At 40.7% G+C, this 65,291-nt stretch overlaps 2 long non-coding RNA genes across 2 annotated transcripts; both read right to left on the bottom strand.

Moving 5' to 3' along the window:
• Positions 1-23,459: 23,459 nt before the first annotated feature.
• LOC123332605 lies at positions 23,460-32,720 on the bottom strand. Its single transcript, XR_006549464.1, has 2 exons — positions 31,638-32,720; positions 23,460-23,799 (listed from the first exon to the last, which is right to left on the bottom strand). It is a non-coding gene; the product is annotated as an uncharacterized LOC123332605 (long non-coding RNA).
• On the bottom strand, positions 24,603-26,185 carry LOC123332606. The gene is made up of 2 exons (XR_006549465.2): positions 26,029-26,185; positions 24,603-24,751 (listed from the first exon to the last, which is right to left on the bottom strand). It is a non-coding gene; the product is annotated as an uncharacterized LOC123332606 (long non-coding RNA).
• Positions 32,721-65,291: the final 32,571 nt, after the last annotated feature.

Raw genomic sequence — 65,291 nt, 5'->3', positions numbered from 1 at the left:
TTTTGCTTTGCCATATCAACATTTAAAACCCTCCTCGATGCCCCTCCCCCACGAAGGAGCTTACACTTCCCTACGCTGGTCTCCACGCTCCCGATACCTCTGCGTAGGTTTATGAAGAAACTGAGCCGGTGTGTAGAAAGCACTCCTCCCAGGAACACCAGAACACAGTCTTGCTGGGAGCAAGTCTGGTCCTCCAGGACAGACCATTTGCACTGAAAAAAGATTCTGTGACCCTGTGTGACTATTTATTCATGTAAGTTTTAATTTTTAAAACTATTCTCGTTGGCTCACTTAAAATAAATAAGCTGAGCACTTTCCCCTGTTTTTCTAATAAAGTAATACCTTTAACGTGTGTATGTGTGTGTGTGTGTGTGTGTGTACACCAACATACATATACACACATACACACGCACACATGGGGAGTACTTCCCTTTTGTTAATGACTTAGAGGAGTAGCATTAGGATGTAGGAAATTAAGAGATGTCAAGTAAGTCTGAGTCTAGAGATGAACCATGCTATAAACGATCCATTGGGAAAGGAGAGAATTAGACACTGTCTCCTTTCACAAGCGGGAAGCTGAATAAAAGGGTGCAGACTGTGGGCTTCATTGTGCATGGGAATGAAGTGGAAGACCTGTTGGGGTGCAGACCCCCAGCCCCAGAGTTTCTGATTCAGCCTGTCTAGGATGGGGCCCAAGAATTACCTTTCCACCGGGTCTCCAGATGATGCATGTATGCCAGGCCAGTTCTCTGAGAACCACTGGTATAGTGAACAGGGTGGACTTTGAGTTAAAATATTGGCTTTGTATCCTGTATCTGACTTTCTGAGCAAGGGATCTTTTAAAAAAAAAAAAAGAAAGAAAAAAAGAAAAAAACCCACTTAATTTGCATATGTTTGCTTCTCAGAAAATATGTAAAATGCTATTTACCCAATAGACTTGGAGAAAGCAACAATATAAGCACAGTGGCTGATGTATACAAAATTCTTAAAAATATCATTTCCTTTTCTCTCCCTTCAGTCCCTGAAGGAGGAGAGAAGGCACCCAGATGGAAAAAGGCTCTCCATCTGTTCGGATCCGTATTTTAGGAGTGGCAAGCTGGATTTGGGTGGGAGAAAAGAAATACATTCGTCAAACTCCCCCAGGTTGTCGCAAGGTGAATCCAGGAGGAATCCATGTGGGGGAGACCACAGGTTGTATTGACTCTGATGTTTAAGATCCACTCCTCACTTAAAGGAAAGGCTGCCTCACTCCTGGCTTGTACAATGCCAGCGAGCTGGAGACACTTGGTCCAGCGGTGGGAGAAGGGACATTCTTAAAGGTCGTTAGCAATGCTTCCCTCCTGCACTGAGGCAGACTTGGGGTAGAGGAACTTTTCAATCACCATCAGCTCCGTCTAATACTGAGGGCACTAAATCCTTGAGGACAGACTCAAAGGTGCCTCCAAGGCTAAATAATCATCATGAAAAGACAAATAAATGCTTATCTAGCTTCAGTGACCGTAAGAACATGAGACTGACAGACGGCTTTTCCCTAGGAGTTCTACTGATAACTATTCTCCAACGAAACTAAATTTCAGAAGGGCCAACTCAGATCAAATGTGTCTCGAGCTTTATGCTTTTGGAAAAGCCACGTCACTTCTGAGACCACTTTCTTATCTGAGAACAGAGATGGGGCTAATGTGTGTGCTATTTGTAAAGTTCTTTGGTTCTTTCTCACATTCCTTATGCTTAGTATTTTCCCGTTCTTCAGTTGACTGTAAGATGACATGTGTTTATATGTTTCTGTTTAGGTTCAGTGAGTTGTTTCTGGGGAAAGCATTCAAAATTATATTATTAAAAAAATGTTGACCAGAATGACCTGCGAAGAAACGGACACAATAAACATGCCCACCATACACATGCCCCTCACCCCCTCTCACACAGACATAAACCATCTCGACAGCAGCTGTAGATACAAATCATTGCATTTGTCTTTGTCCTGTTACAGAGTCTAGGCTCTCATTGTTTTTAGCTCTGCCTCTAAGCTTAAATACACTTTGATAGCCCTTTCCCTGAAGGACTGTCCTTTCTTTCTTATTGATTGAAAGAAGATCCTGGAAAATACTTGCTGAAACCATATATACAAAAATCTTTCCTATTGGGAACATTTCTTTAAAAACCAATAATCATCATCCTTGGAATGACTGCAAAACAGTCAATTCTTGGATTATTGCTTTTAAACCTGGATCCATGCTGCAGTCAGACTCCAAAGAGGAAGTGACTGCTCACATTATTAACAGAAATAGCAGTAACCAAAAAAAGCAAAGAAAAGAAAGAGCAGTAACATAATTTACGTGGAGCTTCTGACAGGTGTAGGACTTTGCAATTAGGGCAACGATACAAAGGTATGAGACGTGGCTCCTTTCTGCACAGTTAGAAGAGAAAGACACCCTACTAACACGACTGTTAAGTGCAAAGTATGTGATCACATGCAAACACAGATTCTGCAAGATGAATTAACATGTCCTGGGCCACATAAGTAATTATAAGAAATAGGGTGGAACTCGAGTAAAATGTTTCGGCTTTTCTCATGACATATCGTCTCTGGGGCTGCTACTGAAGATTCTCTGCTATGTCAAGATCCTCAGTTGATCCCCAAGGACAGATGAGAATCACATACAGGCTTAAAGGATGAAAACCACTGTAGGTGAGGATGAAAAATACATGAACATGTTTGGAGGGATATATACATAACGAGTTCTCAAACACACCTGTATTTTGTTGGAAGACTTTTTATTTTATTGTTTATCATGGACCCAGGTTTGCTTATTCTAACGTGAGTTTGTATTTGCTGAATATGCACCATTTGATTATAGGGAAGGTCACCTAGTTAGTGCTGGGTCAGATGGGGAGGTGTCTGTGCATGCCCAGTCACTCAGTCGTGTCTGACTCTTTGCAGCCCCATTGACTGTAGCCCATGGATTCTCCAGGCAAGAATACTAGAGTGGGTTGCCATTTCCTTCTCCAGGAGATCTTCCCAACCCAGAGATTGAACCCGAGTCTCCTGCATTGGCAGGTAGGGTCCTCACCACTGGACCACTTGGGAAGCCAAAATGTGACATGAGACATGGTCAGCGGCTTGGCGATCAGAGTGGCCTGCCCATGACGTCTCCACCAGCACCCCTCCCCTGATGCCAAGGTGACCCACCTTAATAGATCCTAGACCTTGTCCATAACACACTTAGTGAAAACAGAATGCTCCTACACGGGGATGTAAACTGGCGCAGCCACTGTGGAAAACAGCTTGGAGGTTTCTCAAAAAACCTAAAAGTAGAACTACCTCATGATCCAGCAACTCTACTCCCGGGTGTATATCCAAAAACAAAACCAAAAATACTAACTCGAAAAAATATACACACTGCAATGCTCACAGCTGCATTATTTACAGTACCTAGGACATGGGAGCGACCTAAGACAACGTACGTCAACAAAGTAATGCTACACAGTCATAAAAAAAGAACAAAAATTTGTCATTTCCAGCAACTTGGAGGGCATTATACTGTTATATATAAGTCAGACAGAGGAAGATAAATACTGTATGATACCACGTAAATGTGGAATCTAAAAAATACAATAAGCTAGTAAATAGAACATAAAAGCAGAAGACTCAGATTCAGAGAACAAACTAGTGGTTACTAGTAGGGGGGAATATAAGGGTAATATGGGGAGTCTAATTTGTTATATATAAGATGGATTCAAGAATGTACTGTACAGCATGAGAAATATAGTCAATATTTTGAAATAACTATAAATGGAAAGTAATCTTTAAAACTATATAAATTTTTTTTCAAAGTTAAGGTAACAAAAAACTAAATTCACTCAGTGTGCTCCCGTCACGAATGTTAAGCCCTTGCACACTCAGTGGAAAGATGACCAGGGAGGACTGTGGTTTTCTGTCTCTAGAGAAAAGAAGGCTCTGGTTTGTGAAGGGGACTGATCAGACCTCACATCCAAGGCAGCAGAGGGCCACTGGACTGGCATGACATCTTAACCATGACATCTTCCATCTCTAAGTGGATGCTCCACGCCATGTGTGTGTGTGCTCAGTCACTTCATCCATGTCCAGCTCTGTGTGAACTTCATGGACTGCAGCCCTCCAGGCTCCTCTGTCCATGGGATTCTCCAGGCAAGAATACCGGAGTGCGTTGCCATGCCCTCCTCACTGGGATCTTCCTGACCCGGGAATCAAACATCTCTTACATCTCCTTCATTGGCAGGCAGTTTCTTCACCACTAGAGCCACCTGTAAAGCCCAACTATGTAGATACCAGGCCCTAATTCTTATGGGGTAGATTCAGGGAGAAAATATAAATGGATCCACACACACACACAGGGACACACATACAGTCACACACATATGTTCAGACACACACACACACACACACACATCCCTATTCAATCCCCCAGGACGCTGAGTTACAAATGCTCAACTGCTCCTTTTGTTAGCTGGGGAGAAAGTCTGTTGCAGACCGCATATATGAGGAGAGTGCTCCTTTGAGTTCTGAGGTTTGGGAAGGGAGGTTGATTCTGGCTGAGAAAACACTGCTGCAGCTAAGTGGGAGCCTGGCCCTCCTCCCTGTAAGCAGAGACTCTGGGGGAAGAAACTGGGCTCAGCCTGGTTGGGAAGAGCTGGTGTTGGAGGAGGGGAGAGTGAGAGCAAATGGATTGCAACCAGGAGGCCTGGGGCCGAGTCCCAGTGCGGGGAGCTGCCCGTGAGAATGGGGTCCTTTGTCCGAAGGACACAGCTCTGGGAGCTGCCTCAGTCCTTGAGGGTTTGCTTGCAAACATAGCTCTCTGTCCCGCCACCCCAGAGATTAGGCACTTATTACTGCAGGCACCTGGAGTTCTGTGCAAACTTCTCACGCACAGAGAAATGTTATCTGATGTAAGAAATAATAACAGGGTGCCATTCCCATGCTCTCAAGATTTCTTGTGACTGTTTGTAAGATGTATAGGTCAACCAGAAAAAATGTTAACTGTCTTGTCTTTCTCACGCTCTTCTGTATAAATATAAAATGCTGAATAAAGTTGGGGTCAGACTGCGTCCCTTCGTGGAGACGTGTCTGAACCTCTCGACCCCATCTTTGTTGTAGATTTCTCTTGCTTTAGTTTCTTTTCTCAGCCCCGCCGTGCACGTTCTCAGGACCTGATCGACTTTGCTGGCTGGCACCGGCATCCTAGGTCCACACCGGCCGGCTGTGAGGATCCAGGACATTTAGCCTCATTTGGTCTGGATTCTTTTAGTCTGAAAATAATTATACCACTCACACTTGTCTGGCCCACATAATTTTGAGGCTGCCATAAACATTATATTGGAAAACACTGTTGAAACTTGAAAGATCAGTATACACATGTGTTATTACTATGAATTAGACCCAGTTGTATCGACTAAGAGACTTGGCAGTTGTTCGCATTCCTCTGTCGCTGGAAACACTGAGGTGTGAATGAACATGACAGGTGTGACCAGGATCCTGAGGGCCCCAGGAGGTAAAAGGTCTAGAAACTGTCTATAAAACTGTCTATAAACAGTAGAACACTACAGGCTTTCACTATAAATGAGAAAAAGCCCAATTAGGAGGGATCAGTTCAGTTCAGTTCAGTCACTCAGTCCTGTCCAACTCTTTGTGACCCCATGAACCGCAGCATGCCAGGCCTTCCTGTACATCACTAACTGCCAGAGTTTACCCAAACCCATGTCCATTGAGTCAGTGATGCCATCCAACCATCTCATCTTCTGTCATCCCCTTCTCCTCCTGCCCTCAATCCTTCCCAGCATCAGGGTCTTTTCAAATGAGTCAGCTCTTCCCATCAGGTAGCCAAGTATTGGAGTTTCAGCTTCAACATCAGTCCTTCTAAAGAACACCCAGGACTGATCTCCTTTAGGATGGACTGGTTGGATCTCCTTGCAGTCCAAGGGACTCTCAAGAGTCTCCTCCAACACCACAGTTCAAAAGCATCAATTCTTCAGCATTCAGCTTTCTTTATAGTCCAACTCTCACATCCATACGTGACCATTGGAAAAACATAGCCTTGACTAGACGGACCTTTGCTGACAAAGTAATGTCTCTACTTTTTAATATGCTGTCGAGGTTGGTCATAAATTTCCTTCCAAGGAGTAAGTGTCTTTTAATTTCATGGCGGCAATCACCATCTGCAGTGATTTTGGAGCCCAGAAAAATAAAATCAACCACTGTTTCCCCATCTATTTGCCATGAAGTGATGGGACCAGATGCCATAATCTTAGTTTTCTGAATGTTGAGCCTTAAGCCAACTTTTTTACTCTCCACTTTCACTTTCATCAAGAGGGTCTTAAGTTCTTCTTCACTTTCTGCCATAAGGGTGGTGTCATCTGCATATCTGAGGTTATTGATATTTCTTCTGGCAATCTTGATTCCAGCTTGTGCTTCTTCCAGCCCAGCATTTCTCATGATGTACTCTGCATATAAGTTGAATAAGCAGGGATATACTTCTTTTCCTATTTGGAACCAGTCTGCTGTTCCATGTCCAGTTCTAACTGTTGCTTCCTGACCTGCATACAGATTTCTCAAGAGGCAGGTCAGGTGGTCTGGTATTCCCATCTCTTTCAGAATTTTCTAGTTTATTGTGATCCTCAGAGTCAAAGGCTTTGGCATAGTCAATAAAACAGAAATAGATGTTTTTCTGAAACTCCCTTGCTTTTTCAATGATCCAACTGATGTTGGCAATTTGATCTCTGTTTCTTCTGCCTCATCTAAAACCAGCTTAAACATCTGGAAGTTCATGGTTCATGTGTTGCTGAAGCCTGGCTTGGAGAAGTTTGTGATTACTTTACTATCCTGTGAGATGAGTGCAGTTGTGCGGTAGTTTGAGCATTCTTTGGCATTGCCTTTCTTTGGGATTGGAATGAAAACTGACCTTTTCCAGTCCTGTGGCCACTGCTGAGTTTTCCACATTTGCTGGCATATTGAGTGCAGCACTTTCACAGCATCATCTTTCAGGATTTGAAATAGCTCAACTGTAATTCCATCATCTCCACTAGCTTTGTTCGTAGCGATGCTTCCTAAGATCCACTTGACTTCACATTCCAGGATGTCTGGCTCTAGGTGAGCGATCACACCATTGTGATTATCTGGGTCATGAAGCTCTTTTTTGTACAGTTCTTCTGTGTATTCTTGCCACCTCTTCTTAATATCTTCTGCTTCTGTTAGGTCCCTACCATTTCTGTCCTTTCTTGAGCCCATCTTTGCATGAAATGTTCCCTTGGTATCTCTCCTTTTCTTGAAGAGATCTCTAGTCTTTGCCATTCTATTGTTTTCCTCTATTTCTTTGCACTGATCTCTAATGAAGGCTTTCTTATCTCTCCTTGCTATTCTTTGGAACTCTGCATTCAAATGGGTATATCTTTCCTTTTCTCCTTTGCTTTCGCTTCCCTTCTTTTCACAGCTATTTGTAAGGCCTCCTCAGACAGCCATTTTGCTTTTTTTGCATTTCATTTTCTTGGGGATGGTCTTGATTCCTGTCTCCTGTACAGTGTCACGAACCTCTGTGCATGGTTCATCAGGCACTCTGTCAATCAGATCTAGTCCCTTATATCTACTTCTCACTTCCATTGTATAGTCATAAGGGATTTGATTTAGGTCATACCTGAATGGTCTAGTGGTTTTCCCCACTTTCTTCAATTTAAGTCTGAATTTGGCAATAAGAAGTTCATGATCTGAGCCACAGTCAGCTCCCAGTCTTGCTTTTGCTGACCGTATAGACCTCCATCTTTTGCTGCAAAGAATATAATCAATCTGATTTCGGTGTCGACCATCTGGTGATTTCCATGTGTAGAGTCTTCTCTTATGTTGTTGGAAGAGGGTGTTTGTTATGACCAGTGCATTCTCTTGGCAGAACTTTATTAGAACTTTGGCCTGCTTCATTCTGTACTCCAAGGCCAAATTTGCCTGTTATTCCAGGTGTTTCTTGACTTCCTAGTTTTGCATTCCAGTCCCCTATAATGAAAAGGATATCTTTTGGGGATGTTAGTTCTAGAAGGTCTTATAGGTCTTCATAGAACTGTTCAACTTCAGCTTCTTCAGCATTACTGGTCAGGGCATAAACTTGGATTACCATGATATTGAATGGTTTGCCTTGGAACTGAACAGAGATCATTCTGTCATTTTTGAGATTGCATCCAAGTACTGCATTTTGACTCTTTTGTTGACTATAATGGCTACTCCATTCTTCTAGGGGATTCCTGCCCACAGTGTAGATATAATGGTCATCTGAGTTAAATTCACCCATTCCAGTCCAGTCCAGTTTGCTGATTCCTGGAATGTCAATGTTCACTCTTGTCATCTCCTATTTGACCACTTCCAATTTGCCTTGATTCATGGACCTAGCACTCCAGGTTCCTATGCAATATTGCTCTTTATAGCATTGAACACTAGACATCAAATAGTATAATCCCCTTCATTCTACAGGCGAGAAAATTATGAGAGATACTCCCAAATTTACTCAATAAACCTCTGTTGAGGTCTTACAACATAGTCAGCATTTTACCCCACTCTGTGCACACAGCAGCTCACAGCGTGCAGCCCTGCCCCTGGGTTCTGTGTTTGCACGTCGCCTCACTGCCCTCACAGGTGCCCTGGCCACAGGCACGACAGCTTCCACATAAGGAAGCAGGGTTTGGAGGGTGGACTCAACCTGCCCAAAGCCACAGTCTGGGTCAGTCTGTTGGCGATTTTTCTTAAAGGCAGCTCTGAACGTTCACAGATTTCAAAGGGTACTGCAAAAATGCCTCCCTGAAAGCAAGACTGATAAATACTATTATCAAGTATCTTCCTTCAAAATATTAAAACTCTTAATAATTTAAGGGAATCTTCCAGATGCACAAGTAAACTCTAGATTTTAAATATTACACTGAAAAGGACATCAGCCTGAGTGCATGTACTATGCTCTCAGGTGACTGAATGATCATTCAAAGGGTATGCAAGTTTGTGTTATGTGTGTGTGTTCATTTTTATAAAGAGACAGTCCATTCTTCCCAAAATATCCAACCCTGATATAAATAATTCCTTAGTTTAGAAATAAAGCTGTAATGAAGTATATTACATCATCCTAAAAAATGCTCAACTTGTGCTGAAAAAATGAAACAACCAGAAATTTCACAAATAACATAGGCTCTGTTGGTAAGGGAGCAGCGTCAGAAAACATCAAGGAGAATTACTGCTTCTCTCTTGGACTGTTAGAGTGTGTTGATTTAATCCCTCTTGCCTGCCAGGACAAGAATTTTCTTTATCACAGTTCTAGAGCTTGGTACAGTCTAGCTTTAGGTGTCAGAGTGACTGAGTTTCCATCACTTTTATTAGGAAATGGTTTTCCCACCTGGAATATCACATGGTCAAAGCACAGACCACGTAGTCTGAGGTCTGCTTTCCTGGGTTTTCCAGGGGTGTGGAGACACCCTGGGTTATCTGTCGCTCGTTCCACCCTGGCCGCCTGTCCTTAATCTGTGTTGGATGTCTGCACCACTGGGACAGAGGGGTGTGTGTGTGTGTGTGAGTGTGTGTGTGTATGTATGTTGGGGGTACCCCATTGCTGATACACAGAAATAGCACCACTGTCTCAGCCTGCCTGGGCTGTGATAACAAAAGTACCATAAACTGGCTGACTTGGAAACAACAGAAGGTACTCCTCACAGCCTTGGAGGCTGGAAGTCCAAGATCAAAGTGATTTGGGGTCTGCAGAGGCCCCCCTCTGCTGGCTGTGTCCTTCTCTGGTGGAGGGGGAAAGGCCCCACCCTCATGACACAATCACGTCCCAGAGACCACACCTCCTAATCCCCTCACATTAGGGGAATGCTCTTCCACATCAGAATTTGAGAGGGGGTACTCAAACATCCGGTCTATAGAAACCACTGTAAAAACATCAGGCCCAGGGAAGAACAAGAGGCCCATCACAGAGAAAGCAAAGCAGCGAAACCATCGACAGCAGGATCTTTGGTCCCAAAGCCCACTTAAAAAAAAAAAATCATATTCTTTTGCTCTTTCCGTGTAATCCTTTCTCCACTCCCTGCAATGTGTACCAGGCTTTGATGTCTGTCCCGAGCTCAGTGTTTCTCAGTCATCAGTCTTTGCTGTCTCCACTCCCTCCATGAGACAAAGCCCGTCGCTGAATGCAGGATGCTGTGTTTGGAGGCAGCCCCCGGGCAGAAACTGAGTTCCAGCTGTGGAGACATGAGGCTGACCTTTCCTGAGCCCTGTGCCCCCGTGAAGAAGCCCTGGCCCTTTTGCCTTTCTGGACATGACTCACTGCAGAGAACTGCCTTCCCCAGGAGATGCAGATAGACATGGCCTATGACAAGGTCTGGTGGCTCAGATGGTAAAGAATCTGCCTGCAATGAAGGAGACCCAGGTTTGATCCTTGGAGAAGGAAAATCCCCTGGAGAAGGAAATGGCAACCCACTCCAGTATTCTGGCCTGGAGAATCCCATGGATGGAGGAGCCTGGTGGGCTACAGTCTATGGGGTCACTGATCAGGATCTAACTGATCCTCGAGACCCTGGCAGATCATGTGGTCTGAGAGTTCTCCCTGCTGCAAACACTTCTGCAATAAGGCATTTCTACACTAAGCCTGGATTTGCTTGTGTGTGGCAGGACTCACCTGGGGTTGAGTCTTTGCTCACAAGCACTGTGATATCAGATTCCATCTGAGGAAGATACTGAATAGTTCCTCTTTGGAGAACTGCTACTCTTTCCCCAGATTTACTTTATTTTTGGAAATGTGAGCTTCCGTCACCTGTTCTCTGCAGGGTGCTCCTCTAACTCCTGTTTAGATTCCCTCTTCCCTGTTAATAGAGAGGTAAGCTGTGCCCTTCTACGCTTGCAGGAATGTGTGCTTGCCTCTTGGCTTGTCCACCTTTTGCCCAGATATCAAGTATTGTGCCAGATGGTCTCCAATAGGCTGCTCCTTCACAGACAACTCATGATGAGAGACAGTCAACAAATGATACAACTTCTAGACAGCTCCCTAAGCAAAATACTGCTCGACTTAACTGCCATCTCTGAATGTTTTTATGATTGTTTCAGGGAATTTTCAAGTCATGAAACTACATTTAGACAAAATAATTTAAACAAGGCGTACACTTTTATGGGCTCCCCTAGGGGCTCAGTGGTAAAGAATCTGCCTACAACGTAGGAACCACAGGAGAGGTGAATCCGATCCCTGCGTCGAGAAGACCTCATGGAGAAGGGCAGGGCAACCCACTCAGGTACTCATGCCCGGAGAGTCCTATGGACAGAGGAGCCTGCAGCGCTACACTCCATGGGATCGCAAAGAGTAGGACTCGACTGAGCGACTAAGTAGCAGGGGTGTAGAATCTGGATTGTTTGTTCTTCACATGAAGGGTGTGCACCAAAGGGTCTGCAACCTCTAGGAATTAGCAATTCCTGGGACGGGCAATCTCCCCAAGATCAGTAAGGCCCCCAGAAAGCAAAAGATCAGAAAGTAGAGAACATACAAAAGGCGTAGTTGACACACCTCCTTTCCTCTGTCTCCAACACTTGCAACCACTAAGCTATCATGCTTTTCTAAAATGTTGTCTTTGAAAAATGTTACATAAATGGAACCACACAGTGTGTCATCTTTGGGACTGGCTTTTCTCACTCAGCGTTTCTCTGTAGATTCATCCAAGTCGTTATGTGCATCACCAGTGCATTTATCTTTATTGCTAACTAGCTGCTTCTCAGTTTGCTGAACCATTCACCTGTTACAGGACATCTGGGCTGATTCCAGGTTTTGCTCATGACAAAGAAAGTTGCTATGGATATTCATGCACAGGTCTTTGTGTGAACATAGCTCTCATCGGTCTGGATCATATATCCCAGGTAAATTCTCTTGAGATATATCTATAGGTTTGATAAAATTCTCATCAAAATCTCAGCAAAGGTTGGTCTTGAGGATCAGATGGAGCAATAACTGTTTGAATGATCAAATATGTTTTATAAAAGCCATGAGAAGAATGTTCTTTTGCACACACCTGTATTTCTGCTCTATCTTCTCCCTTCCTGATGTTTCAAGGTGCCTACTCTTGTCAGTTTATTTCCATCTGAAGGACTTCCTTTAGCCAAACTCTGTAAGGGTGTCTGCCAATGACAATATCTTTTAGTTTTCCCTTACATGAGTATAATTTCAGTCCCCTTTCCTTTCTGTGGGATAGTTTCGCCAGATATTGAACTTGCAGTAGACAATTTTTTCTTTCAGCACTTGAAAAACATTGTGCTACTTGCTTCTGGGTTCCATGGTTCCAAATAAGAAACCTTTGGCCATTTCTCGCATTGTCTTCAGGAATTTTTCTAAATATTTGCTTTCAAAAGTTTTATTATGATGTATCTTTCTGCATTTTTGTGGGGGTGTGAATGCTGTCTGAAGTTTATTCAGCTTCTCGACTCTACTGTAGGTTCATATCTTTTGCCAAATTTGGGAAGTTGCATCCATTATTTCTTCCAATAATTTATAGCCCTACTTGCTTTATCTCCTTCTGAGACTTCAAGAAGACTAATATTGAATGTTTTGTCCCCCAAATCCCCAAAGGTCTGCTTACTTTTTTCCTGGTCTAATTCTTTGTTGTTCAGATTGGGTGATTTTTACTGATTTCACATTTATGGATTTCATTCTCTGTCCTTTCTTCTCTACTACTGGATCCATCTTCTAGGTGTATTTTGCTTTTTTAATACTATTGTGTTTTTTTTGTGTTTATATTTTTATTTGATTTAAAAAGATAAATTCTATGTTTTTGCTGATATTTTCTGTCTTTTTCTTTCCATTCATTTCAAGAGTTGAAAATTGAAGGCAAATAGTAAGAGCAGGAATTAATCCAGAGCTTGCAGAGTCTCTGAAAGGAGCAGCAGCAAAAGAAAAGTAGTAATAAAGACACAAGAAAGTGAGGGAGCTGCCAGAGAAAGAAGAATCCAGTAAAGCTGAGGAGACGGATGCAGAGAAAGCAGTGACCACAGACCAACAGCCTCAAGGGAAATACCAAGGTCTCCTTCTCACGTGTTTCCATAAGTTTCTTATATAACAAATGACATTTCCTAGAAACCAACATGGTTGAGCATCAGCCCCTCCTGGGATATGGTGCTGGAGCTGTCCACTACAGACAGCTCAGAAGTGACAGACAGGCAGATCATCACGAAAATGCGGTCCTGTCCCAGCAGTGATGTGCTCAGCAACCCCTGGACCCTGAGTTTCCCCTCTTGATAATTGAATAATACCTTGTCCACAGGTTTGCAATGAAAATCAAAAGATGAGTGTAACAAGTTGTTTTTTTAAAATAAGCATCAAGTTATTTTTAATACTACTCAATGCATGTGAGACTTGGGAGTGGGTTTCTGCTTCTTTGACTTGAGTCACTTGATCTCCCAGCCTGCAGAGGGTTGGGCGCCCACTTCAAGCATCATCTCTATACATTCATGTGGGTACGGCCTCCCCTATCTGTCTCCTGATTCTTCCTGACAGAGTGAGCATTTATTTGCCCCAATTCACCTTTCCCAAATAGAAACTGGAGTTCTTTATTTGACCCACAACAGACTTAACTACAGTTGTTCAAGTCAAGCTGGTCCTTAGGTTTAGTAATTGCTTTTCTGATGCTAATTAGGGCTTTATTTTAGGCAGTAGCAATGCCAATCATTTCTCGAGTGCTTACTGAGTGCCAAGAGTTATCTACACCCATTGTTTCTTTTAATTCTCATAATAATCCTATGAAGTAAATATTTTTATTGTATGGAAATATGCTTGCCTTATCCTTAATTTTATCTATAAATCTGAGAAAACTAAAGATTAAGCAGACAAAGGTCTTACAGTCATTATATATGGTAAAGATGGGCTTTGAATTCCATCATTCTAATTCCAAACCTTAAACTCTCACTTAGCTCTTTTTCTAATGGAAACATGCATGCATGCTATGCTAAGTTGCCTCAGTCGTGTCCAACTCTGCGTGACCCTATGGACAAGCAGCCTACCAGGCTCCTCCATCCACAGGATTCTCCAGGCAAGAATACTGGAGTGGGCTGCCATTTCCTTCTCCATAATGGAAACACACGAAGTATCCTTTAATTCAGAAGAATGAGTGGGAAGAAATACACCCAGAGAAAATGTAACTGAGGTCTTTAAAGATTTGAAATTATAAAAGGAAAACTTTCACAGTGTGACCAAAAAAAAAAAAAAAAAACCTAAATGATGCAACTATTTTGTTCCTTACAATGGTCCCATCAATTTGCAACTGAAATTGAGGTTTGTTTCAAAGGAGAAGTTATCATTGTTTGTTATCTCAGGAGTTGCCCTGTCTCTCACAAAATGATAGGATGTATGGTACCCTTTGAGGAAACATCAACCAGTTCCATTAATCTTCCAACAGGTTTGGGCAAGAAAATCCCAATGTCCAATATCCACCACATGAATTCAAATCCCCAATAGCTTCAGGGTTGTTTCCAGGCATTAATATCATAACATCACATTTCAGGTTCATAAGTTGTTAGAAGATTGATTTAAATGGCCCTAAATCTCCTGTCCCTTCTTATCCTACAGCTTACATTAAGCCATATTTTATTTTCAACTGTTCTTATGCAGCATATTGGTTATATAAAAGCAGGGTTATCTACACAAAGGGATTTAGTTTCTGGGTTTTTCCAGTAATGAGTCAATATTTAATGCTAATAATTTCACAACAAATTATTTATTTATATTGTGTGCTTCAACTATTCATTTGCTGATCTTTTATTTATGGGTTATTTACTATGTACATCCATTGGACTAAGTATTTTGTGAAATAAATATTTTAAAATGGAGGTCTTAGACACCACACATGACCTCTCTGGAGTCCATGAGAGTCCACAATTAGGAAGGGTGGTGGTGAGGAAGGGTGGATGGAACATGCCCTATACTGTGAAAATAAGGAAGGAAGGAGGAAGGAAGATAACGTGGAGTTTCCTTTCTGTTCTGCCCCTGTGGGGGTGGAAGTCTGTGAGTGGGGGTGGAAATCTGCGAGTGGACTGAAGTGGCAGTGATGTTAAGAGGGGGTGAAGGCAAAGTGAAGAATAAAGAAAAGAATTAATTGTGTTCAGATTGAGGACTTAACAGGTGACGGCTCCTCCTCTCCCACTGTGAACAATACTAACAAGAAAAGAATGACAAGAAATGGGGCTTATAGGAAGTGATCTGGGTCTTCAAACCTAACCTTGAAAGCAGGTCTGTCATCTAAAATGAGGACCCTATGATTCTTATTTACAAAGGAAAGCAGTAAATCCTACACATGAGGGAAGAGGAAGAATAAGGAACTAAAGATGAAGAGACTGACGCTAACTTAAGGTAAACTGGAGGACCAGGGAGGAATATTTGTGGGGAATATCACCACAGGACAGGTATTGAAAAGCTGAAATTCAGGGGAATGGGAGTGTAAGCATAGCTTCGTCTTCTGTGATGAGGACTAAAGAAAAGTAAGGTTCTATGCCATTGGCCTTTATCTCAGGGTCCTCAAGGCAGACAGGGCAGGGATCCCCTGGGGTCTCTGCTATAGGGCACTAATCCCACCCATGAGGGCTCCATCCTCATGACCTAAGCCTCTCCTGGGAGACACAGACCTTCAGACCACAGTAGGCTCCCCTCAGTCTCCCCTCTTGATGTCCACCCTCTTCTGTCTGTGCAATTCTCCAGGCAGGAATACTGGATTGGGTCGCCATGCCCTCCTCCAGGGGATCTTCCCTACCCAGGGATTGAACCCAAGTCTCTTGTGTCTCTGACATTGCAGGCAGATTTTTTACCACTGAGCCATCAGGGAAGCCTCTCAATTTTTTCTTACCTTCCTTCTATTGACAGAGACCCTCACGAACCCTTTCACATGTTAGCTTGCAGCCTGAATTAAAAGGAATTGTTCTTATTTCTGGAAATCCTTCCCTAAGCAATTCAAAAGGTTTAAGTATTTCTTGCCACTTCAACTGTATGAAAGTGAAAATCGATCAGTTGTGTCAGACTCTTTGCGACCCCATGGCCAAGACAATCCATGGAATTCTCCAGGCCAGAATACTAGAGTGGGTACCCTTTCCCTTCTCCAGCAGATCTTCCCAACCCAGAGATCAAACCGGGGTTTCCAGCATTACAGGCAGATTCTTTACTGACTGAGCTATCAGGGAAGCCCCAACTGTATAGGAACTCCTTAATCGAGAACCCACGGCCTTCCTTCAGACTTTCACATCCACCTTCCAATCCCATAAACTCCCTGGTCCAATTACAAACTGACCCTCATTTCCTCCCCAGAAGGGGAAGCCCTGTCTGCAGGTCTGAAGTCATTCCTTGGGGAAGCCGGCGCAGAGCAGGAACACAGTGATGCCTGGTCTTTCCAATAGATGGTGCCTTTGGCCTTTTTTAACCCCTTTTCTTCTTATAACAACTGCTTCCAGGCTCCTCCGTCCATGGGATTTTCCAGGCAAGAGTACTGGAGTGGGGTGCCATTGCCTTCTCCAATAACAACTGCAAACACAGTCTATTCTGATATACAATGTTCTTCTCATTGACTCAAGTTAGCTCATACATACAGGGAAATAAGGCGCATCTCTGGTGGCTCAGAGGTAAAGAACCCACCTGCAATGCAGGAGCAGCAGGAGACCCTGGCCTGATCCCTGGGTCAGGAAGATCCCCTGGAGGAGACCATGGCAACCCATTCCAGTATTCTTGCCTGGAGAATCTCCATGGACAGAGGAGCCTGGTGGGTTACAGCCCATGGGGTCACAAAGAGTTGGATACAACTGAAACAACTCAGCAGGCACGCACAGATTTGTAGAGATCCTAATGGTTCATTGACAGTTTCCACTAGCATGTTAATCATTTGAAGAGTACATCAGGATTCAAGATAAAAACATCAGCAATATATGAGAAACTAAGGGGGAAAACACCATACAGCGTCTTACAGCCATGTCTTACTTCAGGACAAGAGGTTGGTGACTTGGCAGTTGTTTTCCAGTGTGTTAAACTATCTGGGAAAGCCACAAGGGTAGACAGGGAAACCACAGGAATTTCTTCCTGTGTGAAAACACTAACTGATGGAGGAGGTTGTCTCTGACTTGCGTTTCTCCCTTTGATGGAAGGGTGTCTATTAGAAGCAAAGGTCTTCAAAGCTGTGTGACTCTGAGGGGCTGCAGATATGGAGGTGGGGGCTGTAGGTGGCAGAGCCTGTGGAGAGGGCAAGTGCTGTAATTACTGAGCTGCCCCGGCTTATGAAGAGTCTGCTGCTGACATTAACTTCCTCAGAAGCCCTGTGAGTCTCAGTTTGTGGTTCCGCAGAATAGGGCATTTCTCGGAATGCCTGTGTGATGTTACAGCAGGAAGACTTTGCATGATTTTATGTTACTGCAGATAGACACTTTTCCAACTCTCAAGTGTCTCTGTTTACAAAAATATGTTTAAATAGTTTTAGCAATCAAATTCTGAGTTGAGCGTTGACTCTTCTTGGATGCCTTGAGATTATGTTATGAGAGTCTGTTTTCTCACTTTTTTTGCTCCTAAAACATGGTCAGGCCTGGCGCCAGTTCACCTGATCTCCCAGATGAAGGAGAGAGCAGGTGAGGAGGAGACAGTTGGGGGGGGCGGGGGGAGGGGCGCAGTCAAAGTGAGGCTGGAGTTCTCAGAGTCTGCAGACTACCTCATGGCCAGGTCCTGGGCACGTGACAATTTGACACGTGTAACACATAAAACATCCTCTTTCTTAGCTTTGCTCCAGATGTTACAGAGGAGGGCTGTTTTGTGGTGGTTGTTCATGATTAAATCACAAGTTATTTACTTTTTCTTTGACCAACATTCATCTTAAATTCATTACTACTTTGCTGAAGTTAAAAGGGATCTTTTGTTTTGTTTTAAATATAAATTTATTTATTTTAATTGGAGGTTAATGACTTTACAATATTGTATTGATTTTGCCATACATCAACATGAATCTGCCAAAGGGATCTTGATCCAACTGAATGATTTCTCTTGAGTCCAACTGCCCAGTGATCCAGACATCCCACCTAATCTCAGTGAGACGAATTCTCTCCTCTGTTAGAGTCGAAGTGCCAGGGCCCAGGGGAGATGAACACAGGCTTAGGGCTATGGACCAAATGCCTTTGCCCAACCCTGAATTCATACGCTGGAGTGTAATGCCCTGTGTGCCTGTACTTGGACATGAGGCCTCTAAGTAAATGATCAAGGTTACTTAATTTTAAACGAGTTTCCCTGATCTCATAGGGCTAGTGTCCTTATCAAAGGGACCAGAGCATGCATGCTCTCTCTCTCTCTGCATGTGCTGAAACGCTGAGTCTGCAAGCTGAGAGGAGCATCCTCGCCCACAGCTGAAACCAGATCTTGACCCGGGACCTCCAGCCTTCAGAAATGTGAGAAAGCAAACATCAGCTGTTGCTTAAACCTCTCCCCATGTGTTAGTAGCTCAGTCATGTCCAACTCTTTGTGACCCCGTGGACTGTAGCCCGCCAGGCTCCTCTGTCCATGGACTTTTCCAGGCAAGGATACCGGAGTGAGTTGCCACACCCTCCTCCGGGGGGATCTTCCCAACCCAGGAACCAAACCCAGGTCTCCCGCATTGCAGACAGATTCTTTACGGTCTGAGCCACCGAGGAAGCCTCTTGGTCTGTTATTTTGTTCTGGAAGCCGGAGCAGACCAATGTCCCTGGAGACAGGTAGCAATATGACCAGCAGGTGGTGGCTAGCTGCCAGAACTAGATTTCTGTATTCTATTGCTACTAAGTTCCTTGTAAATATTCTAACCATGAGGCATTTGAATGACAAATGCCCTCTTTCAAATTCAGCACTAGAAATGCATTATCATTAAAAATATGAATACCACCCTAATTTATAATCTTGCCCCTTGCAAAATTTTCAACCTAAGAATGTCTTTTGAAATTAGCCTTTTTTAACATATGTAATTCAGGAGTCCATCTTTGACCACCTACAAATCAAAGTGCTGTGCTATTTCCAGATGAATCTGCTGCCATGGAAACGTGTGAGGTCACCAGGAGAGCTCCATTGCTATGCAGTGTATGGGGTGTGGGCTTGCACTTCCTGAATTATAGGTAATAATGTCAAGCTTTGGAGGGAAAGAGGTAATGCTGTATACATAAAATCCGAGTGGCAGGTATTCATTGTTAATTATCTCATTTTTATTTACCAAGTCCTGACTTTCTGAATGGAGAAAATATCTGGGCATATGGCTATTGAGCTAATGGCACTAAAACACTAATGTAATATTGATTTAATGCAGGTTTCCCAAAGGTTAAAGATCCTCTGGCTTCTGCATAAACAGCATGGAACAAAACAAAATGCAAAATGCCACTTGATAAGAATCTTAATGTCTAATTACCTAAATTCAGAGACTTTGGAAGAAGTCTATGCAAATTTATTAATTATTTGGGTATGGTAAAAATGTCTATAAACCAGCGCCACAAATGCAACAATTCCACATCTTGTATCTGTCAGCACACCCCCTGTACATCAGATTTCCATTTCTCAGTTGCAAATGTGGCAGGTTTTTCCTCCCTTTGTCCCAATGAATTCTGAACTTTGATAGTCTGCATCTTGACATTTGGCCCGCTGAGAAAATCTACAAAACCTCAAGACATCCGTAGTCATTGCATCAAGAGCTATTTGTATGGGCAGATGCCTAAAAATGTTGTACTAGTCTCCGTCTTAATTATCACACAGAATAACCGTGAGATACAAAAGGGAACATTATACCCAGCTCCTGAGACCCCTGGGTGGTACAGAGAAGGACTGAATCACCTTAAAAAGCTTTGAGTCACAGCCTGCCTCTGCTGCTCTGGGGCTTGGAGCAATGATCTTCACTCAAAAAGAGTTTATTTCCTGACATGAGCTGGATGAGAGTTTAGACACAAGACAAGCACATCACCACGATTTATCTCACCCAGGATCACTCAGGAATCAACAGAAAGCTGGAGAACACTTATGCCATGTATCTGCCCTTTCAAGTCACATTTTTGAAATATTCTCAAGATAGTAATTCCATTTCCTTAAAAAAGCAATCCCTTGCTTCTTTCTACCTTTTGCTTGTGATTGCATCTGACAGATGGAAGCTCAGATATCAGATTATTATGTTGCAGCTTAGTTACCTGTCAAAGTATATTCTTTCTTACTCTTCCTATTATCTTTAAATGGTACTATACTTGTACATCAGTATTAAAATGCTGCATATGAGGGAAAGTTATAAACACAAACATCCTTTGTGACACAAAAGTCACTCCCATAGGTTACAAAAATAATTCAATAAACATTTGGGTATATGGGAGCATGTGTCCTCCTTGTGTATCTGCAGATATATTTATGAACATAATGATAACACACTCTCTTGTGAAAAGCTTGGGCAGGAAGACACAGCGAGACCATTTATTTTCCTTCCATGCTAAAGTGAAGTGAGTTAATATAAATTGACTAGACTTGCTGTGGTAATTATTTCATAATATATACAAATATTGGGTGCTTCCCAGGTGGCACTAGTGATAAAGAACCCACTTGCCAATGCAGGTAGACATAAGAGACGCGGGCGGGTTTGATCCTCCAGGGTCGAAGATCCCCTGGAGGAGGGCACACCCACTCCAGTACTCTTGCCTGGAGAACCCCAAGGACAGAGGAGTCTGGCAGGCTACAGTCCACCAGGCAACACAGAGTTGAACACCACTGAAGTGAATTAGCATGGACAAATATCAAACCATTATGTTGTCCATGTGACTAATATCATAAGAAATTATACCTCAATAAAAAAAGCAAGCAAACAAGAATGAAAAAAAAAAATATATTAGATTTTTCTACCCTGGAAACCATGTTAGATTTGTAAAGACACACCCAAATATTTATTTACAACTAAATAGCTGATCTATATTTCAATAATGCCTGAAGTCGTCCACTAAATTTGAAGATGAATGATGCTTAGGTACAACAATTCAATGACTATTCTGTCCTTTTGAAACAATGTCCACCATGTTAGTTTTTGTTAGAGTATTAGATCAATCTGACAATATATAATTATGTACGTGGGACAGGAGACAAAAATCATTTCATTCAGTAGAAACCCGGTGATATTTGGGGTCTGATAGATGGCACCCCACTCCAGTACTCTTGCCTGGAAAATCCCATGGACAGAGGAGCCTGGTAGGCTGCAGTCCATGGGGTCACTAAGAGTCGGACACGACTGAGCGACTTCACTTTCACTTTTCATTTTCATGCATTGGAGGAGGAAATGGCAACCCACTCCAGTGTTCTTGCCTGGAGAATCCCAGGGACGGCGGGGCCTGGTGGGCTGCCGTCTATGGGGTCGCACAGAGTCGGACACGACTGAAGCGACTTAGCAGCAGCAGTAAAAGCAAAGGAAGTGACTTGATTAAAACCGTGGAGTGGACAGCTCCAAACTCTCCCCATTTCCAGGAAAAAAAAAAAAAAAGCAGAAACTGTAAGAATCAACTGTCATGATTCCAGCAAACAAAGTTTTGCAGCAACCATGCGAATGCTGAATCAAAAGAAGGCAACTTAGAAATAGGAAAGTTTTGTGCCATTTTTACTGGCCCTGCCCACCACTTCCCTGGCTCACAGAAGGCTCCACACGTGGCCTGCATTCCTGGTCTGGGGCCCTGGGCTCCGGTTTCAGAGGGAGCAGAGCAGAGTGCCTCCACAGATGACTGTGTTTGCCTGTTCTGATCTGTCTGGCAGCTTCCTGAGGACTGACACATGCCTTCCTCTTGTTTCACCTAATTCAGAGCCCACCTGGGGCAGAGGCTTGATGGTATCACTTAAAATTATTGTGTGGAAGAGGATAATTCACAGCCATCAGGAATAAAAGGTAACAGCTGAGACATCCATAGACCACAGATGCCTGGGGGAAAGTCAGGAGAAGAGTTCCCTTCAGAAATGAGGGCAGTCACAGGCATCTAAGTATCCTGGGGTAATTTAGAAAGCCACAGAACTCCCAGGACACCAGGACAGGATGCCTGCTCAGAAAAGGTCTGAGAAGACCCCAAGCTGCTTTCCAGGTTCAGTACAAGAGGAAAGACAAGGTTGTAAATGGCCAGGCTAAGTGTCAAAGTATTAGTGGCTCAGTCATGTCCGATTCTGTGCAACTCCATGGACTGTAGCCCACCAGGCTCTTCTGTCCATGAAATTCTCCAGGCAAGCATACTTAAATGTGTTGCCAAGATCCAGGGGATCTTCCCTACCCAGGGACTGAACCCAAGTCTCTTGTGTCTCCTGCATTGCAGGCAGACTCTTTACCATCTAAGCCACCAATCCCCAGGACAGCCAATCCATACAGAGTGGGTGGGGCAGTATTTCTGTTCATGTGCTTTGTTTTGCTTTGTTTTCTGCTCTTGGTATTGAAGGAACTTTTTGTCTTAACGCTTAATACCAGTTGAACAAAAGGTCAGCTTTCAGCCATCAAGGAGAGTAAAACCTAAGGCAGGGAGAGAATTTGATTGACAAAGATACCACAGTATAATATTCTAATGTCCAATTTTCAACAACAACACAAAACCACAAAGCATAAAATGAAACAAGAAGATATGATAAGTGCAAAGAAAAAAAAATAAATTGACTGAAATGAAATAGCTCTTGAGGAAGCCCAGACATTAGAATACAGTAAGTCCCCTACATATGAATGAGTTCCTTTCCAAAAGCTTGTTTGTAAGTCCAATTTGTTTGAGTCCAACAGAGTTAGCTGAGGTACCCAACCAACCAATGGGCTATATAGTATTGTTCTGTAATAGGTTTATAATGCTTTTCATACAAGCAGTACAGAAAAAAAAATAAGCATTTTAAATCTTATAGTACAGTTCAATTCAGTCACTCAGTCACTTCTGATTCTTTGCAACCTCATGGACTGCAGCACGCCAGGCCTCCCTGTCCATCACCAGAGCTTACTCAAACGCATGTCCATTGAGTCGGTGATGCCATCCAACCATTTCATCCTCTGTCGTCCCTTCTCCTCCCACCTTCAATCTTTCCCAGCATCAGGGTCTTTTCCAATGAGTCAGTTCTTCACATCAGGTGGCCAAAGTATTGAAATTTCAAAGTGTTGAAGTTTCAGCCTCAACATCAGTCCTTCCAATGTATATTCAGGACTGATTTCCTTTAGGATGGACTGGTTGGATCTTCTTGCAGTCCCAGGGACTTTCAAGAGTTTTCTCCAACATCACAGTTCAAAAGCATCAATTATTTGGTGCTCAGCTTTCTTTATGATCCAACTCTCACATCCATACATGACTACAGGAAAAACCATAGCTTTGACTAGATGGACAATTGTTTTCAAAGTAATGTCTCTGGTTTTCAATATGCTGTCTAGGTTGATCATAGCTTTTCTTCCAAGGAGCAAGCGTCTTTAATTTCATGACTGGAGTCACCATCTGCAGTGATTTTGGAGCCCAGAAAAATAAAGTCTGTCACTGTTTCCATTGTTTCCTCATCTTATAGTACAGCACCTTGAAAAGTACTGTAGAGCACACAGTACGACAGCTGGTGTGCAGGGCTGGCACCCAGTGAACAGGCATGAACAGTTACTGACTGGAGAGGGAGGGGTGGTGGGAGATGAAAGAGTGAAGGGTTGTCAGCAATAGGAGATGGAGGGCCTGACATTGATGGAATGCATGTCTGCATCTTCAAAAGGCTGCAACTTGAAGTTTCACATAGAGGGGACTTCCTGTGCTAGACGAAGACTTTAAAGCAACTCTTTCAAATACTTTCAAAAAGCTAAATAAAACTATAAGCAAAGAAGTATAGGAAACAAGAAAAAAAAGGTGGGTGAGGAAAACAGAATGTCAATAAAGAGGTAAAAGCTATAAAAAAGAAAACCAAGTAGAAATTCTAAAACTGCAAAGTAAATGGAAAATTCATAAGAAAGATTCAACAGCAGATTTCATTGGGTAGAAGAGAATCAGTGACCATAAAGATAAGGCAACTGAAATTATCACCTGTGAGCAGCAGAAGGAAGAAAGAATGAAGAAAGGTGAACAGAGCCTAAGGGGCCTTCGGGTGGCCATCAGGCGGACCAGCATATATGAGCCCCAGCAGGACACTGATCTTCAATTATACAAATAGATTATTTCTCATAATAAACCATGAGGCAAGAAGGCAGTGAATGATGTGATTAAAGTGCTAGAAAAAACAAACAAACCTGTCAACCAAGAATTTCAAATAAAAATCTACCTTTCCAAAATGGGAAAGAGAACTCCCCTGGTTTTCCAGTGGTGAGGCATCCATGCTTCCACTGCAGGGAGCAGGGCTTCAATCCCTGCTCAAGGAACCGAGACCTTGTGTGCCACACATGGCCTGTATATATATATATATATATATATATATATATATATATATATATAGAGAGAGAGAGAGAGAGAGAGAGAGAGAGAGAGAGAGAGAGAGGAAATTGTGACATTCACAAACAAGTAAAAGCTCGAGGGAGTTTAGAGCAACCCTCCAGGAGGTGCTGACGGGGGTCTCCAAGTGGAAATGAAAGAACTCCAGACAGTGAACACAAGCAGTATGAGCAAACACCACCATTAAAGGTAACTACAAAGTTAAATGTAAAAGTTAATATTATAGAACTCTTGGTTTATATTTATTATTTTCCATATAATGTAAAAGGCAAATGTGTAAAACAGCATTTATATTGTTCCTATCTATGTTAACGGGTCCACAATGCAGACAGCTGCAATCTGTGAAAATAATAATATAAAAGGTGAGGGACAGAGATGTATAGAACAATGTCTATATAACTTTGACATTTGTCTTTATTCACACTAGAATGCCAAAATGTGACATCAACTGTAATCCCCAACCACTAGCAAAATAATAACAACAAAAGACAGAAAAGGAAAGAAAAAGAGAATCAAAATGGTATAATACACACACCAACTATGGACAAGGAAATGCAATAATGGAAGATTGACGAATAATAACAATAGTATAAAGAAAGAGAGAGATAAGACATACAGGAAAAATGTTGTTAAATCATAGAAATAAACCTTCCCTATCAATTATTACTTTAAATGTAAATAGACTCCCCAACTAAGGGAGTGCAAGTCGTTCAGTCGTGTCCAACTCTTTGCCACCCCATAGTCTAAACAGTCCATGAATTCTCCAGGCCAGAATACTGGAGTAGGTAGCCTTTCCCTTCTCCAGGAGATCTTCCCAATCCAGGAATCAAACCCAGATCTCCTGCATTGCAAGCAGATTCTTCACCAGCTGAGCCACAAAGGAAGCCCAAGAATACTGGAGTGGGTAGCCTGTCTCTTCTCCAGTGATCTTCCTAACCTAGGAATTGAACCAGGGTCTCCTGCATTGCAGGCGGATTCTTTACCAGCTGAACTATCAGGGAAGCCCCAACTAAGGGAGAGATGGGCAGAATGGAAAAAAAAAAACAAAAAAAACAAAAAAAAACACTATTTATCTATATGCTGTCTACAAGAGACTGCCTTTAGATACAAGGACATAACACGGTTAACAATTAAAGGATAGTAAAAGATATTTCAAATAATAACCCAGAGGATGATCATATTATCAGAAAAAATAGGTTGCCTAAAAACACAAGCAGAGTTTCAAGAGATGAAGTACATTATATAAAAGTTTGTTACATCATGAACATGCAATAATTATAAAATCACATGCCTAACAAGAGTCCCAACATATATGAAGCAGAATTCTGACAGAACTGAAGAGAGAAAGAGACAGTTCTACAATAATAGTCAGATACATCAGCGTTCCACTCTGAGTGTAGACGGAACCACCTCACAGAAGATCAGTGGGGAAACAGGTCTGGAACCATGCCCACTGCTCGCCAATTAGACTTAACAGATGATCAGACCTACTCAACTAACAACAGGAGAAGGCACATCCTTCTTAGCTCAGCATTTGCCAGAAGAAGCAATGGGTTAGGTCACAAAACATGTCTTCCTGAATTAAAAAAGAAGAAGATTGATGTCATACAAAGTACCTTTTCCAATCACTTTGGAGTGAAACTAGAAGTCAGTACATGCTAAGTCGCTGTTGTGTCTGACTCTTTGAGACCCCATGGACTGTAGCCCGCTAGGCTCCTTAGTCCATGGGATTACCCAGGCAAGAATATTGGAGAGGGTTGCCATTTTCTCCTCCAGGGGATCTTTCTGACCCAGGGATTGAACCTGCATCTCTTACGTCTCCTGTAGTAGGCAGGTAGAAGGAAAACTGGAAAATCCATAAATATTTGGAAATTCACACACAAACAAGCAATGGGTCAAACAAGAAAAAAAAAAAAAGTGAAATCAGAAAATACAAGGAAAATTAGAAAATACATTGAGGTGAAAAAAGCAAAAATACAAGCTTGTGATTCAGTGTAAACAATGCTCAGATATGTAAATAGTCAATAAGCACATGAAAGACAGTCAGCATTATTCCTCCCCAGGGAAATAATTTTGTAAATCAAAGGGAGGATAAGACACCTCTTGTTACTTATTAAGGTGGCAGTAGCCAAAAACATTGAAAAGTGACTAGCTATTTATGAGGCTCTGGAGGAACTGGAATCTTGCACATTGCTGGTGGGGATGTAAAATGTGCTGTAGCAGTTGGGACAGTTCAGTTGTTCCTCAAAACTTAAGCAGACCAGAGGAGAACGGGCGATAGGGGACGAGATGTTTTGATGGCATCATCCACTCAGCGGAGGAGTCTGAGCAAACTCGCGGAGATAGTGAAGGACAGAGGAGCCTGGCATGCTGCAATCCCTGGGGTCGCAAAGAGTTGGACATGACTGAATGTCTGAACAATGAATGAGATTGTTGAATGAATGAACATGAATCAGATTTCACTACTAGATATATTCTCAAAGGAATCGAAAGCAGGACTGATTTTTTTCAGATGAAGAAAATTAATTTGAAACGGGTATCTTTGTTAGAAGACAGTGAATTCATACATACACACACCACACACATACACACACACCCACACCCAACACAGAAAAGACTATATTCCAGAAACCCTGATTATATAAAGGTAGGCAAGATTATATAAGGGATACATTTCTTTAGTAATGGCAGATAACTGACAAATCCATCTGATTTTAGATGAATGGAGATTAATTTTTCTTGTAACAGCATTGCCAACTATTTACTGGGTCATAAACACCCACCAGTCTGTTCTTGCCAAAGAAAATACACAATAAACAAGATATATGCCCTTAAAACAAACAAAGCATCAGTGACAACAAATTGCTTCCCTTATCTCATGGTTCATTTGAGATGATCATTCCCTAATTATCAACCAATTCTTAGGTTTATAATTCTTTTTACTCACATGCAAAAAAAAGAAGAAAAATGAACTGAAAGCAGGGACCTGAAGAGATGTTTGTACAGCTGCGTTCATGGCACCATTATTCACAACAGCCAAGAGGTGGAAGTAAGCCAAGTGTCCATAGACGGATGAATAGGCAAGCAAAGTGTGCTCTACACACAGAATGGGGTGTTATTCAGCCATAAAAAGATGAAGGTCTGAAAAATGCTACCACGTGGATGAATCTTTGAAACATTACACTAAGTGAAATAAACTGGGCACAAAAAGACAAATATTGTATGATTCCACATAGGTGAGTTACCTAGACTAGGCAAATTCATAGAGACAGAAAGCAGACTGAAGTAAAGCCTATGCTGGCCTGTGGAATAACAGACGACATGCACAACTGGAAAAGAAATGTCCTGACCAGCCCCACACGCAGACGTCATTATCCACCCCATTTCTCATGTGCCCACTCGACTAAAATCAAAAAGGAAAAGGTCCTTCCCCACTCAGTCAGCCAAATCTCCAGATGCTCCAGAAAGTACACCTGCTTGTAGCTTACTTTCATCTCACTAAATTATAGACTCTAATCACATCAAATAATGTCCTGGGTTTAATCTACTGATGATAAAATGCACAGTTTGCCATTTAAATTTTTATATATAAATAAGATGCGTTACTGCAGCATTTTCTTACACATGCTTACACACGTACTTACGACTTTTTGTGGTTTTAAATGAACTTATTCGTGCCCTGACTCCTTAAGCATGTGGCTGAACTTCCCAAATACCTACTGAGGAATTTGCTTTGAGCTTAGTCCATAAATCCTAGGAAATTTGTCCAATACACGTACATATATTCAGCTGTACCAATTATGCAAAATGTAATTAAAACTGTGAACAGATAATTAGTGATCAAAAATGATGCTATTAGTAAAGGATTTCAGATTGATATTGGAACATATTAAATCCTTTCAGAATATGACTCAGTCATATGTGATGTAGAAGAGTTTTACACCCATTTAATCACTTTTCTGAGTAAGTTGACTGCTAAAAGCGAACTATACTCGTAGGAAGGGAGAGTCAACTGATTAAGTGCTGGGTGTGTGCAGTGGTCAGTGTGTGAGGGGGCTTGGGGATCTCTGAAGGCACATGTTCTGCTCCTGAAATTGCTCTCCTAGCATCATTGATCCCTGGGTTACTGCCCTCTCAGCTCTCCTTTCTCTGTGCAACTTCAGTATTTATTGAGAGCAGTTAAATGTCCAACCTTCTCATTTGACCTGCTGTGTGTGTGTTTCCATCCACTTCATAAATCTGGTTGGGAATACGGAGCAGGAAACGGATAAATGTTTGTGTTTAGCCACTTCCTAAAAGTATCCTCCTCCAGTAATGTTTCTGCTTAATCATGACACTCTGAACATCCTCCAGTCTCCCCTAAAATTCTTTTAGTCTAATCTCCCTGGTCCTGCTAACTCTGCTTTGAATCTCAATGATTTTCAGTTGCTTTCACTGAAAATAAAGTGTTGACAACAGACAAACAAAACCCTACCTTGAGATTCTCTGCTAGAGAGACCTGCAGAGCAAGTGGTTGGGAAAACCAGTGGGGACAACCAAAGACTATGGCAAATAAATGGCCACTAATCTTCAAAGACACACACACACAAAGGGTGAATCCCGTGTATTTAGGTTTCCTCCCAGTGCAAATGCAGGACAGCTGGTTCATCTTTGAATATATCATAAAGGAAATGTTCATGGTTCCAAATAAGGTGAAGGATGGATTTTTAAAATGCGTTCAAGTGTTTGTCAATTTTATAAAACAGTCCTCAGATCCCAGGGCTAAATGCCCCTGAGGGATAGCTGCTGCTGCTACTGCTGCTAAGTCGCTTCAGTCATGTCCGACTCTGTGCAACCCCATGGACAGAAGCCCACCAGGCTCCCCTATCCCTGGGATTCTCCAGGCAAGAACACTGGAGTGGGTTGCCATTTCCTTCTCCAATGCATGAAAGTGAAAAGTGAAAGGGAAGTCTCTCAGTCGTGTCCGACTCTTAGCGACCCCATGGACTGGAGCCTACCAGGCTCCTCCGTTCATGGGATTTTCCAGGCAAGAGTACTGGAGTGGGGTGCCATTGCCTTCTCCGAGGGATAGCTAATACCATGCAATCCTCTCCGTGGTGCACAATGCATATTAGTGTCCTGGATGCTTCAGGAGGCTGGTCAGTAGAGAGACCTTTGTTTAACCCAGCCTTGGACAAATTCACTAACCAGACATCCCTTTTCTGAACTAATACTTATTGCTATGTTTTGTCCAATATCACAGAGAGATTGGAGGCATGCTTTTTATTGTATTGAGCAGAGAATAAGATAAAAATGCCAAAGTACAGATGTTTTGACAAACCTGAATGGAAAGTGGATAAAAAGTGAAACACAGCCATCAAAGCATTTTGAAAATCTACTATTTCCTTTTCACTTGCCTTTAGTATAATATGGGCTTCCCTAATGGCTCAGATGGTAAAAGAATCCCTGTCTGCAATGCAGGAGATGTGGGTTTGATCCCTGAATCAAGAAGATCCCTTGGAGAAGGGAATGGCAACCCACTCCAGTATTCTTGCCTGGAGAATTCCATTGACAGAGGAGCCTGGCAGCCTACAGTCCAGAGGGTCACAAAGAGTCAAACACGACTGAGTAACACTTACCTCCCCTTTCATATAATATAGACAGAACATCAAGGATATCTAGGTCAGATCTAACATCATAAGAACTCTGAGAGTCCTAATGTCCGTTATGACTTATTTTCAGAAGTCAGTAGAACTAGTATATACTCTTGAAATAGTAGTTGATAAAATATTATAAAGAAATAAAGGTAAACAGAGTTCACAGCTGTGGTTTTGTTCACAGAGGAGGTGTGCGGTCTGGTGGGGCACAATCTCTAGATGATACAACCCTTGTTTCCCGAGACCATTCGGTCTCTGCCTTCACAAGCACCGAAGGGGCGTTCACCTCCCTACTGGGCACAGTCCACACTGAGCGTTTCCACTGCCAGGCACCGCCTGATGGAGGGGTCAACTGTGGTTTACAGGGAGGACAATTCAATCTCCTGGCTCTTTCTAAAACCTGCTCAGGCTCGGTTCCCAAACCACCACGTGTTTCCCGTAAATTCCAAGCAGTTGAAATCAATCTTATTATCACAGTAGTAATTGCTCACAGGTGTGTGTGTGTGTGTGTGTGTGTGTGTGTGTGTGTGTATGTGTGTGTGTGTGTGTGTGTGCGCGTGTGTCTTTTTCCTTCTGCCCGTCCAGGATCTGCAGAAATTTCCCCAAATAATCCCATGCCCCCTCACGTTCCTATTCTTCACACATCAGCTCAGCTTTCACTGGGTGTGTGAGAATAATGTGGCTTTCCTTTAATCGAACCGCGTACCTCTTAGTTTACTTTCAAATGCGGGGGTCTTTGTGTACTTGTGTTACACTTATCACGGTCTTGGGAAGAACTGCCTATTCCTGACAGATCCACTGCACTGTATATCATCTCAGGAGAGAATTCTGCTGATGGACTTACTCACTTGGGGTCACCTTCAGCAGACCGGCCGCAGGATGGATGCTATGCCTGGGGCTGAGGGATGAACCCTGCCAAGCACCTCACCAAGAACAAAACTCAAATCCTTGTCCCCCAAATAGTGAGTCAATGCCAAAGAGGAGGGCCTGTGTGTTGCGTTTGCACTCCAGAGCACAAATCCGTTTCTGAGAATAGGGTAAATGTCCATGCTGCTCCCAGGTAAGAAATCAAGTCTAAAATGCAGTGGACACTCACCAGGTTTTCAGCTTGTTCCTGGGATATCTGGGAAGGAAAGGTGGTTGTCATGCTTGGCTGAGTATCAACTGTACCTGGGAGCTTTAAAATACACTGATACCTTGGCCTCACTCTCAGAGAATCGGTTTAACTGCTGATTTAATTCAGTGGTATGTCCTTTAGGCCTCAGAATTCGTGTAACAGCTCCAGGAATTTCTCCAGAGAATGCCCACGGCAGATCCTCATGGGGATGGTGGCCACTCAGAGGTCAGCCCCCTTTTCCAGGAGGAAGCCCAGGGGTCCTCTGTGCCCCAGATACTTGGCTCAGCTGCTAATCTCAGGAAGAGGAAAGAGGAAAGCCCCGGAGAAAGTCTCGACACAAAGCCTGATGCTAATCGCCTGAACACTCCTATGCTAAGAATCTGCCCTTCAACATTCATTTTCAGAATATGACACATCTTTTCCAGTTTGGAAGCAGCAAGAAGATGGGGAATTAAATATCTGTCAGACTTACCTTGAAAAGTGGTGTCTTGCTCATCTAGCTTCTGGTCTGAAATGTAAGGAGCTTGCCAGGCATCACCTCGATTCTCACAGTAAGGCAAACGACCAAAGGAACTGAACATCAACAACCTTTTTACGATACAGCAAAGAAATAGGGTCACAGAGTACACAACCGCCGGGCAAGTTGGAAATGCAGACCCGTGGGCTCAGGCAACCATAGGGAAGTCACAGCTGCAGCCTGTTGGAATGATTAGAGCGGCGCCAGACAACTGCTGGGGACTGGACTCCTTGGAGGGGTGGAGACCCTGGGCCCACTCTTGCACGAGTTCTGCCTCCAGGAACCCCATCGTGTTCTCAAGGTGAATATGCGAGAAAAGCCTCCATGTACCCAGCAGTGGAGGGGAGCTGTGCAAAAGCCAGGTGTTATCAACCAAGGCCCCAGTGCATGGGAAACACTGAGGGCACCTGAGTTCCAGCAGCACCGGGGCAGCGTGGGGGCCGGGGCTGTCCATCCAGGCCTCTCCAGTCACCGAGGGGACCCCAGCTGGGGATGAGGCTGGGATGCCCTAAAGGAGGTCATGGTCCAGGGACACAGGCCCCATAAAAGGCGAGTCCTACCTGTAGGAGGCTGGAGTTTCCACCTCTTAACCGACACTTTCCACCTGCTCCCCTCACCTTGTCAACTTTCCCCACCTGGAGCCCTCAGCGTACTAATCAGAGTTGATTAAATTCCTCCTCTGAAGATTCCAACATCACTGTTCTTTCTTGGTCTGGTATTACTACTTGCTTTGTCTCATCAGACTGTATATTTCTCTCTCCTTTTTTTCTTTTTGTCTTTCAATGTGTTTTGTAATTCTTGGATGAAACTTACACATACTGTATTAAAGGGAAGGAACTGAATTGAACAGGCCTTCAGCACGAGGTGTTACCTGTGACTGGTGCCCGTGGGCAGCATTTACTGTTTGCTGGAGCTGCAGTTGTTGGAGGCTAGGGTTTCTGCTCGGAGAAGGCACTGGCACCCCACTCTTGTGCTCTTGCCTGACAACTCCCATGGACGGAGGAGCCTGGTGGGCTGCAGTCCATGGGGTCGCTAAGAGTCGGACACGACTGAGCAACTTCACTTTCACTTTTCACTCTCATGCATTGGAGAAGGAAATGGCAACCCACTGCAGTGTTCTTGCCTGGAGAATCCCAGGGATGGAGGAGTCTGGTGGGTGGCCGTCTGTGGGGTCGCACAGAGTCAGACACAACTGACATGACTTAGCAGCAGCAGGGTTTCTACCAGTGCCCTTTCTATAAATCTCCCTTGTGGTCCTTGATTTTACTCAGAGATACCTTTGTAAGCACAGTCTAAGCCTTGCTATTCATTTCAGCTACAAACCCATGTTATTCGGGAGCTTTACTGATGGGATAATGTGTGGAGAAAAGGGAAACATTCTGTGGTTCCATATTTAGTCTGATTTCTCTGCATCCTGACTTATTCATGTTCTCTGTTGTTTTGTGGTATGCACCGCTAGGTCTCATGGGTTCCCTTGGTGCCTGTTTCTTATTTTTGCATGAGCTGAACTAAGTGTCGGTGTCCACTCTGCACAAGGTGCAGGAAAGGCAATCAGTGCATGAGTCATAACGTTGATTAGGGCTTTTTACAAAGAATTCTTTGTGGAACACCTAATTGTCATTGTCATGGAGAAGTAACTCCCTCAGTATTTGCTATTGAAGAAACTGGCGAGGCATAGAGCAAAACCCCTTGAATAAGGCAGTGAGATCTTCAAGTTTCTGCAAATCTTCCCCCATCATACTGCTGGGCCTACAAGTCATTTCTTAGGCTTGAAGGCTGTGGTGCAAACATTAAGAGGAGGTATTTAAGAGTACCTTCTCTCCTTTCTCTGCTGCCCAAAGCTCTTCTGTAATATCACATTGCAACTCCAGAGGAGTGACACAAGCTTCTTTCGTGGCCCATCCATGTCATAAAGATGACTTTAACCAAAGATCACCTTTAAAATGTTGGTCTTACAAAATTATAATTTGAAAAGATACATGTACCCCTATGTTCATAGTAATACTATTTACAATAACCGAGACATGGAAACAACCTGTATCCATCAACAGATGAATGGATGGAGAAGATTGGGTATATATATGCAGTGGAATATTGAAAAAAGATCCATTCATAAAAATATAATGAAAGAGCAATTTGCAGCAGCATGCTGCATATGCTGCACTTATACTAATGAGGTAAGTCAGAAAGAGAAGGACAAGTCTATGACATCACTTATATCTGGAATCTAAAATATGACACAAATGAACTTATGCAGGAAACAGAAACAGACTCACAGACATAGGGAAAGACTTAACAGTTGCCAAAGTGGAGGGGAAATTGGGTGGGATGGACTGGAGTTTGGAACTAGCAGAGGCAAATTACTACATATAGGATGGATAAACAACAAGGTCCGACTGTATAGCACAGGGAACTGGTAATATATTCAATATCCTGTGATAAATAAACCACAATGAAAAGAATGTGTGTTTCTGTGTGTGTGTGTATAACCAAATCAGTTTGCTGAACAGCAGAAATTAACACAACATTGTAAATCAAGTATTCAGTTCAGTTCAGTCGCCCAGTCATGTCCAACTCTTTGCGACGCCATGAACGGCAGCACGCCAGGCCTCCCTGTCCATTGTCAACTCCCCGAGCTTCCCCAAACTCACATCCTTTGAGTCTGTGATGCCATCTAACCATCTCATCCTCTGTCATCCCCTTCTCCTCCTGCCTCCAATCTTTCCCAGCATAAGGGTCTTTTCAAAAGAGGCAGCTCTTAGCATCAGGTGGCCAAAGTATTAGAGTTTCAGTCCTTCCAATGAACACCCAGGACTGATCTCCTTTAGGATGGACTGTTTGGATGTCCTTGCAGTCCAAGGGACTCTCAAGAGTCTTCTCCAACACCACCATTCAAAAGCATCAATTCTTTGCCACTCTGCTTTCTTTATAGTCCAACTCTCACATCCATACATGACCACTGTAAAAACCTTAGCCTTGACTAGACGGACCTTTGTTGACAAAGTAATGTCTCTGCTTTTTAATATGCTGTCTAGGTTGGCCATAACTTCCCTTCCAAGGAGTAAGCGTCTTTTAATTTCAGATGGCTGCAATCACCATCTGCAGTGATTTTGGAGCCCCAAAAAATAAAGTCTGACACTGTTTCCACTGTTTTCCCATCTATTTGCCATGAAGTGATGGGACCAGATGCCATGATCTTAGTTTTCTGAATGTTGAGCTTTAAGCCAACTTTTGCACTCTCCTCTTTCACTTTCATCAAGAGGCTTTTTAGTTCTTCATTTTCTGCCATAAGGGTGGTGTCATCTGCATATCTTTGGTTATAGATATTTCTTCCGGCAATCTTGATTCCAGCTTGTGCTTCCTCCAGCCCAGCATTTCTCATGATGTACTCTGCATGTAAGTTAAATAAGCAGGGTGACAATAAACATCCTTGAAGTACTCCTTTTCCTATTTGGAACTAGTCTGTTGTTCCATGTCCAGTTCTAACTGTTGCTTCCTGACCTGCATATAGGTTTCTCAAGAGGTAGATCAGGTGGTCTGGTATTCCCATCTTTTTCAGAATTTTCCACAGTTTATTGTGATCCACACATTCAAAGGCTTTGGCATAGTCAATAAAGCAGAAATAGATTTTTCTGGAACTCTCTTGCTTTTTTGGATGATCCAGCAGATGTTGGCAATTTGATCTCTGGTTCCTCTGCCTTTTCTAAAACCAGCTTGAATATCTGGGAGTTCACAGTTCACGTATTGCTGAAGCCTGGCTTGGAGAATTTTGAGCATACTTTGCTAGCATGTGAGATCAGAGCAATTGTACAGTAGTTTGAACAATCTTTGACATTGCCTTTCTTTGGGATTGGAATGAAAACTGACCCTTTCCAGTCCTGTGGCCACTGCTGAGTTTTCCAAATGTGCTGGCATATTGAGTGCAGCACTTTCACAGCATCATCTTTCAGGATTTGAAATAGCTCAACTGGAATTCCATCACCTCCACTAGCTTTGTTCGTAGTGATACTTCCTAAGGTCCACTTGACTTTGCATTCCAGGATGTCTGGCTCTAAGTGAGGGATCACACCATCGTTATTATCTGAGTCATGAAGATCTTTTTCGTACAGTTCTTCTGTGTATTCTCGCCACCTCTTCTTAATATCTTCTGCTTCTGTTAGGTCCATACCATTTCTGTCCTTTATTGTGCCCATCTTTGCATGAAACATTCCCTTGGTATCTCTAATTTTCTTGAAGTGATCTTTAATCTTTCCCATTCTGTTGTTTTCCTCTATTTCTTTGCAGTGATCATTGTGGAAGGCTTTCTTATCTCTCCTTGCTATTCTTTGGAACTCTGTATTCACATGGGTATATCTTTTCTTTTCTCCTTTGCCTTTAGTGTCTCTTCTTTTCTCAGCTAATTGTAAGGCTTCCTCAGACAACCATTTCATAGTGAGTTTTATTGAAATACATTATAGTGTTTGGAAGTTGTGATTTACTCCCATTTTCACTAAAGATAGATGTTTTATTTCTTTCCTTTTTTCAATATTGTTTTTGTCATCTTGGAAAAAAGAGAATGAAGAACAAATACTAAAACAAAACTAATAAAAATATTTTTAACCGTTTTTCTTTTTAATCCTGTCCCTTCTTTGATATTATTGTATTCTTCTTTAACAAATTACATTATTTTGGTTAAAAGCAACCTACTGGTAAATTACTAAAGTATTTCTCTAACTAGACCATTTGTTTATATTATCTACTCCCTTCTATACTGTACACCTTGCCTGTTTAATTTTTATGAACATAGCATAGTATAAAGGTCAGGGGCTATAACATTTATTTTTCCATTCAACAAATATTCATCGAGAAGCTATTGAAATTACTTCAGAAGATAGTTGAGGATAAAAAGAAAAGACTTTATGGAACAATATAAAAATAGAGACAGACAATAAAAAGTAAACAGATATGTTACAATAGCAAAAAATGCAATGAAGTAATTTTTTAAAAAATGACAAAAGTGTTTTTCTAGGTAGGATTCTCAAAGATTTATCTAGGAAGCTGATATTTGAACAGAAAGAACAAAGTACTGAAGAATTGAGTGATATTACTATCTAGGGAGGAGCATTCTGGGCAGAGGGCAGGCAGAGTCCAACAGGCCTTAGGGAGAAGAACTGATACCTACGAGGGACAGAAAGGAAGCCCTCATGGCTGGAAGGATGGGCTGGGGTTAGAGTGACCTGGACATGGTCAGAGGGACTGTTGGGGCAGGGTCATGTAGGACCTGGGGGTCTCAGCAAGGACAGGGTACACATCCGTTAGCAGGAGTACAAGGGGTTCAACAACACTGAGACCTGGAGTTGACAAGAGGGCTCAGAAGAGCAGAGAGAACCCTCATCCGTCCATCCCACTCTCTCCTACCATTGGGTAAACTGAAGCCCAAAGAGGACAGTGTCTTTCCTAAGGTCACTGTGCCACTCTCCAGGGTTCATGCTCCATCTAAGGGTTTCATCTGCCCGGGCAGTGAGTCCCAAATACAAAGGATGAGAATTAGAAGCTCTGGCTGCTGTGTAACAAGGTCAGGGGTCCTGGTGAGCTGACCTTCTGATCTAGGATCATACAGTCTCTGCAGTGTGATGCTTGGTTTTTCCAGAGAAGTGCCTGGGCAGTGGAGAGGGGGAACCTGGGCCTGGGGGCATCAGACCTAAGGCCATATCCTCCCCCCGCCTTCTCACTAATGGGCTTCTCAGTGCAGACAAGCACGGGGAGTACTGTAGTTTCAGTTATCCTGGCGGCAGAATAGAAACCACCTTGCTTGGGAACAACAACAGGCTGGAGGGTTGTTGGGATGGTAACGTACAGCAATAATGAAGGAAACTTCACAAAAGAGGGAGGGTGGAGACGGGGAGACTAGGCAGAGCACAGTGGTCTTCTGCAATGATGAAGAATTGCCAAAGCCCAGCATTTGGTTACTTCCTGGGCCCCCAAGTAGACCTTGGCTGATCCTAAGTCCCATCAATACCACTGATGGTTCCATGTACCTATCCCATGCCCTGGGCTTTCCAGGTGGTGCGGTGGTAAAGAATCCACCTGCCAAGACAGGAGACATGGGTTCGATGCCTGGGTCGGGAAGATCCCCTGGAAAAGGAAATGGCAACCTGCTCCAGTATTCTTGCCTGGAGAATCCCATGGACAGAGGCGCTTGGAGGCTACTTTCCATGGAGTCGCAAAGAGTCATACATGCCTGAGCACATACACATCCCATGTCCTTGGCTTCCGACAAGTTGCCATTAAGATCCCTATTAGATACCCAGTAGAAATACTGGAATTCCTAGTATGGAATTTAGGAGAGAGGTCTGGATGTGAAATGTCAACCTTGAGAGTCATCAGGTTAAAGACAATATTGAAAACCTACGAATTGCCATATGCTTAAAGGGATGAGGGAGTAGACAGAGAACAAGGAACCAAGAAAAGAGCCAGGGCACCTCAATATTTGGGAACTGGCAAAATGAAGGATCTAATAGAGGATTTCAGAAAGGAGTGGGCAGTAAGATAGAAAAAAACAGGAACAGATATTGCCCCAGGAACCAATTAAAAATGTTTCAAGAAAACAAAAAATAGTAACACAACAAATGATTCCCTGGGTCAAAAGGTGAAAGGCAGAATAAAATGCCAACAAAATCAATCATTGGACTTGACAACATGTAATCTACCAGTGATTTTGGAAAAGGTAATTATGAGTAGGGGGAAGGAGGGAGAAGAGTGCGCCCCCGTGATGTTTTTTTCTATTTCTCAGTTAAATAAAAAGAAGGTCGTTAGATGGGAAAGAAAAGAGGGGTGTTGTTAGTTAGGAGACAATGTGTGAATGATTATTTCAAAGAGAATTTGACTAGAAAAAACACAGAAACACAGTAAGACTGATGCACAGAAGGGGTCTGTGGAGCTCGGTCATCATGAATATAAAGTGACAGCAGTCAGCCTAGTCGAGTATTCTTTCCCACCAGTTTTCAGGTATCTGGATGCTGCCTGAATGTGAAAAGAAAAATTAGATTTAATTGAGGGATTATGGAATAAAGATTAGAGAAGTTGAAATGCTGCTAAAAGGGAAAGGTTCATACCAGTGATAGATCATGGTATTCCAGCTAGACATGAAGCCAAATGGCAAATAAAGAAAGCACGATGCTTCAGTGGATGGACGTCTCAGTGGTATGAAGTGACAAGTCAGGATATTTGAAGAAAGGATGCGAGAGCTACGAGGTGATGGTCAGAGAAGGTCATCCTTTCTGTTGGGCTCTGGAAGGTTGCAGAGCTGTGATACAGTCGCTGAAAAGTACCTGTGGGAAGGGGTGCCCACAAGCGTGATGGGAAACAAAATCAATAGGAGTGAGAATATCAAGGAACTAAAAGGCCTGGAGTGAGACAGGCTGTCTGCACCACCACTGACGTCGCCAAGAATGCTAAGAGTTGAAGTGATAGAGGACTCGGAGCCAGATTTTAATTCATTCCATGAACAAGGGGGAGGGAAAGTGGGTGGTAAGTGACTCTGGGAAACATGGGTACCCATAGTACATTCCACTTGTACTTCAAAGGGAAAATCTGTTTACAGGGAGGAGTGGGGGCCAGTCTTCTGGAAGTGGGAGTGAAGTTTAAGGAGGAAACCTATAATATTTCCAAGATCTGGGGCACAAGGGAAGGTGCTAGAAAGGATAAAATAGATGCCCCCCAGAGAGGATGAAGGCTCAGCAGTGTCCCCCTGGGAAATGAATTTTAGAGCAAAGAAAGAGAGGCACTGGGGTATGACAGATAATGGACTTGGACTCCCAGGAGGGGCCTCAACTATAGTACTTGTCTCATCACGGAAGCTGAGATTGCGTCCCACAGACTGGTGAACCGTGGAAGATGGGGCTAGTGGAATGGTAGATGTCGATATGAGCGTCCCTGTGTAAGGATGGAGCCAGCAAGCTGGGGCTGGGGAGAGGAAAGACTTGAAACAGGGCCGGAGTATTAGTTCCAAAGACGATGGAGCCATGGACCTGGACTGTGGTAACAGAGGCAGGGCAAAGGGCAGAAGAGAAGATAAGGGGGCAGGGAGTGGGGAAAGGGAGGCTGAGAAGTGGGTAGGATTTAAAGGGATGGGGTCACTCTTGGGATTTAAAGAGATGGGATTAATTCTGGGTCCTGAGTAGGCAAGACCAGACACAGAAAGCCTAGGTAGCTGCTACCTGGGGACAGCCTGGAAAGTATTGGCGTACAGATCTGAGTTGAAAAGCGAGTGACCTGTTAGATACATTCATTTCCTCTACACCATCCATGAGAGCAGGAGCCCGAGCACTGCAGCGGCTGGAGTCCAACAGGAAGGGCAGACAGAAGGACTTGTTCTAACATGAAGGCAAAGTGGTGTTTAGACCACACTTGCAAGTGTATATACCTCCTGAAAGGCCTTGCTTTGAATTCCAACTTTTAAATCCCCATTTTCTAATCCCCCAATTATTTTTTCATATGTAAAGGGAAGCGGACGAGTAAGGAAATGTGAAGTGAAAGGGAAGAGAAGTATAGGCAAATCGTTTTCATTTTTTAAGACATGTGGGTAGAGAGGAAAATACACTTTTCATGCTCAGTCAGATAGCTTTTTCTGTTCAAATGTCTGGAAATCAAGTGAATCAGGTAACTGTAAACCTCACTTCAGGAACCCAAACAGGGAAGCAAAAACCCAAGCTCAGTCAGAACAATTGGGACTATAATGAGCTAAAATACTTACATTCAAAAATAAGGTTCCAAACTCCAAGTTTTAAGTATTATCTTTCAAATGCATTTTGAGCACTTATGCAATGCTGAAAAGGGCAAAGTTACTGTAAATTTAATCCAAACTCTTTTTCTTTGCAAATGCCTCGAGAAATGTAATGCTCTCCTATAAAGCCTACAAAGGCTAAGAAAATGTGAGTTTATGCTCAAAAATGAAACAGCAATGTAATCAAGTACAATTTATTTTAACAAGAATATCTCTTCATGCAAGATGTTATCAGTGGACTATTAGTTAACAACCCGGTTAAGAGTGAGGTCAGAGGTAACCAAAATTATTCTTTGTTATTGGCATAACCTTTAGATTTGTGGGTACCTTTTCTGGCTCTTAACTTTTAACATAACTAAAACCAGAAACAACTTTACTGCCACCTCATCTTTCCCAAAATAGCCATAATTCATGTAATTTGGTCCTGTCAATAAAACAAATTTTATTCACATAAAACCTCACGTATAGCAACAGGGAAACACGGAAGACATTGAAATTGAAGTGTTTTTCTGAACGACAGAGCTCTTTTTAATAACACCTTTGGCGTCACGCATGCTGCTGAGTGAACAGTAGATACTGGGCAATGGATTCTTTCAATTAAGCACATCGCCTTGACAGAGCATTCAGGATAAGTGAAGTACAGCGATTCTGTGAAATAACAGAAATTATGTATGATTACAGTGGGCTCTGAAGGCGTCAGGCAAACGCTCCAGAAAGCATTCTACGTCTGAAACGCCCAGTCCCCACTCTTGTGTGAGTCTCAAAACTGTGATACGGTTTTGATGCAAGGTTGATTCCAACTCAACGTTAAATAATTAGGGTCTGATCAATCAAGAGTAGAGAAATGGATGAAAAGAAAGCAGCACTACCACTTAGGGCAAACTAAAATTTAGAGCAGATTATATCTGGGCCGAGCAAAGGTGTTATGTCCTCCACTAGACTGTAAAATTCTCTATGGAGGATAATAAGCCCTGCTCTCCTTTTCTACATGGTATTGGTGTGAATGTAAAAAGCAGTGGTGCATGTGAATGTACTTGGTAAACTAGACGGTATTCCAGAAATGTAAGTTTTATTTTTCCTTTCTTCTTCTTATTATGTTAATGTTTTGCACACAGCTTGGGTTCTTGTGTTTGGCTTTACTTATAGTAGAGAGGGGAAATCAAATTACAATAGGCCTCCAGGACTGTGTGAATAATACTTCATAAGAAAAAGGAAACTTCCTGGTGGAAATGTAAGTCAGTAGAGCTGGTATGGAAAACAGTATGAAAGCTCTTCAAAAAGCCAAAACTAGAGCTACCATGTCATCCAGGAATCCCACTCCTGGGCATATATCCAGACTGTAATTCAAAACTATACATGCATCCCTGTGTTCAAAGCAGCACTCTTCACAATAGCCAAGACATGGAAGCAACCTAAGTGTCCATTGATAGATATAAAGAAGTTGTCTTACACATATGCAACAGACTACTACTCAGCCATCAAAAGAACAAAATAAAGCCATTTGCAGCAACATGGATGGACTTAGAGATTACCATACTAAGTGAAGTGTATCAGAAAGAGAAAGACAAACACCATATGATATCACATACATGTGGAATCTAAAATATGACCCTAAGGGACTTATTTTACAAAACAGAAACAGGCTCACAGATATAGAGAACAGACGTGGTTGCCAAGGGAGAAGCGGTGGAGGAGGGAGGGACTAGGAGGTTAGGATTAGCAGGTGCAAACTGTTATATATAGAATGGATAACAAAAAGGTCCTACTGTAGAGCACAGGGAATTATAATTAATATCCTGTGATAAAACATAATGGAAAAGAATACAAAAAAATAGCATATTTATATGTATAACTGAATCATTTTGCTGTACAGTAAAAATTAACACAACGTTGCAAATCAACTATACTTCAACAAAAATAAAATACAGCTGGAAAAAAAAATAAAACTCCATACAAGGCCACACTCACAAGATTTTTAAAACCAGGGCTTTTTGTAATTGACCCTCAAATCATACCCAAGGATCTTTGTTAACTATACATGGTGGCAGAAAGAGGGTATTGTGGAAGAGTGGGTATTTGATTAAAAAGAGGGACCTTGATTTCCAGCAGAATTTCTGTGGTTCCTCTTGGGCTAGGCCCCTAGGGGACTAGGGGACCAGACTAGCCAAGCCTGGTTTCCTAAAATAAAGACAGTAATGTGACAAAAACTGAGGTTGTGTGGGATCATCTCAGATAGAACAGAAATGAAACTGGACTGTGACTTGAAAAGTGCTAAATATAATTAATGTCCTAAACTCTCAGAAAGTTAATCCTACTTAAAGTTTTATAAAATAACCACAGTATTCTGGAGTCCTGCTAAATATACTTTAATAAAGTTATTAAAGGTCTTTTAATAATTATAATAGGTTCTTAGCTGTCAAAATCTAGTGAACTAAAACAAAACCTGTGAATTGCTTTTCTTTCGTCTTGCGTGTTTTATGTGAGAATTAAAGAAAATGTTCTAGGATTAAAATCGAGATCAAAACAAATTTACATGCTAATGTTGATCATCACATGCAAATCAGCCGCATGGCCAAGGACTCCTAGATTTCTAAGTCTTGCTGTAATTCAGTATCATTTATCATCACTTTTGAGATCAGTCTCTCACTGAGCTTTCATCTCACAAGTTGATGAACTAGTATATGAAGTAATCTGAATTAAAGGGCTTCCCTGGTGGCTCAGACAGTAAAGAATCTGCCTGCAAGGCAGGAGACTTGGGTTCGATCCCTGGGTGTGGAAGATTCTCTGGAGGAGAGCATGGCAACCCACTCTAGTATTCTTGTCTGGAGAATCCCTATGGACAGTGGAGCCTGGCAGTCTGCAGTCCATGGGGTCACAAAGAATAGGACATGACTGAGCGACCAAAAATGTATGCACTGGTGACTCAGACTCAGTGGTAAAGAATCTGGCAGCCAATGCAGGAGATACAGATTTGATCCCTGGATCCAGAAAATCGCCTGGAGGAGGAAATGACAACCCACTCCAGTACTCTTACCCAGACAATTCCATGGACAGAGGAGTCTGGTAGGCTACAGTCCATGGGGTCGCCAAGAATTTGACACGATGGAACACTGAGCACAGCCTATAATCTGAATTAATGTAGAAAAACATGAGAGGTGTCCGTTTCTGAGGTGTGAGTGATTTCCCAACGTAGCCACATCTGTTTCATGCCTTTTCCTCTGTAACCATGTTAACTGGTAAAGCCTTCAGGGGCTTGGCACATTTTTGACACTGATTTTCAAACATATGACGGTTTTTCTCCAGATGTTTGCAAACAGTCCCTGATGTATCTACAGCTGAATGTGTTGGCAGGACTGGCTGATTTCCCAGTTTGTGGGGACTTCTTTCCACCCTTCTGTCCTTTACTCCCATCTTTCCCATGACGAGTTGTTTCCAGCAGTTCCACTGTGGAGCAGGTCAGGATGGAGAGAATCAAATCACTTTGTCACCTCCGATCTTCCTTGAAAACACCTGAAAATTTTGGCTAATGTGGCCTTTTGTATTGCTTATTAATTTGAATGATGACTGATTTCTCAGGCACCGATTGGAAAGGTAAGTTAAGTGGAGGTGGAAATACATGAACAAGAATTCAAGTAGAATTTCCCTATTATGCATGGGAGAACAGTGTTACACCCAATACCTTGCATGGTTGGCTACTTGTGAGCTGAGAATTAAAGCACACCCCCAGTCTATCATAGTCAGTCACAGACTTGAGGTTGTGCACACTCATGGGGACGAATGGCAGACTTTTCCAGAATATCTGGACATACACATTTCTAGGTTAATCTAATTTTTCTGAAAACATATTTTTATATTCATAATATGAGGGTTTTTTAATTTTTAGAATTTTTTTAGACTATAATGCTCTTCTGACACCCTTGCTTACATGTCTTCCAATTCTTTAAAACTATATTTATAATTTAAATGCCTAAGCCTGGAATTGCTCATCAAAATTTAATGTGTACTTTAAATGTAGTACTTATTGGCAACTGCCCTATGAAATATTTGTGCCAATTTTCCTTCTTGCCTGAAGGGTGTGTGGTTTTTGCCACAATTCACAAGGGCTGTCATTCGATGGATAAGAAATTACTGGGAACTCATTGTTTAGCGGTACATGTTTTCCCAAAGGCTAGCACCTTTCTATGTCATTACTGGGTGTTTGGGTCTTCTTTGTGAAATTCCAGTCCATATAAATTTCTCATTTTTCTGTTTGGGTGTTCCATTTTTTGTTGTTTCTTTTAATTAATTAATTTTTAATGGATTTCTGTGAAATTTTTGTCATTAACAGAAATTAACCATAATATATATCCCACAATTCAAATTGTTTATGAGGCTTTTTATCCCCCAGCAGATATCTTGGCAATATTATTAATCTGGAAAAAAAAATGGGGTATTTTTAAATGATTAAGTACTTAGAATAATGTGACGGCATGTACTAAAAGTAATTTGCTGCTGCTGCTGCTAAGTCGCTTCAGTCGTGTCCGACTCTGTGCGACCCCATAGACTGCAGCCCACCAGGCTCCCCCGTCCCTGGGATTCTCCAGGCAAGAACACTGGAGTGGGTTGCCATTTCCTTCTCCAATGCATGAAAGTGAAGAATGAAAGTGAAGTCGCTCAGCCGTGTCCGACTCTGTGAGACCCCATGGACTGCAGCCTACCAGGCTCCTGCGTCCATGGGATTTTCCAGGCAAGAGTACTGGAGTGGGGTGCCATTGCCTTCTCCGATATGTAATTTAGATATCGCTATTATTAATATTGATAAAAAAAATTTATCTCAATAATATATATTTATATTTTCTTCTATATTTTATTTGCTTTCCATTTTATATTTAGCTTTGACCAATTAGGATCATAATGTTTGGGTTTTAATTGTGAGTAAATAATCACAATAGCATTTCTTGACAAATTCTTATGCCCTCATTGAAGCAAACCTTAGAGTAATCTAAATCCTCATATATGTTTGGGTTTGTTTATGATAATGATACCATTGATGTATATGAAATAATAATGTTAATTCTTTGAAGTCTCATAACACATTTTTAATTGTGAAAGGACTCATTTCCACCACAACCTATACTTTATATTTTAAATTCATTTTGTTTTCTTTTTTTTTGAACCTATTCAATTTTTTCAAATGGGCTATGATGTTAATTTGTAAGATTAAACAAAATTCTCTTCAGAGAATTTAAATCATATTCTTTGGGTAAATTAAATTTTATTACATTCATTTTAAAGGCTAACTTGGGAAAACTTCCAACTTTATAATATTATCTCTAGCAATATTCCCAGGTGGTGGAATATTGTAAAGAACATGTAAAGAATGCTCCTCCAATGCAGGAGACACAAAAGACACGGGTTAGATCCCTGGGTTGGGAAGATCCCCTGGAGGAGGGCATGGCAACCCACTGCAGTATTCTTGCCTAGAGAACCCCATGGACAGAGGACCTTGGTAGACTATGGTTTGTCTATAGGGTGGCAGAGTCAGACACAACTGAAGTGCCTTAGCACGCACAAACATATATCAGTTCAGTTCGGTCACTCAGTCATGTCTGACTCTTTGCGACCCCATGGACTGCAGCACGCCAGGCCTCCCTGTCCATCACCAACTCCTGGATTTTACTCAAACTCATGTCCATTGAGTCAGTGATGCCATCCAACCATCTCATCCTCTGTTGTCCTTTCTCCTCCCACCTTCAATCTTTCCCAGCATCAGGGTCTTTTCAAATGAGTCAGCTCTTTGCATCAAGTGGCCAAAGTATTGGAGTTTAAGCTTCAACATCAATGCTTCCAATGAATCTTCAGGACCAATTTCCTATAGGATGGACTGGTTGGATCTCCTTGCAATCCAAGGGACTCTCAAGAGTCTTCTCCAACATCATAGTTTAAAAGCATAAATTTTTCTGTGCTCAGATTTCTTTATAGTCCAACATGACATCCATACATGACTACTGGAAAAACCATAGCCTTGACTAGACAGACCTTTGTTGGCAAAGTAACATCTCTACTTTTTAACATGCTGTCTAGGTTGGTCATAACTTTCCTTCCAAGGAATAAGTGTCTTTTAATTTCATGGCTGCAGTCACCATCTGCAGTGATTTTGGAGCCTCAAAAATAAAGTCTGCCACTGGTTCCACTGTTTCTCCATCTATTTGCCATGAAGTGATGGGGCCAGATGCCATGATCCTTGTTTTCTGAATGTTGAGCTTTAAGCCAACTTTTTTACTCTTCTCTTTCACTTTCATCAAGAGGCTTTTTAGTTCTTCTTCACTTTCTGCCATAAGGGTGGTGTCATCTGCATATCTGAGGCTATTGATTATATATGTATGTATACACACACACACACACACACACAAATAAATGAGCCATTTTGCCACTTTTCTCAATGTTTATCTGTTGTTGTTGTTTAGTCACTAAGTCATGTCTGACTCTTTGTGACCCCATGGATTATAGCCTGACCCGCTCCTCTGTCCATGGCATTTTCTAGGCAAGTATACTGGAGCAGGTTGCCATTTCTCTAACAGGGGATCTTTACAACCCAGGGATTAAACCTGCATCTCCCATGTCTCCTGCATTGGCAGGAGGGTTCTTTACCACTGAGCCACTGGGGAAGCCCTCAATGTTTATATCTGCCATATGTTAATTCATAACTGTGACAATGGGGACCACTTCCTACTTACAATAAACACCTTAAAGTATTATTCTGATTTTTAAATGTATTTTTTCATTATGTTTACTAGACTTTGATGCATTCTTTCTTACTTAATTTTAATTTTGCTACTTTTATAATTTGAATGTTTATTTAGTCAAGTTTCTTAGAAAGATAATTTCTGCTGTTTTAATTCATATTTTCAGGCTCACAAAGTTTCCTACTGGCAATTTGAAAAGTTTCTAGTCTAATTTTCACAATGATGAGCTTTATAGATTTGTATATTTTACCCAGCATCTTAGGACTTCAGAAAATATGCATGCTTTCACTCCATGGAGGAGGAGAGTGCTTGTCACTAATATATCTTTTCAAGACTCCTTTCCCTTCATATCTGATTTGTTTTAAAATTATAATTATTTTCAGTTATTCAAAATGCTGTATGTATCTTACATTCTGATATTCAAACTTGGATGATATCATTTAATTCCCAGAAATATTAAGAATTCAAATAGCCACATTTTTTCCTTTTTCCTGACCAAAAATGGAGTAAGTGCAGAAACTAATTACAAAACTTTTTTGAAATGTACATCAATTTAAAAATTACAAAACTTACTGCTTATGTAGTAGTCAAATATAGGTTAAAGTAGAAATCATATAAGAAAATGGAAAAAAATTAAGGTCAATTAAAAAATACTAAAACTTATGAATGTAGTTGAAACTATGCTTAGAGGAAAACATATAGCTATAAGTACCTGTATCATAAAGGGAGAAGGATTTAAAATCAATAACTAAATATTCCACCTCAATAAGTTAGCAGAAGAATGAAAATTAAAGCAAAGAAAAGGGAGAAGAATCTAAAATAAATAACTAAACACTCGACCTCAAGAAGTCAGACAAATAAAGAAAATTAAAACAAAGAAAGAATAATAAAGGAAATAATAAATACTGGAGTAAAAATAATGAAATAGGAAATATAAAAAGAATAGGAAAAATTAAAAAATCCAAAAAATAAAATTTTGAAATGATTAACAAAACCAATATATATTTACATATATTAAGAAACTAAACAAAAAAGATTTATATTACAAAAATCACAAATCAAAGTGTGATATTACCAGTCTCTCAAAAAGAAAAAGAAAATAAACAACTGTATATCAACAAATATGATATTCCTAATCAAATGTACAGATTCCTAGAAAGACACAGACTACTTTTTACAGACTGAATGTTTGTGTCCTCCTGACATTCACAGGTTAAAACCCTAACCTCCTGTGTGAGGTCGTTAAAAGCAGGGTGCTTTGGGAAGTAATTAGGTCATCATGAATGAGATTATTGTCCTTATAAAGAGAACACAAAGGCTTCTTCCTCTCTGCTCTGTGTGTGAATATACACCCACAAGCCAGGAAACAGGCCCACAGCAGACAGTGGATCTGCCAGTGACTTGATTTTGGACCTCCCATATTCCAGAAGTATGAGGAATAAGTGTTTCTTATTTAAGTCACACTGCTGCTGCTGCTGCTGCTAAGTAGCTTCAGTCATGTCCAACCCTGTGTGACACCATGGACTGCAGCCTACAAGGCTCTTCCATCCATGGGATTTTCCAGGCAAGAGTACTGAAGTGGGTTGCCTTCTCCGATTTAAGTCACACAGTCTATGGTAATTTTTTATAGAAGTCTGAGCACACTAAGCTGAAACTGACTTAATAAAAAGGTAAAGTAGAAAATATGAATGGACCTTCAATACGGAATAAGAGTTCACTATTCATCAAAAAATTTCCTAAAAAGAAAAGCTCAGGACTGGATAACTTTGCTAGTAAATTCCACAAATTGATTCAAGTTCAAGAAGGATTCTCACAAGTTCTCCAAAAATATTTTCATAAAATAGAAGATGGAAAATTACCAACCTACTCTATGAGCATACTACTACCCTGATTAAAAAAAAAAAAAAAAAGAAAAGAAAGAAAGAAAAGAAACAGACAAAGGTATCACAAGAAAACTACAGACCAATATCTCTTATGGATATAGGTTCAAAAGGATTAAACAAAATACCAGCAAACTGAATCTAACAGCATATATAAGGGAATATACACCACAACCAGGGAGATTTTTGCAAGAATACAATGTTGGTTAACAAGGGAATCAATCAATGTAATGCACCATATTAAGAGAACAATAGACCCAGACTGAATTATCATCTCACTCATTTCAGTTCAGTCCCTCAGTCGTGTCCCACTCTTTGTGACCATGGACTTCCCTGATAGCTCAGTTGGTAAAGATACCACCTGCAATTCAGGAGACCCCAGTTCGAACCCTGGGTCAGGAAGATCCACTGGCGAAGGGATAGGCTACCCACTCCAGTATTATTGGGCTTCCCTTGTGTCTCAGCTGGTAAAGAATCCTCCTGCAATGAGGGAGACCTGGGTAGGGAAGATACCCTGGAGAAGGAAAAGGCTACCCACTCCAGTATTCTGGCCTGGAGAAGTCCATGGACTGTATAGTCCATGGGGTCTCAAAGAGTCCGACACAACTGAACGACTTTCACTAGACTCAGAAAGGGGAAAAGGGGACGATAGAGGATGAGATAGTTGGATGGCATCACCGATTTGACGGACAGGGAGGCCTGGCGTGCTGCGATTTGTGGGGTCGCAAACAGTTGGACAAGACTGAGCGACTGAACTGAACTGAACTGAAACTCAGGAAAAAAGCATTGGAGGGACTTCCCCAGCAGTCCAGTGGTTAAAACTCCATGCCTCCACTGCAAAGGCCACAGTTTGGATCCCCTGGGCAGGGAACGAAGATCCTGCGTGCTGCCCTGAGAGGCCAAAAAGTAAATATAAATAAATAAACTAAATTAAAAAAAAAAAAAGCGTTTGACAAAGTCCAACACCCTCTCATGATAAAATAACTTGACAGAGTAGGATTAGAAGGTAATCGCCACAATGTGATAAAGAGTGTTTACAAAATATGTACAGATAACTTGACTTTAAGTAGAGAAGATTCAATGTTTGCCCCTAAGATCAGAAAAAAAAAAAAAAAAAATGCAAAGAATTCCATTCTTGCCTCTTCTGTTACACATTTTATAAGGTTTCTAGTCAGGACAATTAGGCATAAAAAAGAAATAAAACATCCAGCTTGGGAAGGAAGGAGCAATACTGTCTCTCATGGAAAGACATGATCTTGGGTACAGAAAATCCGAAAGTTTAAAAAATTCTATTAGAAATAGTAAACAAGTTCAGGAAGGTGTCTGGATAGAAGATAAATTTTAAAAGTTACATTTATATTCCTTAGCAATGGTTAATCTGAAAATGAAATTAAGAAAAATTGAATTCAAAATGTCATAAAATAAGACTAAAAATGCTTAGCAATACATTTAACAAGAAAGGGAGAGACTTGTATATTAAAATCTACAAAATGTGGTTGACATAAAATAAAGAAGACTTAAATAAATGGAAAGATATCCCATGTTCATGGTATGGAGAACTTACCATTGTTAAATGGCAAGACACTTCACATTTAACTGAAAGTTTAATGCAGTCTCTATAAAAACCCCAGCATCTGTTTTTTGGCAGAACATGACTAGCTGATCCTAAAGTTCATGTGGAAACACAAGGACCCAGAAGAGCCAAACAGCCCATAAATAAATAACAAAGTTGGAGGAAAACTAATTCCTTATTATGAAAATTACTACAGGACTATATATTAGTAAAAATGGTGTGGTACTAGCATAAAAGCTATGTCAATGGAATATAATTGAGAGTTCATAAGTAAAATATTTATGGTCATTTACTTTTGACAGGAATACCAGGACATTTCTATAGAAAATAACAGTTTTTTTTTTTTTTTTTTCAGTAAATGATGTTAGGACAACTGTATACACAAATGCAAAAAGTGAAGTTGGACCTCTACCTCACTCTTCATATAAAAATTACCTCAAAATAGATTAAACGTCTAAGTGCAAGAGAGGAAAAATTTTAAATAAGCTCAGAAAAGGGAATATAGGACATAATTTTCTTAAATTTGAGTTAGGCAATCATTTCCAATTTATGAAAACATAGAGATGGCAACAAAGAAAATAGAGTTTATTGTTATCATTATAATTTTTTTTTCTGTTTTAAAAGATGACCACAGATCTGGAGCATATATTTGTATGGCCTATATTTGATAAGGCATTTCTCTCCAGAATGTATCAGCTTAGCTCACAGCTCAACAATGAATAGACAAAAAACCCAGTTGAAAAATTAGCAAACTAGGTGTCTATTTCCCCAAAGAAGATATATATATATATATATATATATATATATATAGCCAGAAATCACATGCAAAGATGCTCAAAATTTTAAGTTGTTGGCCAAAATCAAATAGAAGCCCAATGATACCATTTATCACTCACTGGGATGACTATAATAATAAAAACAAATAAAAGTTGTTGAAATACACTGACATTACAAGTGGTAAGCTGAAATGCAGCAGCCACCATATAACACATTTTAGCAATTCAGAAAATTACAAATACAGTCACCAACCCCAATTCCACACCCAGGTATGTACATAAAAGCAATGAAAAAAAAATTTCAATACAAGTAATGTATTGATGTGAGAGTTGGATCATAAAGAAAGCTGAGCACCGAAGAATTGATGCTTTTGAACTGTGATGTTGGAGAAGACTCTTGAGAGTCCCTTGGACTGCAAGGAGATCCAACCAGTCAATCCTAAAGGAAATTAGTCCTGAATATTCATTGGAAGGACTGATGTTGAAGCTGAAACTCCAATACTTTGGTTACCTGATGTGAAGAACTGACTCACTGGAAAAGACCATGATGCTGGGAAAGATTGAAGGCAGGAGGAGAAGGGGATGACAGAGGATGAGATGGTTGGATATCATCACCAACTCAATGGACATAAGTTCGAGCAAACTCTGGGAGAGAGTGAAAGACAGGGAAGCCTGGCATGCTGCTTTGTGATCCATGGGATCACAAAGAGTCAGACATAAGTTGGTGACTGAAAACAACAAGAATTATCATCTTAAAATTATTCATGGTTGTCAATAAGAGGAAACAATTCAAATGTCCATCAAGTGATGAATGGATAAACGTATGTAGCATACCCATACAACAGTATAGTATTCAGGCATGAGAAAAGGAATGAAGTGCTATTACCAGTTACTATGTGGATGAACGCTAAAAACATTATGCTAAATGAATGAAGCCAGATAAAATGGCTATATTTAGATATCCATATCTAAAATATAGTCTTGTATTTTATGTTTTAAAATGTAAACAGACTTGGTAATGGGCTTCCCAGGTGGCTCAGTGGTAAAGAAACCACCTGCCAATGCAGCAAACTCAGAAGACATGGGTTTGACTCCTGGGGTCAGAAAGATCCCCTGGAGGAGGAAATGGCAACTCACTCCAGTATTCTAGCCTGGGAAAATCCCATGGACAGAGGAGTCTGGCATGCTACAGTCTAAAAGGTCACAAAGAGTAGGACACAACTTAGCGACTAAACAGCAACGATAAATGTTTATTGTAAGATTCACATATCTATATTAACATACCAAACTTAATTAATTGCTGGGTTGATGGGCATTTCAGTTGTGTTTCTTTTTTTCCTTTCCTTTATAAAAAAATGTTGCAATAAGTGTGTTTGGATTTTCTGGGAACGTATGACCAAAACACCATGGGACTGACTCCTTAACTTGTAGGATTTGATGTGAACTCCAGCAGTTAGTGTCCGAGCTGAATTAAACTGTAGGACATCCAGTTGATGTCTCTAGGGTTGGAGAACTGTTAGTCGGTGTGAGGAAAATCCCAATCATTTATATAGGGAGTGGGCTGTAAAACAAACAAACAAAGCAGATGAGGGTAAAGTGTTGTATAGAAATAGATCGCAGTAGTAAAGGTACAAGCAGGTCACGCTCCCAAGTGAGGGATCCTGGCTTCATCCATGAGATGTGTTGTGACTTAGATTCAACTTTGCCCGCGTGCTTAGTCTCGACTCTTTGCAACCCCGAAGGCTGTAGCCCACCAGGCTCTTCTGTCCACGGAATTTCCCAGGAAAGATTACTGGAGGGGCTTGCCAGTCCCTCATCCAGAGGACCTTCCTGACCCAGGGATCGAATCAGAGTCTACTGCATTGGCAGGCGGATTCTTTAATGGCAAGTCACTTGGGAAGCCCAGGTTGATTTAGCTTGGGAGGTAAATTGCTTCTGTTGTAGCTATCTCTGAGAGCTCCTTGGAGATCTTTGGTTTGTCCATACAATTCATGGTCCTACCTAAAGGCAAAGGAATGCATACATGAACTCAAGGTTTCCAGGGCCTTAAATCTTATTACTTTAAAATTTTAATCTACACGTATGGTTAATGATAATTTAGAAAATAAAATTCTTTCTCTCTTCAGCAGAATTCAAACCTCTGTGTAGATGGATCTGCTCCTTTATTCTCAATGGGGGGGTGTGTGTGCATTTGCTCCACATGAAAAATCCTTACTTCTGAATGGATTTTCTAAACACATTTTTTCAAGTTTTCTGAATATAGGTTCACAGCCAAAATAATTTTTATATTTCTTAAAGAATTTGTAAAATGCTAACAATTTCCCAAAACTTAACACTTGCAAATCTTTAGCTTATTGGGTCACTTTTAGATGTAATAAATTTATCTTGAGGTTGATTAAAATGTTATCTTCCTTATCAAATTCAACATATGTGCTCACTGAGGCTTCTGGGGGTTGGTCACAAAGAATATTTTTGCCTTTTTTCTTTTCTCCCCATGAACCCATCCTCAAGTAAAATAAACCTAGAAATACATTTGTTCTGTTTACGGGGGACAAATGTAACAAGAGCCAACTCCTTACCCCAGGGGAGCAATGTCAGCATGGTGTAGCTATTCATTTGGACTAGCTAATTTCATTGGTTTCAAAACACCTGTGTGTTTCAGGACTGGCCTTTGTGATAATCCCTGGTTAGGTGACAGAGAAGGTACTTGGGTGGGGAGTTTGGTGTATTGTTGCTCAAATATAAGAAATAAAGGGAAGGTAAGAGAAAATGGGTAAGATGCTCTCAGATGATACTTAAAAGTAACACGCTCTTTAGATTCATAATACAAATTGTTCAAAACCTAACCAGCCCAAAGAATCATTCTTTCATGCAACACCATCCATTTAACAAGGGTTTGTTGTATGTCTGCTATGGTCCTGGTCATGCATAAGCAAAATGAACAAACATTTATGATGTTAAGTACCTTACCTTCAAATAAAATTTATTGAATATTAAATGACTAATATGGGGGGTGGGGAGACAAGAATGTGGGACAGAGCTGAGAATCTCCTGATTTTCCACATAAGCCTTATGCTGAAAAGAAGAAAAAATACAGACTTTCTGTAAATGAATAGCCAGGGCAATAAAAAACTGAAAAAATGTATTTAGGACAGAGAAGGTCTAAACTCTCAACATTTGCAAACCCTATCAGCAGATAACTTAGTATCAGTTGTTGGAAATGCATCATTAAAAAAGAAAATTTTACAATTACTGAGTACTTTTTATGCTGCAGACCATTTGTTAAGTATGTTCCAAACAGTAATTTGTTGAATGCTCACAAAACCCAGAAGTCTAGGCACCACCACCGCCCTCTTTTTATAGTGGAGAACAGGGAGGCATGAAGAAGAGAACTGATTTGTCCAAGACAGCTGCTGAGGTGTAAAAATTCTCTTAACCAGGAAATCCACTCCCAAGCAAACTTCTAACCAGCTTTTTGATTTTGATTTTTCTATGCATTTTCTCCTAACACTCTTATAACTAAAAAGCTGTCCTTCTTAGCTGATCCACTGACAAAAAGAGACCATTAAGTAAATCCATCAGCTGCTTCTTTAGTGTTTTAGTTATCATAAAATCATTCCAATTACTTACCTATGCGATATCTCCATCCTCAAAGGATTGTGAGTTTGTGATTTAACACTACCAGCTTCTCCTTCCTCAAAGTCGCCTTCCTGTGTTGATCAGTCAAATCTTGATCTTCCTAACATTAAAAGATTAAGTAGGTATAAGTGTTTAATTGGGAAACAATCAAAAGGTAAGTTTCTGAAGACTATTGTTCTCTCAACACCAGACTGACTTGAGTTAGGTGAACTTGTTTTCTTAAGGAAAAGCAAAAAAAGTACCTATTGGAATAAACAAAGTGTTTTCTTTTTGTTTGTCTTGTTAGTTTGTTTTTTTTTTTAAATACTTTTAAAACAGAGGCAGGATTAACCTAGTCTGTACCTTAGAAATAAAACTGTTGTCACCAACGACTTCTGATTTTACCTCCTTTCTGAGAGATGGCCTTGCATTCAGAATCTTTTTTTTCAAGTATAAAAATACACATATTTATTAAACTCAGACTTGGTGAATATGTATTGTTTCACAATTAAAATATCAAATTATATGTTAAGCATGTTTTTTTAATTTAAATTTATTTATTTTAATTGGAGGCTAATTACTTTACAATATTGTATTGGTTTTGCCTTACACCAACATAAATCTTTTAATTGAATATGTGATCAGCTAGTCAGAACTAGTTATTCTATCACTCGTTTCTCTGACCCAGACACAAAGCACTTGTACACACATACACCACACATGCACAGAACTTTATTTGCTAACTTTCAGTTATCTGGAAGTAATGTTAGTTGCTTTCATCATGAATACTGTTGACTTCTAATGGAAGCTGGTTTAGGCATGCTACATTTTTTCAGTTACTTAAGCTTTTTATTTTAGTCATTTGTTTTATTTTTGTTATTCATTGTTTTATTTTTTCAGCTATTTTACAGTTAAGTAAAATGGAAATATTCACTGACTCAACCTGATCTGAATCTCTTTATCTTTACATTTATGATATTTTTAAATAGAAACTAATTTTAAGGCTTTAAAAAAAATTTTTTTGAAATCATTATAAACTCAGACGAAGCTTCAAAAATATTACACTGAGGTCTGAGTTCTCTTCACCCAGCCTCTGTTAATGGTAACACAGGAAGCAGAATTCAGCGTTTCATACGATCCATCATTTTACTGTTCTAGAAATGTCCTCCTCCTTTTCTGAGTTTGCTGTAAGTTATAAATATTGTACCTGAGGACTTATGTGTGACTATAACATTGTAATAAGAAACATTTTTAAAGCTATCTAATTAAAATATATCCTCCAGTTCTTCCAAATATAACCCTAATTAAGCTTTCTGGGTTGTAGACATCCAAGGCTTTCACATGCACAGGACACTTTAAAAAGTAGAGCTTTTTAATTTTTTTCCTGAAAAGTAGTTTCCACATCAATGTACTTACTTTTTACTGAAGTGGAGAAGCTGTTTGTATGTGGCTGTAGATTGAGAAAGGTCTTTTGTGAGGTTGATTCTATTCAGTACAGAATAGTTGAGGGTGATGCCATGAGACAGAAAAGAAGGTAGATCAAAATAAGATGGAGAGTAATTATGCACTGCTGCTGCCAAGTCGCCTCAGTCGCGCCCGACTCTGTGCGACCCCACAGACAGCAGCTCACCAGGCTCCCCTGTCCCTGGGATTCTCCAGGCAAGAACACTGGAGTGGGTTGCCATTTCCTTCTCCAATGCGTGAAAGTGAAGTCACTTAGTCGTGTCCGACTCTAGCGACCCCATGGACTGTAGCCCACCAGGCTTCTCCGTCCATGGGATCTTCCAAGCAAAAGTACTGGAGTGGGGTGCCATTGCCTTCTCTGAATTATGCACAGTTGCAACCAAAGAGATAACTAGTAGTTACCATAGAAAATGTAATTCAGCAATGTGGTTAACTGGGGGAGATTTGCCTTTAATAAAAAAAAAAAAAGGAAAAGAAAAGAAACAAGAACTGTAATTAGTGATGGCTAGTGAGATGGGCAAGTCAGTTCTCATCATTGGTCCACGGATGTTCTCCTGGTTCAGAAGAGTTAAATCTGGACACTGACCCTGGGCAGGTGTGGCTTGACCTCACTTTCTCTGTTTATTAGTGATGAGAACTTGGGACAGTCGTTTAACTTCTCTACATTTTCTTGTTTTTCTCATCTGGAAAATGGGAACTGATATTTATTATCACTGGGTTTCATGGGTGTAAACTTATCTCCAAACTCATCATGTTATATGGACTAAATATGAACAAGTTTTCATCAATCATCCTCCATAAAACAACTCTTAAAAGAGAACCTCTGTGGTGGGTCTTTTGTGAGTACCAAGTGGCACAGTGAAAAACAGTCTTCAGTATAATTCATGGTGCAGAATAAGCCTCTCATAACCAAGGCGGTTGTCATCAGGAGCCTGAACATCTTGTAAAGCAAGTACTACTTCTAATCTGGATTCTGGTCTCAAAATCCTCTTGAAAATTACTCTAAGAGGATTTTGGTTGCTGTGAGTTATTTAAATGAGTGCTATGAAACAATGTGTCTGTTTAAATTCCATCATGTCTAACAGGAAAACGAATTACATATTCAGAGCCGGTGAGAGGAACAGGAGGTGGCTGAAAACACTGGGCTTCCGTAGCACCACTTACCCTGGGCTTCACATGCTCCCAGGTACCACGCAGCTCCCTTTTTTCAGATATCCATTTCTTCTCTCACAAGCAAGTGTTGTTTCACTATGATTGGGCTTTACAATGTAGCTGTGAACTGATATTAAGGGAATGCTTGGTTCCCTGGATATTTAATATCTATCTGAATTGTTAAAATTACCCTCACATCTCAGACACAATTTCTGTTGATTTTATTTTTTTGCATTCCCACCTTTGGTACTAGTAAATTCCTTTCTCTAGTCCCAAATGTGCATGAATTTTATATCTACTTGGGGATAGCTGTCAAAGTTTTCTAATGATCACACTTAAATACATGTTTTAAACTTCAATTTGAAAAAGAAATCAGGCCCCAAATTAGAGTGAACAGTATAATGAATCCCATATGCCTATTCCTGTGAATCAATTTCTTTCAAAATTTGGTTACATTTGATTCAAGTATCTAATTTTTTCTTTTACTGATTTGTCGATAATGTAATTTTAAAGCAAATCGGAGATATCACTTTCTTCTACCCCTATACATGACAACTTGCATCTCTAAACACGAAGCATTTTCTTGAAAAAACATAATGCAATCATTAAACTAATAAAGTTAAAAATAATTCTTTGTTGTCCATTCCATAATCACATTTTGTTGAGATTTATAATATTAAGCTATTTTAACATAGGTTTATTTGAATTTGTATGCAAACAAATACACCATAATAATAGAGCATTTTTTTCTAAATGAAAGATGAACTTCAAGATGAACAAGGTACCAGTAGAAAGTTGAGGATACACATATGGACTGGAAACTTTCTGTAAATTATGTGTATTTACAGTAGAAACTCCTCAGACTGTAATAGGAAACTCAGCCAGGAGGGGGAGTAAGCACCCAGGAGGTTTACTCACCATTTCTATTTGGGTTCTATCGTGCTTCCCTGGTGGCTCAGAGGTTAAAGCATCTGCCTCCAATGCGGGAGACCGGGGTTTGATCCTTGGGTTGGGAAGATCCCCTGGAGAAGGAAATGGTAACCCACTCCAGTATTCTTGCCTGGAGAATCCCCCAAGGAGAAGCCTGGTAGGCTACAGTCCATGGGGTCTCAAAGAGTCGGACACAACTGAGCACATCACGGATCTTCACCTTCTTCTATTGTGCTCAGTCCTGTCCAACTCTTTGTGGCCCTCTGCCAGGCTCCTCTGTCCATGTGGCATTCACTAAATTTGGGAGGGAGATAAAATATCCATTGGAGATAAGGCTTTTCAGGACTTTTAATGCCATAGTTCCTGTTGGTTAAAACTTAAAAAAAAAAAAAAAAAATCAAAGAATGAAAACAGAAAATAAGCAGAAATAAATACTGACCATCAAGAAAATTGTTCATATTTGGGCTTAGTAAATTCATTAGGCATTATGCAAAGACTGTGGAAGTGAAGACAGAATGAAATTGAAGTCAGAAAGTCCAAATGACCACGACCATGTTGTGATTTAGCAACTGTGTTTAAAATTATAAAGTAACATGCATGGCCCTCTTGCCATTCACAATGGTGTTCTATGAATTTAACAAAATAAAAGAAAGTCATGTGAAAGTGTAAATAATTCATGGAAACAATTGATTTAATGCGAGATGTTTTCCTTTATTCAATTTCAAATATTTCCTTTATTCAATTATGAAGCTCTGAATACCTGTGAGGCACCAGGTGAGGCATTCTAAAGAAACTAACGGATAAATAAGATCACTTCCCAATAGTAAGCACACTAAGTATTTGAAATAAGGGGAGGAATTCTGGTTTACTTTTTGATATTTATATGCTAGGCTTTGGGGCTTTCCTCATGGCTAAATGATAAAGAATCCATTTGCAATGCAGGAGATTACCTGAAATGCAAGGAATGAGGGCTCAATGCCTGTGTCATGGATATGGAAATGAAACCCACCCAGTATTCTTGCCTGGGAATCCCATGGACAGAGGAGTCTGGCAGGCTATATATAGTCCATGGGATCGAAAGAGACACGATTTAGGAACTAAATCACCACCACCACCATTATGCTAGGCCATGGGCTGCTGAACTTCTGCTACATTTTCTCTTTCATAAAATTGGGGAAGTTTTATTTTCATGGAAATTAATATGGTTAGAACATATACATTTTGTAAAAACAGTAAGTCACCCTGAAACAATACCTTATAAAGTTTAACAATTTGGTCTATGCAAGCATTAACATATAAAGAGCTTTTTAAAATAAATATTCAAATAAAATGAAAAATAAGTATTATCTAAAGAGTTTTAATGATCGTACTCATGTGACTGTCCTGTGTAATTTGGGAAATATAATCTTTATTAGGATCCTGCAAGCATAATGTTATTTATTAATTAAAATTATGCTCCTATAGAGATATATAGTAAAACATTAAATTTCTGATAGTTTCTTTATTTCAAAATGAACATTTATTCTCAGAGTTTAAAATCTGCTTTGATCATCTATTAAGGATTAATTTATTGCTTGATCTGTCATTTCCAGAACTAACCAAAGTAATTTAAGGGTTAATAGAAAAAAATTTAGAGAATATAATTTTAAATGCAAATATTGTTTTTTGCCTTATCAAATTACTAGCTTCTATGCTTCTTGTAAAAAAGGAAAAAAGTCATGTTTATCAAAATCCTAATGGTTGTTAAATCCCATTGGTGCCAAATAAAAAAGAAACACTTCTGCTAAGATACTTGTCTAAGTTTCTTAGATTTTTTCTTTTTTACAAAAGTTGATCTAATTTTTTTATTGTTCTTCTGATCTCAAACAGTGAAACTCAACATGTTTTCTAGGTTGACTGACATTCAAAATCCTAAGTCTTTTTGTTAGCAAGACATTTTGAGAATAAGCAACAATGCAAATAGTTTTGAAACAATCATGTTGTAACGAATAGAGGAAAGAGTATTATAACAAGACAGTTCTCATAAATGGCATATAATTTAAATAACCACGGTGGATCAAGTGCTATTATTATTCATGGAAAGTTCTATAAATCCTTAAAGAACAGTTTAAATGCTGTTAACATCTGTGTTTTGGGTTATGATTCACCTAGTAATAATTCATTACAACCTATGTGAAACCTAGATGTTCAATGACTGGACAGGACTTGGATTCTACCTTGTTATGTTCAAAGACATGGGAACAATCAGTAGTTGAATTTACACAGAGAACAAAGTACACTGTAATATACTCTTTCTCCCAAGAGAGTTATTGCTATGCAGTATGCAAACAGAAAGTGAAAGTGAAGTCACTCAGTCGTGTCCGACTCTTTGCAAACCCATGGACTGTAGCCTACCAGGCTCCTCCGTCCATGGGATTCTCCAGACAAAAGTACTGGAGTGGGTTGCCATTTCTTTCTCCAGGGGATTTTCCCCACCCAGGGATCAAACCCAGGTCTCCCGCATTCCAGGCAGATGCTTTAACTCTGAGCCACCAGGGAAGCCAATGTTTGAGTCTTCCCTGGTGGCTCAGTGGTAAAGAATCCTCCTGTCAATGCAGGAAATATAAGAGACTCAGGTTCAATCCCTGGTCGGAAAGATCCCCTGGAGAAGGAAATGGCCACCCATTCCAGTATTCTTGCCTGGGAGACCTCATGGACAGAGGAACCTGGTGGGTTACAGTCCATGGAGTAGAAAGGAGTCAGACACAACTCAGCAACTAAACAACAGTAACAATAAATGTTTATTGTAAGCTTTGTGAGAGCCTGGGTTTGCTTTTGTTCAGTGCCCTTCCTGGATAGAACGGTATCTGGTATCTACTGAGTATTAATAGCTGTTGTAGATATTTCTTGAAAAGAATGGATTTGGTCATCCATGAATAGGTGGCCAGTAATTGAGATGGAGAGAATTCAAGTCTGTCAAGATACTTTTGGTGTGGAATTGCCAGGATTGTTGGTGGATATTTGGAGGAGAAAGCCAAGTAAAAAGGAATTAAAGAAGATTCCTAACACATGACTTTTCTGACCAGGTTGATAGTCACATAGTTTGGGGTAGAAGTTAATATGCTTGGTTAAAGGAAAAAAGTATTAATAGCATATCAAGCAAAAGGTAATTAGGAAGTAACATATGTACATCTGGAGCCAAAGACAAGGTTCTGATTGACATTACAAATTTGAAAAGGTGATGCCTAGAAGTAGAAAGCTGAGTCCAAAAGGACTGATGGAATCTCCTAAGAGTGAGGGTCAATAAAAGGACAAAAGGGGCACCTCTCACTACTGGGAGCCTGATGGATTTGAACAAAGAAAAGGAAACTGGAGGAGCTGCCAGGAGAAATGCCAGACCTACCTTCAACATTCAGGGGCACCTTGACTGTTCACCACATATAACTCAACATCTAGTAGACAAAACAGATTAACATGTCAGAAGAGGGAGTTGCCACAAAGACCCTCAGCCAAGTAAAAATAAATGTAAATGCATCATCAACAAAGAAGAACAGCTGTAGAGAACTCTTGATGTTTCATGTGAAAAGTGAAGTGAAATTCGCTCAGTCATGTCCAACTCTTTGTGACCCCATGGACTATGCAGTCTATGGAATTCTCCAGGCCACAATACTGGAGTGGGTAACCGTTCCTTTCTCCAGGGAATCTTCCCAATCCAGGGACTGAAACCAGGTCTCCCACATTGCAGGCAGAGTCTTTACCAGCTAAGCCACCAGGGAAGCCCAAGATACTGGAGTGGGTAGCTTATTCCTTCTCCAGCAGATTTTCCCAACCCAGGAATCGAACCAGGGTCTCCTGCATTGCAGGTGGATTCTTTACCAGCTGAGCTCATACTTGATATTAATTGTAGGGACCTGATATGGGTCTCCCCCAAGAGGTCTTTGTTACAAAATAACTCCAACAGAAGAAGGAGTTTTCTGTGTCCGGCCATATGCTATTGCCTACTTAGTTCTTTTCTATAATAGCATTAACCCCAAGCCCTGAGATATGGCCTCTATTAAATGCTTTCACATTAAGAGTCAGAATCACCCCACTGAAGTCACAAAATCTTAGTCTCTACATCTATATGGGGAAATAAATGGCAACCCTCTCCAGTATTCTGGCCTGGAGAATTCAAAAAACAAGGAGCCTGGTGGGCTATAGTCCATGGGGTCGCAAAGAGTTGGACATGACTGAGGGACTATCACTCATTCCACATCTGAAAAATCAGCCTCCTTCATTTGATCCTGCAGAATTCTGTGAGGTTTACAATAGCTAGCATATTACACAGCACTCCATAAGATCCCAATAAACACTATTCAAATATCTTAAAGTTTTTAAGTTTGCATGTCCCACAGTTCAAAGAACACCTGTCTTTGAGCTTAATACATGATTTGGCTTAAAGAGGACTTTATGTTTTATACTGTTTTTTAAATTTAAGGTACTTTTTTTCAATTGGTTGCACCTTCTTTGAAATAAAATATGATCTGGATGTCTCTCCTACAATTTGATAAACTTGGAAACTAAGTTTCTAGAAATTGTCTTGGAAAATAAAAAGTGTCCTATGTAGGATTTTCAATGGCGTGGGGTGTTGGAACTCTACATTTGATACTGTTCATCTGAGTATAAAGATAAACATGAATAAAAGTACTAAGAATATCCCAGCGCTATGTATGTGATAACCATCTAGAGACTGAATCAGATTGTGGATGTTCTTTATTTGGGTAAGCTAAGCTAAGAAAGGACCATTACATTCTCTCCATCAATATTACTTAACTCAGTTCTTCATAAATAGCATTCACTATGTCAGTGAACTGAAAGCGGGGATATAATCATATATTTATTTTCACTAATCCTTAACTACAATTTAGCATCTCTTTTACTTATGTAGACAGCAAACCACAATAAGTATTAACAGTAAATTTGTGTATTACCCATAAATATCACAATGATTTTCATATCATTGCATAGATAATTCTGTATGTTTACATTCAAAATTGCTCTGAAATTATGGTATTATTCTCAGGCTATTTATTTAAATTGAGATTTCATAACCTGAGTGATTATGGGTAAGTTGGGTCATGATTTCTGCTTTGAAAATTAAAGAACAAAAATACAAACTGTAGTTACATATTTTATACACAGGCAAAGTTCAGCTACTTTGCTCTCAGGTTAAAGTTTGCAAACCAGGAAATACTTCTTGGATGGGATGCTGAAGCCAAGACCACACCAACAAGCACTTCCAGGTCAAGTTTGTCCTTTGCTCTCAGAGAAAAACAACTCCTCCCATTGTATTTGTCTCAGCTTGAAACCGCAGGTCCATTACTGTGGCTGTCTATCCCTCACCCCTACGGAATTATCCAAGGTCTACTGGGCAAAGCCTACATGGAACTGTGCTCTGAACTTTATGTCAGACTGTAATGGAGTACCAGAATAAACAACAGATATGCAATTTAAAATGTTTACTACAGTTGATAACTTAGGGAATAATTCATTAATTAGCATTCCCCTCACCCAAGGGATAAAAAGCAAATGAAACGACAGCATTCACATTTTCAAAATGGACCAAAACATATTCAGGAGAATTTGTTAAGGAAGAAAAATACACACAGACACACACACACACACACACACACACACACACACACACACACACACTATACCACTAGTAGCAATGAAGAAAAAGTGTTGAGAGTGAATGATCTTTTCACACTGAACATAATATTTAAGTGTCATTATCTTGGCTTCAGAGCACAGACCAGCCTAACCACTGTTTCTCCACCATCTACAACCCAAACCAGTTTTTACGAACATAAAATTGAACATTTTCCCCTCCCAGTTGAATGCCATCAACTTGCACAAAGATACCTACTAGCCAAGACTATTTTAATACTGGTATTTTTGTATGTAAACAATTTAATTTCTTACCTTCCAAATCCACATTATAAAATCAAACAAGAGTAGGAAACTTTTTTTTTTTTTTTATGTTCCCTGCACTCCACTAACTCCAACAATGCCCAGATCAAGAAGCACTGTTCTGAAAAGACATAGACACAGTGCCAGCAATGGTGAGGTTGGTGGGACCCCAACAGGGAACACAAGGGAGGTCGTGATAAAGGATAGCAAATACAGACACATCTTCTCCAGGGGATTTTCTTCATAGCTCTAAGTCAAGGACATCGACAAGGCATCTCAAAGCGACTGGTTACAAATGTGTAATTAGGTGAAACTGTAGCTTGTCATGTTGTGGAGAAAGAAGGGAGAAGACTGAAACTGACTACTTTTACAGGTTTACAGGAGATACTAGGGTATTGTCATCTCCAAATAAAAGTTATTATCTATGTAGATATCTATATAATTATGTACAATTAAATATATACAGTCATTCTGTTTCTGTGTGCTAAGTCACTTCAGTCAGGTCCCACTGTTTGCAACCCAATGGACTATAGCCCACCAGGCTCCTCTGTCCATGGATTCTCCAGGCAAGAACACTGCAATGGGTTGCCATGCCCTCCTCCAAGAGATCTTCTTAACCCAGGGATGGAACCTGGGTCTCTTATGTCTTCTGCATTAGCAGGCAGATTCTTTACCACTAAAGACACCTGGAAAGCCCCAATATATATAATTATTTATAATTAGAAATTACATAACACAAACATTTCACAATGCTGAAAAGAATTACTCAGATATTGTTTAGATCTTTCCATGCTTG

The sequence above is a fragment of the Bubalus bubalis genome, chromosome 1 (assembly GCF_019923935.1).
Source record: "Bubalus bubalis isolate 160015118507 breed Murrah chromosome 1, NDDB_SH_1, whole genome shotgun sequence".
Taxonomy (NCBI): Eukaryota; Metazoa; Chordata; class Mammalia; order Artiodactyla; family Bovidae; genus Bubalus; species Bubalus bubalis.
Note: the sequence above shows the minus strand (reverse complement) of the source record. Positions and strands in the feature narration are given on the sequence as shown.